Raw genomic sequence first — 68,350 nt, 5'->3', positions numbered from 1 at the left:
CTATAATGCAGGAGACTGTGTTCGATCCCTGGATTGGGAAGATCCCCTGGAGAAGGGAATGGCTACCCATTCCAGTATTCTTGCCTGGAGAATTCTATGGACAGGGTAGCCTTGTGGGCTACAGTCCATGGGGTCCCAAAGAGTTGAACACAACTGAGCAACTAATACTTTTCACTCTTACCATATAATCCAGCAAATCACAATCCTTAGAATCTAACCAAAGGAGCTGAAAACTATGTTCAAACAAAAAACCTGCTCTTGGAAGTTTATAGCATTTTTATTCATAATTGTCAAAACGTGGAAGCAATCGAGATGTCCTTGAGTAGGTGAATGGATAAATAAACCGTGGTACATCCAGACAATGGCACATTATTCAGCACTAAAAAGAAAGGAGCTATCAAGTCATGAGAAGACATGGAGGAAAGTTAAATGCATATCACCAAGTGACAGAAGCCAACTTGAAAAGGTTACGTACTATGTGATTCCAACCATATGACATTCTGGAAACATCGAAACAATGGAAACAGTAAAAAAAAAAAAAATCAGTGTTTGTCTAGAGTTGGGTCAGAGGAAGGATGAACAGGTAGAGCACAGATTAATGGTGAATACGTGCCACTATAAATTTGTCAAAACCCACAGAATGTACGTCAAGAGTGAACCCTAAAGTATGGACTTTGGGTGATAATGATGTGATGTGTCAATATAGGTGTTTTTGTCATTGTTGGATTTCTGTTTTGTTCTGTTTTTTTTTTTTTTTTTTTTTTTTTGCTACACTGCGTCTTCCTTTTTGGTGTGCAGACTCTTTGATGTAGTGAGTAGCCTTCTCTAGTTGTGGCACGTACAGGCCTGGTTGCCCTGCAGCATGTGGGATCTTAGTTACTGGACCAGGGATGGAACCCACATCCCCTGCATTGGAAGGCAGATTCTTAGCCACTGGACCACCATAGGAATATAGGTTAATCAGTGACTCAATGGACATGAGTTTGACCAAACTCCAGGAGACAGTGAAGGACAGAGAAGCCTGGCATGCTGCAGTCCATGGAGTTGCAGAGAGTCAGACACAACTTAGTGACTGAACAACAAGAAGTAACAAAAAGAACAAAGCATCACTCACAATCTGGTCATGTGGGTTAAGTCATCACTCACTGACAGAATGTCCTGAGGGAGATTCAGGATGGAAAAACAGGGTGACACATTCTGTACTCTGGATACACCAGTCCCTGGTAGTTAAGATGCATATCCAAGGAAGATTTCAATGATTCCAGATTCTTGCACCTTCTCATATGTAGAAAAGCATGAAAATCATTAACCGGGGATGTCTGTTCTTTGTGATTAGCAGTCATCTTTTACCAAAATGTATGCTGGATGCATGTATTTCCCAGCCAAAAATTTTACACATATACTGGCTCTTCCCCTAACTCTTTGAAGTAGTCCCTTCAAAGCTAGTAAGACGCTATTTTCTGGGGTGAGGGGATGTTGACAGTGAGAGAGACTCTGCATGCAGAAAGTAAATGGGAAATCTCTTACCTTTCTCTCAATTTTGCCATAAACCTAAAACTTCTCTAAAAAAATAAAATCTTAAACCTCAACCTTGCAGATCCAGTGAGAACTCAGCAAGACAAAAGAGTTCGAGTTACTGGCATGAAAGATGACTAAGATGATATTCCTAGATGATATGAAACTGAGTCCCCCTAAAACCGAGTACCCTGGCCAAGTTTATGATTAACCTCTCCATCCAAAACTTTATTCTCTTTTTTTGTCCCACACTTGTCCCCTCAGGATTGAGGAGTATCAAAGAAAAGGGGAGACCGAAAGCTAGCGGGACCCTGTGAAGCCCTCCCAGATACAGTCCCCTCCATGCGACCCACGCCCTTACTGTTTGTAGAAAAAGGCTTCAGGGTCCTAGACCTTCTTTAGTTTCAAAGGGCAGATTCAAAGACTTCCTAATTAGGGAAGAGAGGGAACGTAGAAACAAAGGAAAAGCCATCAAAAAACAATATGTGTGCTTATTCAGTCTTGCCGGATTTTTTGCGAATCCGTGGACTGTAGCCCACCAGGCTCCTCTGTCCATGGAATTTTCCAGGCAAGAATACTGGAGTGGCTTGCCGTTTCCCTACTCCAGGGGATCTTTCCGACCCAGGGATCAACCCATGTCTCCTGCATTGGCAGGTGGATTCTTTACCACTTGCCACCTGAGAAGCCCCTCAGGAAGCAATGTGCAGCAATTCAAGAGTCCTGGTTCCTCCTCAAGGGCTGCATGTACCAATCTGATACATAGGCTTGAGTTGTTCTGTAGAAACTAAGGCCCTGACCTTGGGCCTAGTTCACAGAGCTGAATTTGGACTGACTGCGGGCAGGATCAAAGCCCTCTCTTTTCCACTGCACCACGCTGTCTCGCCTTAGTGTCTCACCCACAAAGTGTACAGGAGAAGAGGCACGAAGAGCATAGCCCCTTGGGGTCTTTATTTGCAAAACCTTCTAGAGAGCCTCAGGCAGTCCTGGGAGACGTGGGGCCAGAGATACGGTAACCTGTTCATCCAGTTGGACAATCACTGATGAAGCAGGCACAGTCCTGCTAGGTCCCTCTTCTCCCATGTCCATCCCACCCATGCAGGTGGGTTCTTGCAATGGCCCAGGACAGTGAGCCCAAGCCCTCCTGACCCTCCGAGAGCACCGCACAACATTGCACTTGATAACCCATGTGGCCAGTCACAGCTCTAATCACATCATAAAGGGTAAGAGAGTGGACACTGGAGCCTGATTGCCTGGATTTGAGTCCCAGCTCAAGGTTACTGGCTAACCTTAGGCAAGTTTCTTAACCTCTCCCTGCCTTAGCTTCCTCACCCATAAAAATGGGATTATAATAACTCATAGATTTGTTTGGTAGGATTCTCAAAAACCTGAAAAGCTTTTAGAACAGTTAACTACCCCAAGTGAAAATGAGCATGTCTCTACATGAAATGGATTAAGAAAAAAATAAATACTTGAACCTTTTAGAACAAGGCCTGGTATATACAGTCCTAAGCACTCAATCAGTGTTTTAAAAATAATAACATTTATTATCATTATTTTTGGCCATACCATGTAGTGTCTTAGTTCTCAGACCAGGGACCAAACCTGCACCCCTGGTGGTGGAAGCACAGAGTCCCAAACACTGAACTGCCAGGGAAGTCCCTATTATTATTATTCAGATAGCCAGACTGAGGCATAGAAATACAAGAGTAACTTGTCAAATGAAACATGTATAGAAAAGCTGGAACCAGAACTGGTTCTTGTGCCTTTTAATCCAGTGTACTTTGTATACTTGGTTATATGCTTTAACACTAAGATTACTGATTTAAAATTCATCGATTATCTGAAAGTAGCCTGAGCTGTTCCCCTATGCAGAAAATAATCACTTTGTTAATTCATCTTTTTTAAAGTCTTTTATAAAAACAAACTGTCATCAAGAAGACTAGAATTGACAGGAACCAGCTCAGTTCTACCACTGCATTGGACTCCAAGAGAGATTATCAGGCTATACAAGTGATAAAAACTGCTGGTTGTTAGCACCAGTTTCAGTTCAGTTCAGTCACTCAGTAGTGTCCGACTCTTTGTGACCCCATGAATTGCAGTACGCTGGGCCTCCCTGTCCATCACCAACTCCCGGAGTTCACTCAAACTCATGTCCATCAAGTCGGTGATGCCATCCAGCCATCTCATCCTTTGTCGTCCCCTTCTCCTCCTGCCCCCAATCCCTCCCAGCATCAGATTCTTTTCAAATGAGTCAACTCTTTGCATGCAAAGAGCACCAGTGTAGTTGCAATTAATTGCATAACTGTCTTGGGTGTTTCAGAAAAGTGTCTAATTTCTGTTGCAGTCTTAAAAAGATAAAACCATAAATACTTGCATAGCAGTAGTAGAATCACACATATCCTAAGTATCAAAAACCAATCTGGAATATTTTTATAGAAGAGTGGGTTTCAGTGGCATTACAGAGAAGAGGTTAAAACATTGGCGGTGGGGATTTTCAGGGCGCCTTAAAAAAGTTTCTGGGTATAAATTGATATTTGATGATGGTATAGTTTCCAACCGGGGGAACATTTATGCAGCCCTCCGGTGTCTCTAACGTTGGAGATTGGAAGAGCAGACCTAGGTCTCACCCAGGGGCCTTGTGGGTAATCAGACAGTGGTGGCTTTCCAGGGTGATGGTGACAGAATGAGGGAGGTGAGCACAGAGGTGTGTGTGTGTGTGTGTGTGTGTGTGTGAGTTGCTCAGTCATGTCTGACTTTATGCGACCTAATGGACTGTAACCCGCCAGGCTCCTCTGTCCATGGAATTCTCCAGGCAAGAATACTGGAGTGGGTTGCCATTTCCTTGTCAGGGGATCTTCCTGACCCAGAGATCAAACCCAGGTCTCTTGTATTGCAAGCGAATTCTTTATTGTCTGAGCCACCAAAGAAGCCCAGAGAAGGGGCTCCTAATAGGGAAGGCAAGGAAAGCTTCTTGAAAGAGATAATGCCTGAGGAGTCTTTAAGGATGAGTTGATTTTTGTGAGGTAAACAACTTGAGGAAAAGGTCTTCCAGATAAAGAAGGAGACGAAGGAGCAGAGGATAAGAAAGTCTGTCTTGTTCTGGGTTTGCAAGATGCAATGCTCAGCTCTTTTTTTTTTTAAGTCTGCATTTGTGAAGAAATTAACCTGCAGTAATTAGGATAGCTGATATTCGAGTTTTGTGTGTTCTTAAGACTTTGATTATATTGGTCATTTAATTCTTGTAAAAGTCACATTAAGTAGAGACACTTATTGTCCCCATTCTGCAGATGGAGAAACTGAGGCACAGAGAAGTTCAGTGATTTCCCCCCATTCTTCTGGAGAACCAGGATGGTAACCTAGTCAGACTTTGCCTTTGTGCGAGCTCACAATGAGAGCATCTGTTTGGTTTGGAGCTACCTAGTAACTAACCCAGATAACAACCAGATTATACCCACTCCCAAGCAAGATGAGATCAACTTTAGCTGATAATTCCATGACTTGAGGGAAGTTCATTCTCTTCTTGAAAATTTCTATGAATTACCAGAGGCTTGTGTTTTGTTTCCTGTGGGTTCACATTCTCTATGCAGCATTTCTGCGCTGTTTCTTCGTCTCTATCCCGTCTTGGTGATGGACAGTTGGTGGGTACAGCCCCTTCTTAATTTAACCCCTTCCTCCCCCAGCCAAACCATGCATGAATTAAAATTTGGGGGGTTGTTGAGACCAATAGATGCCATGGTATGTTGACTGTAACATGGAGTTCCCTCCCCTTCCCGCTTCACAAGCAAGACCAGCTGTGGGCTGGGAAATGCAGTGTCCTGACCTTAAAGGAGTGGCTGGCTGCAGGGCAGGAGGCGTCCAAGGCCTGTGGCCTGGATCCCAACCCTTGCCAGTCATGGCCTTGAGGGCTGAGGAATAAGGAGAGGAAGGGCCAGGGAAGGGAATATGCTGGGACCCGATTCAGTGCCATCCTGGTACCTCAATTAACAAACGGTAAACTTTTGGCTGCTTTCTTGCTAATCATGCAAGTAATTATATAAGGTTGAACGTTCCCTAAACTATTATACTTCTCTTACTTTTATACACCTATTATCTAAAACCTGGTTGTGATTGCAACTGCATTAGTTTATATTGCATCCCTTTAGTATTACGTTTACATGTTTTTGTATTACATGTGTGTAACTATATTTAGGAGTCATCTGTGATTTCTATTCCTGAATTACTGCTCGACCTATGGGACTTTGGGCAAGTCACTTAATTTTTTCTGATCTGTTTCTTCACTTGCAAAATGAAGATTATAATTATCTTCAGAGGACCATCATGAGGATTAAATAATACATAAAAAAGTGCATGGTACAGTGTCTGAAGGGCAGTAATGGATCAGTACATGTTAGCAATCATTATTTCTCCCATCAACCAAGAGCTGACTGTAGTTTGGCTGATGTAGGGGAGGTAGGATGGCAGTAAGCAGTCATTAATTAGAAGGATTTTGTATTTTTACCCAAAGGATGGATTTCATCCTACAGTTTTTCAAGCCATCTCTAGTGGGAGTGGGATCTATCTGTAGGGGTGACAGTATAACCCAACATACTCTCCAAAAACATAATAGAGTTTAATTTCCTGTTTAACTTTAAAAATACATAGGAGTTTCATGCTCTATTCCGTAATGTGTTCAGTGGTACGAAGGTGGCCTTCAAAGAGCAATATTTAGTTGAATGATTATAAAATCAGCATCTGGAAGGAGTCTCAACCTATTCTAGAAAAAGAAAATTTCCAACCAACAGAGCCAACTTTTTGAGATGTCCTGATTTCAGTACCATGTCATCTTAAATTCAAGACTGCTTCTAAGATCAAATATATATATATATCAATGATTAAAACACTCTACATTCTGTAATACTTTGTCTTAGGGATTAAAAAAAAATATCCTGGGCTTTGGAAAATGTTCTTACACAAGAAAGCAAAGAGAGGATGGAATATGCTTGTGTTCTGAAAATACTGAAACTTTGGTCAAGCTGTAACTGATTAAAAAACCTGTTGGAACTAGGATTTGCCTTAGCCTTCACAGTTGAATATGATAGATTAGTGAATGGAAGTCCAGGAAACTCTTACCTTCACCCCAGTTTTGAAGTTCGAGGCCAAACATTCAATGTAATCACTGTTCAGAGGTAAATATATCCCTGTTACCTTTATGCTGTTAGCAAGTTTCTTTTGGAAAGGATATAGGGGAATGGTGATAGGAGAAGGTGCGGACAGGCTGACTTTCCTCAATCCTAGGAAAGTCAAGGGAACAGTCTTGCTCTAAGGCTAGCCTTGCTTCATGAAGTCTGTAAAAGTTTCCTATTTAAAAAAATCCCAGCAATTCCAGCAGCACAGTTTTTGAGGAACTAGCCTACTGTGTTCCTCTTTTGCTTGGCAAAGTAATAAAGCCACTTTCTTTCTCTTTCAAAAACAAGGAAACAACAACAAAAAAATCCTACACTCTTAACAAGAAATACCTCAGTATATTTTGGAGAAAAATCTACCCATACACATCTTCTCCATACTGTCAGCATTTTGTTAAAATGAAAAAAAGTATTAAAAAAAAAACCCACCACCACCACAACCCACAAACCAATGTGCAGAAACTGGGAAGTGAGTCACAGACAATAGGAATTTAAAAGTCAAACCAGAACAAGTCTTTGAAGAGTCCAGACCAGGATGCATGGAAGCTATTTGGTAACTTACAAAATATCATCTTCATGTTTGGTAATACCCACAGGCCAAGTTTACAGTTTATGTCCTGTGAAAGTCACATGAGAGCCATAAACCAGAATGCTGCTTGAAAATGATGAGCTCATTGGTGATACTTCACTGAACCTTACAATTTTAGGAGGTTTAAACATCTTATCTCCATGATTCACTAAGAGATATTTAGTCATAGGCTTCATACTTTCTATATATGCTTCATTTATTTCACAGCTTATAGCAATTATAGAAGATCATATTTGGAACTGAAATATAACCCCAAAATATTATTCTAATATATTAAGCAAGGCTGAAAGTTTAGCATAAACAAGTTTATAAGATTGGTACCCCAAATTAAGATTTTAATATATGACATAAACCCCAAAAATAAAACATCAAAAAAACAGAAATAGACCAGAGTATGTCACAAAGAGTATGTAACATATAAGTGCTTACTAATATATCTAAAACTGTATTATTATTTTCAAAAATAGTTGTCTTTTACTAGCTGGGTACCTGAAAAACTTTAAAGGACATATTCTTTTAAAAGCCTTATAAGCAATTTTCAATTTACTTAGCAGATAAAATGTTATCTTTTTGTTTGTGAACTCCCAGGTAGCACCAACTACATAAGGTATTCAACATGTATATATTTTTATTTCATTCATTTTTGGGGTCATAACTTATGTGCAAAATTTTAAAATTCAGGTGAATAAGCTTTATGTTGAAAAGTATTCTTAAATGGTGCTGGTGATCATGGTGCTGTAGAAAATGGCTTTGCTGCTGAATATTATGTAGAACATATGATGATTGAAATCTTGCTACCCTTTCTCTATATTTTGGCCCCAGACTCCAAGGGAGATAAAGAAAAGAAAAATGATAAAGGGAGGAGAAGATCTTTTGGTGACTCAGCTGTCAGATCAACTAATCACAGGAACTTCCAAGCAGGCTGTTGAGAGCTTGCTGCATCCATTTATGCTGTTATGGTCCTAAAATGGCACAACAGGGCACACCAGAAGCCAGCAAACTTTTTCTATGAAGGGACAAGCAGTAAATATATTTGTCACAACTACTCAATTCTGCCACTGTAGCATGAGTGCAGTTGTGGTGGAATGAGTATGGCTGTGTTCAAGTAACTTTATTTACAGACGCTGAAATTTACCTTATGTAATTTTCACATCATGAAATATTACTGATTTTTTAACGTTAAAAAATGAGAAAACCACCCTCAGCAACTTGGGCCATACAAACAGATTGTGGCAGATGGGCCAGTGAGGTGTGGTGTCTGAGCCCTGGTCTGAAACAGTTGGAGGTCCTTGGGGCACTAAGCTCACACTTTCCGATGGGCCTCACCAAACTCACTCCCACAGCAGCTTCTTTCTTTCTTTTCTGCCGTTGTTGCTGGGCTGCAGGGACATCAAAAGGGGCTCATATGGGAATTCCCTGGAGGTCCAGTGGTTAGGGCACCCCACTCCCACTGCGGGGGTCCAGGCTCATCCCTGGTTGGGGAACTAATATCCTGTGTGTAGCATGGCCCCCCAAATTTTTTTAAGAAGTGATGGATATAAAAAGATAAAAGTTATTTCAATCTCTCTTTTATCCTCTCTGAAAGATTTTCTTCAGGTTTATTTCTTAAACATCTAAGAGGCCATTAAATTGGAGATTCTAAAACTAGATAGCTTAAAATCTATTTTTCAATGCTTTTCTTTCTATGAAGATTACATTTTGAGGCCTATTATGATTATTTATTCAATTTTAAATACATAGAAATTTAAGGCACTGTACACTTTCATTTTTTTAATAAACCACATGGCAAAACAATACTTTAATAAATGTATAGGAAATTACAATTTGAAGATTGCAGATTCAGTACATATACATATACTATAGTTTGATTTTAAATTACATGGACAGACTCCAGCTTCAAAATCTTTCTAAAATCAATCTTTATGCAAAATACCTGGTTTCTGAAAGTGTATATGGGAAAGTATATACAATTTCTTCAAGTGTGATATGGCTTACTTATTAACATGTATTTATTTAGAGAAGCATAAGCTTTCCAAATATACATTATCTTTCAGGTGCAAAGCTGACATACTGGCACATTTTAATTTTGTTGCAGTTATTTCAGAATATACTTAATTGTAATATTTAAACTGACACTGTCATAGGTTTAACTGGGAAAGTCTTCTTAAGTGTTTTCCAATCTTACCAAAAATTAGAAAATGTTTGTTGGTCATCACAATTTGACTAGAAGAACGGGTTAAATCTTTTGAAAGTGAGAATTCAATGACTGGCTGGCTGGAATGTGTAATGGAGGGGCACACACACAATTTAACACTGAGGACTTCCCACGATGATTCTTCTCTACAGTTTGTGTGCTCCTACTGGCATCACAAGCAATATCCCTGGCTAGCGATCGGTAACATAAATGTGAAGCCCTGTCTGGTGGGATTCACAGGACGGATCTGTAGCTAGGGTTTGCAAATGATATCGTGGTTAGAGAGACATTAGGCATAATCAACAATTTGGGGGATCAAGCTGGCCTCCCCTCAACAGAGCATACTGCAAAGTGTCACTTTGCATTTGTGACTAATAATACCCAGCTGGCTCCTAAGTGAAGCTTGATTCAAAGACAAACTGAACCCGATGAACTAGTCTTGTGAACACATTCTGTAACTTTAAATTTACTCTATGTAAGGCAGAGGCAACAGCAAAAGTGTCTAAAACCTTATTCCAAAGGGGCTCAAATTCTATATAAGAACACCTTATTTCATTGAACCAACTGAAGAAAACACATTTAGCCAACTGTGCTTGTTTCAGAAGTGAGCGCTTCTCTGTGGTGAGAGTGGTTATTTGAATCTTAGCAGTGATCCTGGCTTGCGATTGTGCAGCGCATCTACCATACTTACCATAAAGCTCGGCATGCAGAAAAATTTGGATCAGGAACAATCAGCAGCTTAAACAAAGGTTCTACCCTACCCAGAAACACATTTATAAGTGGTGCTTTGTCTCTGAAGGATGGTTTTTCCTCATATTAAAATGAAAGGGAAGCTCATATATCTGATCCTGCCTGTGTCTATTCTGGGAAAATTCTACTGAAGACAAACATTCAGTGAGGACACCTGAGCTCAAGATGTAGAACCAGAACACGGAGACTCCTAAGAGCAGGAAACTAGTTTTAGAAAATGGGAACGAAGCACCCCAAGTGGAAAACAGTAAAATAAGAAATCTAGTGATTTGGCAAGCAGTACTGATGGGAGCTGCAAGTTGTGAAAATCCAGGCTCACATTACACAGGGAATAGCTAATGGAAAATGTATGGAGGAATTCTGTCGCTTCTGGTTCTGCATTTCAAAGCCCTCTGAAGTATGCCTTATGCAACTATATTCCCCATGTTATATTTCTAAAGCAGTATGGTCATTAATGAAACAATAGGCCATGAAAGTCAAAATGCTGCATCTGGCCAGAGCTATGGAACACAGGTTATACACATAAGTAACTCTGATTATTTGCAAATAATAACCAAAATACACCTCACTGAAGAACTGCCCAGTTTTTATGTTGTGATCTGTTTTCCTTATGCAAAATTAATAATGCTAGGTGTTTATACAAACAGCCACTGCCTTTGCTGGGCAATGGAGAGCCCTTTTTGACAGCTGGCTGAGGAGTATAACTAGGGGCTGTAACTAGGCGGGGGAAGGACAGACCAATTGTACAATTCCTGGTCATATCTGCTAAGTTCACATCCTTCTCTGTGGGTCTTACAAAGTTACAAGTTAAATCTATCAATTCTCAAATCTTATACTCCCAGTGAAGTACCAGTACAAAGTCTATAGTCCTTGCTACAAAAAGCAAAGCATAGGAAAACTTCATGTGTTTCTCATTTTTAGGAGAACACTGTAAGATTTACAAAAGTTTTTGGTCTTTCTGCATTTTACAAAAGGATCCTTTCAATCCTCAAATGTATTTCAGACTATTTCATCAAGTAACTTTCCAAGGAATGGGTTATTTATGAAAAGTCAGACATAGCTATTTAAGATAAAGGAAAATTTATAAGAAACAAGCTGGGTAGCTATGAGGAACAATTTGCAAATACGGGGAAATCTATTAGCATAATTAATGCATATTCTTTTTCCTTCTCTTGCTAAGTGCGCAAAGTCTACAAGTGCCCAAATGTCCACTGAAATGCCTCTCATTTATTCTTACTTGCTCTCTGTATTTTAATTTTATATTTATTTTTATTTCAACAGCTTATGTGCTACTGAAATTTTTGAAAAATTCAAATCTTTTTTTTAAAATAGATTCACAGTAAGAATCTCATAAAGTTATTATTCAACAAACACGAAGTTTTATTAGGAACCATTAATCCTCATCTACCCTTTTACTGGATACTGTCAACAATAAATTTTGGGGTAAATCCAGGTTTTATCTTAGGTTTATTACATAGTGAGGTATTTGGCAGAAAGATAAAGCGTGTGTCCTGTTCATTTATATCAGGAGTCATCTGCATGCCCATCTAGGATTTCAGTTCACAACTTGCTTGGTACACTGCTGCTCTACTCTGATTCTGAGGAATCAAGGGACTGTATCTGTTCTTGGTATACGAAACTGTTCTTCTTGAAAATGGATTTCTAACATGCATAATCTCAAAACCAACAGTTGCAAAATGAAACACGAATCTTCACAGCTGCCTCTTTAACACAATCGTTACCAATTAGTTGCCTCTGCTCTGAAAACTTTTATGTTTAGCCTCCCCACAACAGATTTAATGTCTATCCCCATTCCCCTGCTTCAAAACACAAGAACACACAAGGTCAAAAACCCTTGAAAATTTTGTCTTCTCAGAATAATATTTTCCCCCAGTCCCTTTGGGCATTTCTGTTATGATATTATTATTGGAAAAACTTCAAAATTATATCCTGGGATTTCTGGAGTCCGCGGAGAATCCCTAACCTGTACCATTGATCTGAAATTCTTCCTGGAGGAACGTGGTTGGTCTACACATGAGAGGTGGAGGGCACACTGAAACTTAGTTTCCCAGAGTTCTACCCTGAAAGGGCTCCCACAGATTAACTGGTATGGAAGCAGGAAGGAAGGTACCAAGCAACTTCCTGTACAAAAGGCAAGGCAGTTCTTAAAAGGACAGAGGGTCATTGTTTACCTTCTGCAGTCTCTTGCTGTTCTTAAAATAATTCCATGAACAAGTGATTTCAGGAAGACTTAAATCTGAAACCCCACACCCCATTGTTACTCCTAAGTTTTTTTTTTCAAAGTATCATATTGTAATTTGAGTTTATGATTCACTTCTGCTATTCAGAATAACACAGAAAATATCTCCTAAACAATGTAATATCAGTGGCCACAATATGTAAATATTTGATTCTGATAAGATTACAAATAACCAAAAATGCTAACTGTGAGATACAAAACCCTGTACTATCTGGGAAAAGGTGATTACAAAGTATAACAGTAAGAGTCAAACTTATTTGTGAAATAAAACATTTCTGAAACTCTAGGAATACATGCTTATTCCACTCTCTGGATAATTAGTAGTACTTTGAGAAATTTGGTAAAAAGAGAGCTGGGTGTCAAATTCAAGAAGCTGGGTTCAAGATTACATAATAAAAAAAAATCCGTTTTCCAGCACTGGCTTGATATAAAAATGGTCTTTAAAAAGGATTTTTAAATGCAAATACTGAATTCTTGATGCTTTCTTTAAGACATGTACTGTCATAATTAGTGAAGTACGGTCTTGGATTGTCTTCTATGAGGTATCTGTAGAGTCATGTCTCATTCTGTAAACAGTGTTTTAGAAACATCTTCACATGAGAATCATGGTGAAGTCTCATTTTACCATTAAACAGAAACTAGCACTGACAGGCTGGAGTGTCTGTTTTGAGAGACTGGTGCTTGATAGTGACACTACTGTCAGGGATTCCATTCCTCACTCAGGTGTGCATTTATTGCTCTCACATCTGTGACTGCAGGATAAATAAGGCAGCAGTCTCTCATACATACACAGTTAGGAACTGGGACTCTGACAGTTTGCACAAGTTCTTTCCACTTCTTGCCTGTAACTCTGAAGCTGAATAGTACATTTATACATGCCAAACGTGTTCAATAATAAATGCTTTGCTTTGGACTGTACTTCCTCCCATTTAGATGAACTTCCAGGAACTGCAATATCAAGAAAATATCATTACTATTCACTGCACACTGTTACATATTAGTGAACAAGATAAAGGGCAAAAAAACAATCATACTATTCTGTGTACATGTTTTTATTAGTGTGAGTTCTACCCTCTTGAAGCTGTTCTGTTAGAGAAGTGTTTCAGTTCACAAAGCCAGAACAACTTCTTCTTATTCCAGTTTCTCTGGTCCACTCTTGCATAGAGAAAGAACACTAGGCATCAATTACTAGTCTTTCATCTTTTGTAGTCTTTTTTAAAAAGTCATAAGCGTGTATTATTTTGATAAAAAATAAAAAGCATCAATCTGTGAAATGTTTAAATAAAAACATAGAGTCTAGCTTTTTCTATATAGAAAAAACATGGTAAATATACTTTATGCCTTTAATCTGAAGGCAAAAAATCAATCTGTAATATCTCATCAAAGAGAAAATGATTGCTCTGCTATCATTATATTGACTTGCAACTCACCTTTTGAAGAGCTTCACCCTTCCCTTAAAATAAATCTTTCTAGCAGAAAAGTCTTCCTATTTACTCCTAAGGACAGTTGTTTAATTCCAAAGATAGAAGTCCACCAACCCCAGCATTTACCGTCAGCAACGTACTTAGCTGTATGTGTACTATGGCAGTAGGTTTTCCTGAAGTGAGAGACCAGATATTTAAATCTTCCACTGAATGTACATCTTCTATTTTCATCAAAGCTTCTTTGATACAGTCTACGTTCAAATGGCTTGGTACACCTATTCAGAATGGATCATTTATAAATAAAGGCTATTTTAAGAAAAAAGTTATATATTACTAATATGACATTTTTTAAGAAAAGAAACCAAATGGGTTTACCTAATTCAGTTTAAATTAATACTTTAAATTATATTAAAACTTTAAGATAAACTATGCATATATATATATATAGCAGGATATACACTAGAGGTTAATAAATACTTAAAAAAATGCTCACCAAAAAGAAATGTCAACCAAATCAGAATACTTTAATAAATAAGCTAGGACAGACAAAAAAGAAAAAGGAACATACAATGATGATAAACCTACTTTTGAGAACTCATGGTTACATGCTTATATTTAGTAAGGCAGGAATGTTAGAGATTGAATAGCAAGTTAAATGGGAATTACAGACTTAATACATGAATTACTAAACATAACTACATTAAGAATCATGAGTTGCATTCTTGTCCTAGCTCCACAGTTTATTAGCAGCATGACCTTAATGAACTTGTTACCCCACTGTGCCAGTTTTGTTGTTGGTAAATGGGGATAATAACGTTTGCCTTGCCTACTTTTCTTGGCTATTACAAAGATCAAATGGGTAATAGATGGGAGAGTGCATTGACTCTTGTATGTTTTTTCATGTAAGGTGGTATTATAGACTAATAAGTATTAGTAAAAAGAAAGACATGACTCCTACCCTAGAGAATCCCTCCCACCAACAGCCCCAATCTGATTTAGGGAAATAATTAACTCACAATGGGGATACCAGACAGCTTACCTTCTAGAATTATCACTACTGTGTCCCATATGATTCGAAAGGTTGTAAAAACCACAAGTAATGAAAACACATATGTACAGATGGGATCAGCAATCCTGTATTCTGGCTGAAAAGAGACAAATCAAAATTGTGTGATTAAATACAAACAGATATAAAACAAGTCTGAAAAGCAAAACAAGGCATACTCTGTCCCTTCTTTAGCAGGACTGGAGCATATCTTTAAAACTTGGATATTGCCAGTCGAGAAATGTCTACTGTTCTTTGTGAGACCCATTTCCAGAAGTTTAGCCATTTGTTCCACTGTTTTCCTCTGTGCCTCCTCTAAATCTTCCACCCACAAGCCACAGACCATCAGAATTGAAAGGAGTTTCAGCAGCTATCCATCTGGTCTAAGCCCCTCGTATTAAAGTGGAGAGAACTCAAGTTTAGAGCTGGGGGACTTGCTTAAGATCAAAGCATTACAGCCAGAGCCAACATTAGAACTCAGATCTCTGAATTTTCATTGCGGTATATATTCTAGTACCTAGTAGTTGAGTGTTAAAGCTTAAAATTGAGTTTTTCAGTGAAAGCACTACCAAAACCAATAGATAAGTTATTCCTTGAGGTGATACTATTCTGACTAGTGCTAGTATAAGAGCGATACTGATAGTTCAGGTATGTTTGCATAACGCAAAGTGAATAGGACTGGCACTGGTGTCTAGCATACCGATAAAAGATAATCGTGACTTTTAGTTTAGTTTTGTTTTTTGTTTTGGCCGAGCCACACAGCATGTGAAATCTTAGTTCCCCAAAAAGGGATTACACCCATGCCCCCTGCATTAGAAGCACAGAGTCTTAACCACTGGACTGCCAGGGAAGTTCAGTCATTTTTAATGTTGAAATTAAATAATATTTCAAAATAGAAGAATTAGTGATTATGTTACCTTGAATCGTATGATGTATGCAGCTATTAGCACACCAACACTCTGTACCAGATCCCCCAATGCATGTACAAATGCAGCTCTCACTGCCAGGCTATCCTGCCCTTGGTTGTGTCCACATCTGGGACCTGTGGTAGGAGAATTTGAGGGCAGGGAGTGGGAATGGGCATGATGGTGACCAGATTGGTTCAACAGAAACCCCATTCTGTTAAGAATAAAAGAAAAGATTATTATTCTTTCTAATATTATTGATTAAAATATTTGTTACTAATCAGGTACTAATGAGGCAACATGAAGCTCATTCATTTAATTAATATTTGAACACCTATTATGTATCAGGTACTGTTCTAGGTGTTGGGGTCAAAATAGTGGTAAGGCAGACATATCCCCATGGAACTCATGTTCCAGTAGAGAGGGCAGAGAACTAACAAATAAATACATAATGTACTGGTTGACAATGTGAATGCTTTGAAGAAAAAGTAAAGCATGGCAAGGAGATGGAGAGTGATGGGGAGTGATGAGAAAAGGCCTCACTAGGATTCTGAGTAGAGACTTGAATGAAGTCAGGAAGCAAGCAGTGGTGGAAGAGTGTTCCAGGCAGAAGGACCACCAGGGCAAAGGCCCTAGGCTGAAAATGTGCTCTTAAAAGCAAGACAGCCACTGTGGCTAGAATAAAGTGACCAAGATGCTAGGAGGTGAGCTGGAGAGGTACACAGGATCTAACAAAATGGCTATGGTAAAATGTTTTGATTTTATTCTAAGTATGAATGGAGGCCATTAGCACAGGGACTGGCAAACTAGGGTCTGTAGACCATAGTTGGCTCACTTCCTGTTTTATACATTTTTTTCTTTTGCAAATAAAGTTTTATTAGAACACAGCCATGCTCATTTGTTTACATACTAAATGTGGGTGCTTCTGTTTTATAGCAGTAGAGCTGAGTATATGTAAAAGAGGCTCTCAAAGACTAACATATTTATTATCTGGTCCTTTTACAGAAAGTTTACAGAACCCTGGTCCAAATGATTAAGTAAGTATTAAAGATTTTGTAGGTTTTAGGAAAAACGTTGGTAGTTAGAAAAACTTATTAAAATAAAAATACTATAAAAGTTATTTTAAAAACTGTGTCCTACTTAAATTCCTGATTGTTAGTCAAACTTCAGTATACCTGAGCAAACCCATGAGAAACTTATATAATTCCACAACAGCATTTTATTAACATTTAGCAGAAAAGTTAATGTACTATAAAACTTCAAAATATATTAAAATATCACTGCACATTATTGAATGCATACACAATAGTCTCTAAGTTCACAGTACTTGAAAATATTAATGTGAACACAATATAGAGTGTGATACTATAATGGTAGATAGTGTCATTATAAATTTGTCCAAACTCATAGAATGAGTTTTACACCAAGAGTGAACCCTCATGTGAACTATGGATTCTGTGCAGTAATGACATGTCAGTGTAGAGCTCATGGCTTGTATTAATAACAAGTGTGCCACTCTGGTGGGGGATGCTGATAATGGGGGAGGCTATGCATGTGTTGGGATAGTGTACATATGAGAAGTGCTTGCAGTGAACCTAATACTGCTTTAAAAAATAAAGTTATTAAAAATTTTAAAAAATATAGCTTACATCACGTTAACTGCAACTCCAATAGCTGCAGTAATGAGCATTATATCTCCATTTATTTCATATTTCATGTGGATAGTTCTTTGGACAGCTTCATAGAGGAGGAACCCCATAAGTATATACACCAACAGCACACTAATCATAGCTGACAGAACCTCTGGAAGGAAAAATAAAAGAATGGTTATTATACTTCATACATACTAAATACTGTGCAGTCTCTAATTTACATCTTCCCTCTAAGGAGATAAAGGCATTATATTATTTTTGTCATGTTATTTTTCTTATTTAAAAAACTGTTTAGTTGTTTGCTTTGGATCCTCTATTAAATCATTCCCACCATTCCCCACCTCCTTCTTATCTCTTTAGGGTCAAATTATGTATATTTATAAACAAAAGGAAAAAAACTGAGAAAGAATTTGTAACATACTTGATTACAGACTAACTTCTCCATAGATGATATACTTACAAATCAATAAAAAAGCAAACAACCCATACGAAAAATGGGTAAAGGACACAAATAGTAATATACAGAAAAGAAACAGATATCAAAATCAACCATAATACAAGAAATTCAAATAATTCCTTTTGCCCCTTACTAAGTTGGCAAATGTTAAAACGTTTAACAGCCATAGTTAGCAAAGATATACTGATAGAAGCATAAAATAAAACTATCTTTTGGAGAGCAGTTAGTAAAACTAATAAAATTTTAAAATGCATATATTCCTTAATTTTAAAAATCTATCCAATAGAAACACATCCATATGTATACAAAGACATCTACAAAATTTTCTCCTGTAGCTTAGCCTGTAGTATAAAAAAAGATCCGGAGACATCTTAAATGCCCACCAATAAGGAACTTAAATGGATACATTATCGTATATACATAATGGGAAGCCATAGTCATATATCTAGGTATTTTTAATGGAAGTATAATTGATTTACAATATCATGTTAGTTTCAGTTGTACAGTACAGTGTGTATATATATATCTTCTTCAGATTTTCTTCTCTTATGCTCAGTCACTTTAGTTGTGTCCAACACTTCAGTTGTGTCTAACTCTTTGTGACCATAACCTGCCAGATTCCTCTGTCTACGGGATTCTCCTGGCAAGAATACTGGAGTGGGTTGCCACGCCCTCCTCCAGGGGATCTTCCGACCCAGAGATCAAACCTCTGTCTCCTGCACTGCAGGCAGACCCTCTACCTCTGAGCCACTGGGGAAGCCCCAGCATAAGAAAATACTGAGTGCAGTTCCCTGTGCTATACAGTAGGTCCGTGTTGGTTTATTTATATTGTTTTAAAAAGGGGAAAAAAAGGGACTACTCTGGTGATCCAGTGGTTAAGAATCCACCTTGCAATCCAGGGGGACATGGATTCGATCTCTGGATGGGGAACTAAGACCGTACATGCCTTGGAGCAACTAACTACACACAACTACTAAGCCCACGCACCACAACTACTGAGACCACACGCCACAACTACTGAGCCCATGCACCACAACTAGAGAGTTTGTGTGCCACAGTGAGAGATTCTGCATGTAACAACAAAGACTTGACTCAGCCAAATAAATAAATATTTAAACAAATAAATAAAAAGAAAAAAAATCAGGCAAATTGATAATCACAAGAAAAGATTGACAAGCTGCACATGTACAAAATGAGGTATGTTAAGAATCTATTTATCAAATATTACATATAATAGCAAACAAGTATAAACAATAAAAGAAGTGATTAGTAGGAGCCTTATAGCATGGAATATTATGCAGCTGAAAAAAAGCATTGAGCTCTTAATGTTGTAATAAGGAATCATCTATGTGAAAAAAGAAAAGTACACAGCAGTATACATGATATGTTAGCATTTGTGCCAAAAGAAAGAGAATATATAATAATGATCTGTACATGCAAACTCTGGAAGCCTATACAAAATACTGATAAAACCAGATTGTGAAGGAAATGGGTGGCTAGGAGACAGAGATAATGTTCCACTATATATGCTTTCCACCATGTGAGTAAGAAGTAGAAATAATTTTATATCTTCTTAAAATTATCAAAATAGGGCAATGTAAAGTACATTTAAAAATAATTATTATATAAAACTAGTGTTGACACTCAGAACAATAACAGAAAGAAAATATATAAAATTTTTCTTAAGAAATCAAATATTAAACCTTTAAGTGTTATAAGTTAAAACAACCTGGAAAATTGTTATCTGGGTCAACTTATTGCTCAAAGGTCCCAGGCAGTTCCAGTATATTGGACTTTGATACATTTTTATTCCACCTCGTAAACTGCAACACAGAAAACTATCTAGCAGTAAAATAAGCTGTTTCCCCAAAGACATCTCATTAATGTAGCCAAAACTCTAAAATTCTGTGGATCAACAGATGTTAGAATAAGACAAAAAACATAACAACCCCTATTTAAAACTATGATTTACCTATTCCTGACATACTAATTATCATACTTTAAAGGAGACACTGCAATAAGAAAGATAGAGAAAAAACCAACTGAAATACACAAAGATTTTAGTGTAATCTAAAATACACTACTATATCAAGTCTAGGCTCTAAGCCCCTTAAGGATATGCCTACTTTACATTCCAGGTCACATTTACTGTAGCACTCAGCAGAAAGGCTGGCATGTAGTATGTACTCACGTATTTATGGATGGATCTGTAGAATGAAGTTAGTTAGGCTGAGTAAGGAAAGATAAAAGTGTATATATACAATTAAGAAGGTTAAGCTAAATATGAACAATAGGTTATTTACTAAATCCCGAAAAACAAGAATAGGTTAAAAGAAAAGAATTAAGCCAAAGATAAGACTGAAAACATACAGAATTTCTTGTTAAATTATAATCACTGATGGCAACATATACATATATAAATAAAGAAAGAATAAAAAATTTTGAACTGTAAAATCTCAGGTACTAGTGGTTGGCTCCTCATTTTACTCACGAAGAAATAGAACTTTAACTCTCTTTAATATTGGTATTTAAAAAATACCAATCCTTCTCAAACTCTTCCAGAAAAAAAAAAAAAAAAGAACTAATCATGTGTCCAGATTGAAGCTAGCTAACAGTTAGGACACCATAGTTTTAAGGGTACCCAAATCAAATTTTTAACATGAAATTATAAAGCAGTACATTTTGTAAAGATTAACAGTTATACAAGTTAATGACATAGAGATGTGATTGCTTATGAAGATCTAAAATCAGTAATTGAAAATTCTTTCAAAACACCTTGCAATTAGGTTGGCCATACTTTCCTGTTTTCCCAGATAGCCCCAATTTATGCCTGTTATCCTGTCATAATTACTAACAGTGTTCCATTTCACTCTCAAAAGTGTCTTTGTCTTTTGGATGGTAAGATATATTGTGACCCTAGGAGGTCTTCCAGATAAAATACTGGATGCCCAGTTAAATCTGCATTTCAGATAAACAACCAATTTTTGCATATAAGTATGTCCCATGCAATATTTCAGACACACTGTTATCTGGAGAGAGCAAGAGAGCTTGCAAGCAAGTTAAAATGTGGCAATACCCACATCTCAGTGATCATTTTCCTAAACACTGAGAATTATCTTTTTGTGAACTTTCAGACAAGGCAAAACCATATTCAAAATAAAGTAAAATGAAAGTCAAACTAAAGCATAATGTTCTTGAGAAGGAGGATTCCCACCTGAGAAGGCCCGAGGCCCTTGCATCCGAAAACTCAGTTTTCCACCACACAGCTTTCACCCACATGAGCAGCACAAAGGACCCTAATGCCTGCCCATAGTTAAGAGTAATGGAATTCAGCTGATTCCTAGAAATTCCCAAAATGACATATATAGGATACTGTTACCAAAGATGTGGCTTATTCAGTAATTAATAGGAATGTGCCTCATATTTAGTTTCCCTGGTGAAAAGGAAAGAATTCTTCTGTTATTTTTTTATTCTAATGATCTGTCAAAATGTTTTCTAAACAGAGCACTGATAAATGCAAAAAAGAAACTAAATTTTGAGTATATTTTTCGGGCTGAGATTTATAATTGAGAAGTATAAGGCACAGGAAACATATATAACTGAAATTTCTAATAGTAGACGTATGATCATTCTGATAAAATGAACAAAAAGTTCTTTCACTGTGAATAAATTAAACTTTGGTGAAATATCATGAATAGACCTAATTATTGAAATTTTTTCATAGTATTTTAAATATGATGGAATGCAGATAAATGCAGGCAAGATATTGTTTTCTCCCACATTTGAGAGAGAAGGAAGCTTTCAATCAACAACCAAATTATGACTTGCTCCAATCTTCTCATTCTTGCCCTGTTGCCCTGGGTTAGTATTTGGTCACATAACATACATTAAAGTTTTCCAAGATGAAAGGAGTATACAACATATGGATTTTTCATTTTCTAAAGGAGACTCAGGAACTTTCACAATTGAAACCCTAGTTTTTGTGAAAGTTACTATCCTATTCGTCTTAGATAAACTAGACAAAATGGAAATTTAGCATAAGTAAACTCTTGAAAGAGATTTTTATGGAAATTCTAGAAAACCTATTTTATAGTAGTTCTAACATAATTTTCTACTTTATTGTACACACAAATAGTTGTATCACTCTACTTGGCTGAATGGTAGCATTGGAGGATGGAGTAAGATGAATGAATATGTATTTTGTAACATTCTCTTGGGTCATTTCATTCAGCTGAAACACAAATGCTTATTATGATCAATGATCTAACAAAGACCAAAATATACCCTAAATTTCACATACAGAGGATAAACAGTTTTGATTCAAAAAGCTAATAAATAGTAAGAGCAAAAATTAAATGGAACAAAATACAGATGATTATCAAGTTTTGATAGTACTATAATAAATTAAAAATGTTTATTGTACATTTTAACACATCTGTAAATTGCCAAAGGGTTTCCCAGTTGGTACAGTGGTAAAGAACCCATCTGCCAATGTAGGAGATACAAGAGATGCAGGTTTGATCCCTGGGTCAGGAAGATCCCCTGGAGTAGGAAATGGCAACCCACTCCAGTATTCTTGCTTGGAAAATTCCATGAACAGAGGAGCCTTGCTGGTCGCAGTCCATGGAGTCTCAAAAGAGTTGGATACAACTGGGTGACTGAGAGCACATGCAAATAAATTGCTAAAACTAGAGGTTTTCAAGATTCATATGAAAAATACTGAGTCCTTCTCTGATATCCTCAGTTATTCTCCATCATACTACCTTATTCTTTCTCTTTACAGCATTTAATACAATTTATGATTATGTTGTGCTTGTGTATATATTTATTGTGTTTCCCTACCCTATAATATTACTCATTCAGCAGGAACTTTTGAGCACCTATTCAGTGAATGAGTAGCAATCTTCTTCAACTATGTAAACCACACTCAACCCAAGCATATTTGCTTTTTTATGATTGCTGCCCAGATGTACTGGCCTGTCATAACCGTTATCTTTGCTATGATGCCAATAATGTATATTTCCCTTCAGGCATACACATTGTCTCTCTACTGACTCAAACTTAAATAGCAAACATCTGAAGTTCAGGTTTCAGAGGCCTATAAAAAAGAATAGGGAAGGAGAGTGGAGATACAGTCTCTTCCATTTCCTTTTATGCTATTTTTCTTTTCTACGTTCTTCTAAAAGCAGATAGGAAGGAAAAAGAAGGAAAAGCAGTGGGCTGTACTGGATTTGCCTAGGACTTCCAAACTAGTATTTTATCTCATCCGCAGGTGAGGATGAACTCAGGACAAAGACATCACATAGGATTTCAGGGGCCCACAGTTGCCACCTGGAAACCTAAACTGCAAAGTCTGTATCTTCGGATTCTCTCACTTCCTACTCTAAATCACCTCCTGTTTTCTGCCTTCGTACCACTCCCTCTCCCCCACACCCACAGTGCCCAGTGCTCGCAAGTTGACTTTTGGCTATCCAGTGTTGACTGCTGTCTTATACCTGTCTCCGTAAAAACTCCCATTTTTAGCATGTACCTATACTTTCCCCTAATATGTTAATGTGATATAAATTAGCGCTTAAGATGTGAACATGACAAATAGGCATAACTCTTGTCAGGGGTGGGAGGAAGTTGTTGAAATGAATCACCAGGGAGAAGAGATGGGTTTCTTTTTTTTTTTTTTTTTTTGGCTGCATGTATAGGGGAAGAAATTTTTTTAGCTGAATACTTTCTGTTCCTTTAGTAAGTATCAGGGGAAAAATAAACTATGTAGAATTAGCATTATAAGCATATACCTACCTCAGGACAACCATCATCTAGTCAGGTCTGCAAGGTCTCTGCTCAGTAGAATGACACACTGCTACAAAAGACTCCTGCACTGTCACTTCACAGTTAACCTAGGCTGAGATCTGCTTTACCAAAGTTAATCTTGCTTTTCATTCCAAATACAGAAAACTCTGCTTATTACAGTCCTTCCACATGGTCACTATCTTTATCTAATTCTTGCAGACTCTTCAGCCCAAGAACTGGAAGAAAAGCCAAATAAATAAAGTCAACTACATTCATAATCCACAGAGAAGGATAAAAGCAGAAAGCTCCCCCACTACTTTGGAATAGCATGTCCCCTGAGACATAATGCTATTCCTCTTAAGGATTTGTGGGATTTCTTCTACAGTGTGGCTTCATGAAGTTCTAAGTTTTATTAACGTCCAGAATAAGATGGCATATCCAGAGTCAAATAAATCCAGGCATTTAAAAATAACTCACATATCTTCTCACAAAAGAGCTGCCATTGTAACTCACTGAAATGTAAGAAAGAAAGAAAAAAAAGAAAAAGGAAAAGAAAAACCTGAATGATTTTATACAATCTGTGAGTTCACATGAAGGAAAGAAAGCACCAACAGAATGGAACTGACTCCTGCAACAGCCAGTTGGGCTTACCCCTCAGATCAGAAACTACCTCTCTGGCCTTGACTGAGAACGATTTTTGCTAAAAGAAACTTTGTATATACTGCCCCAAATGTTACTAAAGACCTAAGTTATAAAGCACATCTTTAAAAATTGTTAATCATGAGGGTGAATCATGTTACTTTTCTCCTACTACCTGGCTGAGATAGTTTTGCTAAGAAAATAAGAATTTTGATTGGGGTGGGGGGAAGCAGGCGGTTTTGAAGCATGGAGCATTTTGAGAGATAAGAAAAGTCTGGATAAGATGATAAACTGGCAGAAGAAGGAAGGAAAAGAAGGCTGACACTAACTTTTAGTGAGAATTTACTCTGCGCCAGGTATCATGTTAGGAACTTATACTACCTTAACTATGTCTTTTTTTTTTTTTTACAATTCTGCAATAAAAGTACTATCATCTCTATTTTACAGTAGAAACCCATAGTTAAGTCATTCTCCCAAAGGTCATACAGCTAGTGAAAGAGCAGATCTCAGATGTGGGATCAGCCCCTGACTAAGACAAGGAGAAGAAATTCCCTTCTGACTAGTTTCTTAATTAGTCTGAAGGACCTATAAGCCAGGCTACACAACTCAGCTATGTTACTGACCAAATAAATTTTTAGAGTTTGTGAGTATAAACTGATTCAGAATTATAGATAAATGCTTTCAAGTCCCAAACAGTTTTGTCCCAAAATTTAAAAAATTCTCCTACTCTCAGTTTGGAAGTCGGTTTAACTTTGAAAACAAATGATTTAAGGATCACTAGATTATCTGTTTCAGTTTTCATATCCATATTTACTCAGCTTTGACTATGTAACAATCTGATTAATGATAACTTATACAGCACTTGTTAGTGCCAGAGCCATAGACTTTTGTATTTTATGTTCTTGTCCCTACTTAATTCATGGTCTAGAAGGAGACACTGTCTCATAAAAATATCTATAAAAATGTGATAAATGCTATTAGACATGTATAAAGTGTTACGAGAAAACGAAAATAAATTTAGGGTATGATACTAATATCTAACCCTTCTCCATAGACATACACCTCCAGTATGCTGCCTTTGCATAAGAAAGGGTCGTGAGGAGATGCATATGAACATACATACATATTTTTTTTTCTTATACTTTCAAAAGGAAATGCTAGAAGGTCAGACAGAAAGTAATTAAAATGGTTGCTAATTAGGAGTAGGGCAGAAGGATGGGTTGGAGGGGACAGGATGAAAGCAAGGCTTCTCTGAGTAAATCTTTTCTTTTAAAAATTAATTTTTTACTTCTGTGACAGTTTTACATATATACAAAGTAAAACAACAAAGAAAAATCCAACTCCGATCACCCATGCCATCAAAGCAAAACAAAATTCAACAGCACAGTAACCAACAAGAAGTTTCTCAGGGGGAATTCCTTCCGAACCGTTCTTTAGGACCTGAATCCCCAAGTCTTGGTGGTTGAGAGGTTATTAAGAGCCATGCTCTCTAAATGCGTCCAATGTAAACACACCCTCCCCTAGAGAACTTAGATTACTTGTGAAGCTGTGGAATTTTATAGCACATGAGGACAGCCACTGCTTCAGTTTATAGCTTTGTTCAGTTCTACATACCTTTGTTGCCTTTTTAATCCTCCTCAGATCATCATAAGTTTTTCTTTCATTACTTCAAAGAGCAGAATAAGTGAAATAAGTTCTTATCTATATATATCCTTGTAAGATTTTGGAATACAAAGAAGAAAAAGATCTCAAGAGGCCCTTCCAGTGTGAGGGTGTGATTCCCCCCTTAGCTCTGGAAAATACTCACCTATCTGTATTACAACAATCCTCTTCCTTAAATTTAGATAAAATTCAAATAACAAAATTTACCACTTTAACAATTTTGAAGTGGACAATTCAGAGGGTTTTCGTATATGCACAGATTGTGCAACAAGTACCATTAATTCCAGAACATGCTCATCAGCCCCAAAAAGAAACTCTATAATCCTGAAGCAGTCACTCCTTTTTATTTTTTAAGTCTCTTTTTCTGAGGTTTTTAATAGTATACTTCAGACTTTCCAGATCATTCTTTTATAGTTTTAAACTTCTTCCTGTTTTTATTTTTGTTCTGTATTCTGGGAGACTTTTTTTCTTTTTTACTATTGTTTAAAATTTTTACTGTAGTTGATTTACAATGTTTGTAAATTTCTTCGGCAAAGTGACTCAATTATATATATTCTTTTTAATATTCTTTTCTATTATAGTTACTCATAGGATATTTAGTGTCATTCCCTGTGCTATAGAGTAGAATCTTGTTTATTCACCCTATTATATAATAGTTTGCCTTTGCTAATCCCAAACTCCCATTCTGTCTCTCCCCTACCCACCCCCCACTCCCTCATCCCCTTTGGCAACTACAAATCTGTTCTCTATATCTGTGAGTCTGTTTGTTTCATAGATGGGTTGATTTATATCATATTTTAGCTCTCATCTATTAATATTATCATATGGCATTTGTCTTTATGGAGGACTTTCTTGATTATATTTTCTAGTCCTATTGAAAACATTTTTTGTAATATTTCAATTTCAGAGAGCTTTTTTTATATGTTTTTTTAAAAATATTTTACTGTTTTACTATACTGAGTATTAATAAGGTAATTTAAAACATTTTCCTCTGTTTCTTAAGTCACCTCTTTTTCAGGTAGGACAAATTTTTGTTAGTTTTTTTTTTTTTAAACTTTCTTTCATGCTGCTGGTTTTTCTCACTTCCTAAAAGATTCTTGGTCTGTTCACATTTAGGGTAGAAGGACAGGACTATGCAAAAAGTAAATGCTGGAAGGATAATATAGAACTATTTAAAATAGGTATGAATAAGGGGTATAGAGGGCAGACTAAGACAAGTGTATTACTTTTAGCGTGAGTATGTGGGGACCCAAACTCTAAGGCTGCAGAACCCTGAATTCTAGGATGAAAAATATTTATTTTGGAGCATCAACATTCACACTAAAAGCCTCAGCTTTCTCCAAACATTTGGCTCAGTTTCTTTCTGGAAGAACTATTTGGTGTTCACACGGAGAGAAATGCAGACTGCCTGAGGGGAGGTGGGGATGGGCAGAAAGTAGGGACATAGTGGACTGACTAGTAGCAGCAGTTTCCCATTTATAGCCATTCAGTTAATCTTGTTTAAGCCCTCTTTCTCACTTCTGCCATTTCTGTCCCTGAGTCTTCTCTGGAGTTCCATTAGGCTGATCCAGTTCCTGCCCAAACATACTCTAGGCTGCTGTTCCTTGGCTTGTTTCTTTCTTCAACCCACTCCCATCTACCTTCTGACTTCCAGAAATTTCCTGTTTATTGGTAACCCAACCATTTGCTTTTCTTTGTTGTTTTGGTACTCTGCATTTCCTGTTGAAATGTATTTCCCGTCTCAAATGCTGATTTCTAGTCCACCATCTTGAACTAGTACTTTTAAGTAAAGGGAAAAATTTGACTTTCTATAGAAATATACAGAAATACAATAGAACCAGTCAGTTCTTTTTTCTTTCATCTTTCCATAGTGCTTGTAATCTACAACCAAATAAATAATAAATACTTCTTTGACATTTAACAGAATTTCCATGATTATGTGTTCTTAATTTATCATTTGTAGAACCTTCTATGTTACTGCATGTTTCTAGAGGAGAATTCCACTGTTTTCATTAGAATTGCAAGGGATCTACAATCTAAAATGAATATATTCTCTTTAGAAAATAAAAATCCCCATTCCATGATGCTGTGTTTGAGTTCTGATCTTAAATTGCAAGAGTTTACATCACACAAAGATTAAAGTTTGAGAATAATTTTGAAGCTGTTTACAAACCCCAAGGCAATCAGTAAACAAATGGATGTATAATGTGTCAGTTAGCAGTGGGAGTTTTTTTAGGAACACATCCAAATGCATTATGTGTTATGCATTGGCTTAACAAATAACAGAAAGACCTCATTCAGGGCTTTACCTCTCTTGTACAGCAGCCAAGGATGCTGAGATACGGGGATGCCAGATAATTTCCCTAAGTTATGACCTGGATAGCTACTTGGAATACAGCCATTCATGTACAACGTCAAGTTTTACACCAGAAGACTCAACTATTAAATTATATGAGACCTACATGTTAAGATTAAGCTAAAAAGTAACAAAGAAGGGGAGATACTGATTAATATATTAGCCCAAAGTGTCAACGTCTCTACAAAAGATGTTAATTCTGGTTCTTTAAGACCAGTTTTGCTGAAGCTACTTAAATGTCAATTTTTAGGTTCTAAGCAAATGCAAAAATTGGTCATATGGCACTTCATATTCAAGTGACTGTTCTATATGTATTTTAAAAATAAGTAAAAATTTTAAAAAACAAGCAAGAAGAAGAGTTGTGTGGATAACAATATATGATTTTAACTTCTTTTAATTGAATATTTATTCAAAATAGGAAAATAAAATATGTGTGCATTGTTAAAGAAAAAAATTCAATGACACTTGTTAAACCATAGTAAAGAAGACTTTATTACAGAAGACTTTATTAAAGACTTTATTAAAGATTGGTATAGGAAGTCTTATTGAAAACCAGGGCGATGAGACATCACCTGGGGATAACCCATCGAATATTGAGAATGGGGTTTCTGTTAAATTGGCTTGGCAAGGTTCTTGCTAAAACTAGAGTTTACAAGAAAGAACACAGATGGGCTTGGGAGATGATTCAGGAGGTTTGGTCAAGCAGAGAATCTTTGCTGTATTTACAGTTAATGGCCACAGTGAAGGTCAGCAATACAGTGTGTTATACAAATTACAGTAGTGCCCCAAACCTGGACTACAGTAGCTTTGATTGGAAAGCCTGAGGTGAAAGAAAGAAGTTAACACTCATTGATGAATTAAATACATATATATAGTTCTGCTTGGTTCAGTAAACTGAAGGTAAACTTTTTTTCTGTTAACATCTTCAGGACACAGGGAACAACATTTGAAGATTAATGATCATCATATAAGTTTTTTCTTTTGGCTGTGCCATGGCATGCAGGTCAGTTCCCTGACCAGGGATCAAACCTGTGCCCCCTGTAGTGGAAGCACAGAGTTCTAACCACTGGACTGCCAGCGAAGTACCTGATTACCATGTAATTTTACATGTGTAAGCTATTTAGCTGAATGAACTGAATGTACCCTGGAAGATATATATCTGAATGTACCCTGGAAGATATATATCTGAAGATATATATCTGAATAGCTTTATTTCCTAAGCCAATGCATAACACATAATGAATTTGGAGGTGTTCCTATTTTTCTGTTTATTTGCTTTGTTCTAACAGGCTATCACCAGAAAGACTTTAGTTAATCAAAGGTTATATAGTTCATTGTGATTTTACTATAAAATGTTATAAATAAAGAAATGCCCAATTACTTACCCAAGCGATGAAATCCAAAAGTGAACCTTTTGGTTGGTGATTTTGAAGACAGCCACAAAGCAAGCAGGGTCAATATGATGGCACTTAGGTCAGTTAACATATGAAGTGCATCAGTCATGATTGCTAGGCTATTTGCAATGTATCCACCTTAGAGTAAGGGTGACAGGAAAGAAGGAATAAGTTAATTAAAATAACAAACATAAGCAATCAAACCCCAAATATACAATATTCTACAAAACATGAACTTATAACTAAAGTTAACTAAATACTTATCCTATTACAATTAAGTCAAAGTATCCTGAAATTTTATGTAAAACATTAACTATACATATATGTTTTTCTGGTGAGACTGTCCATTTCTAGAAACATTCTCTGAGGAATCAATGACCTTAAAAAAGTTAAGAGGCACTAAAGGGGGGCTAACACAAGATAAGTTTTATGTTTTAGCACTTCAGCTTTTACTCAACCTACTAATTCTGCTGCTGCCACTTAGTTGCTTCAGTTGATTCCAACTCTGTGCGACCCTATCGACTGCAGCCTGCCAGGCTTCTCTGTCCATTGGATTCTGTAGGCAAGAGTCCTAGGGTGGGTTCCCATGTCCTGCTTCAGGGGATCTTCATGACCCAGGGATCATACCTGGGTCATATTCTTTACGGCTAAGTGTGTTAGTGAACTTAATAACCACCATATCTAAATATTATAATAAAGCTGAACAAAAGGTAGGAATTCACTAATTTGGGAGGGTTTGAACATAAACTAAAGAAATTCATAAGATATTCAATAGTTCAAAACAAAAGATAAAAAATAACTAATTCTCTTAGATATAAATAGCAGTGTCTCCTAATAGAGGGATAAAAGATGTCATTTAGAATACAATTCTTTTGTACTGGTTTTCCAGTAAATAATAATAATGTATATATTTCATATATTTGGGTGTGTATGTCTGTGTCTGTATATATAAATATATTTATTATATATATGTATATATATACACACATAATATATGTACACTATTTATTATTATTATTTAGTTCCATTATGGTCAACCAATTTTCCTATCACCATTAAGAGAATAAATTTTTATTATACAGTTTTCAAGCTTGTATGTATATCACAATTACCTGGAAGGTTTGTTAAACTACGGACTTCTTGACCCCACTCCCAGAATTTCTAATTCAGTAGATCTGGATGAGGCCTGAGAATTTACATTTCTAACATGTTCAACTTAATTTGCAATCAAACTCTTTTAGAATAAATAACAAGAAGTACCATTTTCAACTAATATTAGGAAGCCTTTTAAAATATTCATGCCCATGTCTTGGGAAGTTTCTGTAAGAAGGTCTTTGTGGTGATGCTAACTTGGGTCAGAAAGATATTTCTGAAAAGTGTTTGAATAATTTAGGTCAGGAATATTTTTTTAGAAATGTGTGCATTTTATCTATTACTTCTACAAGTCAATGCTAAGGGATCAAGCAGAAATGTGGCAAAATTTTGTGCATTTGGATTTCAATTATAATGTTATTTATTGTTTTTAAAAAATGTAAAAATCTCCTAATTATCAATACCCTGGTAATAGTTTGAAAAGCTTTAATATTTTCATCCCCAAATATTTTAGCATTAAAAATAATGTTCTTAAAATCTGAGTTCTGTTTGCATTCAAGGAAGAAATCTTGCCACCAGGGATTTATTTCAAAATTCACTGTGAAAATTCACTTCTGGCAGACCGAATTTCATCTCTCAGGGAGGCTTTTCTTAATTTTGGCTAATCAATAAAAGATTCTCATACTTTGACAGTTTTTCTCTACATGCTTTTTTGCGAGTAGTTCAGTTCAGTTCAGTTCAGTTCGGTTGCTCAGTCGTGTCCAACTCTTTGTGACCCCATGAATCGCAGCATGCCATGCCTCCCTGTCCATCACCAACTCCTGGAGTTCACTCAGACTCACATCCATCGAGTCCGTGATGCCATCCAGCCATCTCATCCTCTGTCATCCCCTTCTCCTCCTGCCCCCAATCCCTCCCAGCATCAGAGTCTTTTCCAATGAGTCAACTCTTTGCATGAGGTGGCTAAAATACTGGAGCTTCAGCTTTAGCATCATTCCTTCCAAAGAAATCCCAGGGTTGATCTCCTTCAGAATGGACTGGTTGGATCTCGCTCAGCCTTCTTCACAGTCCAACTCTCACATCCATACACAGAAGAACTGTACAAAAAAGATCTTCACAACCCAGATAATCATGATGGTGTGATCACTCATCTAGAGCCAGACATCCTGGAATGTGAAGTCAAGTGGGCCTTAGGAAGCATCACTACGAACAAAGCTAGTGGAGGTGATAGAATTCCAGTTGAACTATTTCAAATCCTGAAAGATGATGTTGTGAAAATGCTGTACTCAATATGCCAGCAAATTTGGAAAACTCAGCAGTGGCCACAGGACTGGAAAAGGTCAGTTTTCATTCCAATCCCAAAGAAAGGCAATGCCAAAGATTGCTCAAACTACTGCACAATTGCACTCATCTCACATGCTAGTAAAGTAATGCTCAAAATTCTCCAAGCCAGGCTTCAGCAATACGTGAACCGTGAACTCCCTGATGTTCAAGCTCATTTTAGAACAGGCAGAGGAACCAGAGATCAAATTGCCAACATCTGCTGGATCATGGAAAAAGCAAGAGAGCTCCAGAAAAACGTCTATTTCTGCTTTATTGACTATGCCAAAGCCTTTGACTGTGTGGACCACAATAAACTGTGAAAAATTCTGAAAGAGATGGGAATACCAGACCATCTGACCTGCCTCTTGAGAAATCTGTATGCAGGTCAGGACGCAACAGTTAGAACTGGACATGGAACAACAGACTGGTTCCAAATAGGAAAAGGAGTACATCAAGGCTGTATATTGTCACCCTGCTTATTTAACTTCTATGCAGAGTACATCATGAGAAATGCTGGCCTGGAAGAAACACAAGCTGGAATCAAGATTGCCGGGAGAACTATCAATAACCTCAGATATGCAGATGACACCACCCTTATGGCAGAAAGTGAAGAGAAACTAAAAAGCCTGTTGATGAAAGTGAAAGAGGAGAGTGAAAAAGTTGGTTTAGAGCTCAACATTCAGAAAACAAAGATCATGGCATCCAGTCCCATCACTTCATGGGAAATAGATGGGGAAACAGTGGAAACAGTGTCAGACTTTATTTTTGGGGGCTCCAAAATCACTGCAGATGGTGACCGCAGCCATGAAATTAAAAGACGCTTACTCCTTGGAAGAAAAGGTATGACCAACCTAGATAGCATATTGAAAAACATATTGAAAAACAGAGACATTACTTTGCCGACTAAGGTCCGTCTAGTCAAGACTATGGTTTTTCCAGTGGTCATGTATGGATGTGAGAGTTGGACTGTGAAGAAGGCTGAGCGCTGAAGAATTGATGCTTTTGAACTGTGGTGCTGGAGAAGACTCTTTAGAGTCCCTTGAACTGCAAGGAGATCCAACCAGTCTATTCTGAAGGCGATCAACTCTGGGATTTCTTTGGAAGGACTGATGCTAGAGCTGAAACTCCAGTACTTTGGCAACCTCATGTGCAGAGCTGACTCATTGGAAAAGACTCTGATGCTGGGAGGGATTGGGGGCAGGAGGAGAAGGGGACGACCGAGGATGAGATGGCTGGATGGCATCACTGACTTGATGGACGTGAATCTGAGTGAACTCCGGGAGATGGTGATGGACAGGGAGGCCTGGCATGCTGCAATTCATGGGGTGGCAAAGAGTTGGACACGACTGAGCGACTGAACTGAACTGAACATGTTCCTAGGTCGCCACTGATGCTTCTGGTTTTGAAACCACACTATGAGAATTACTGTTACAGTGTACTGCAGAACTTCATGATCAGGATGTTGTGACACTTAAAATGTGCTGAGCTGTTGATTCCCCTTTCCTGAGATGGGTGTGCAGAGCCAAGAGCAGCAGAAGTGGGGCTGATGATCTTGTAGACACATCCATTTATCCCAGTGTTGTCTATACAAATACCATTTTTATACGTTTTCCCTGACATGAAAAAGCTGGAAATCACTGAGAGAAAATATTGCTTGGTGGTTAATACCATCAGTTTAGTTCAGTTGCTGGGTCGTGTCCAACTCTTTGTAACCCCATGGACTGCAACATGCCAGGCTTCCAGGACTTTGAAATCTGAGACTTTGAGCAAGTTACTTACTCATTTTTGAGCTTCAATTTACTCATCTATAAAACGAGGATAATACCTTAAAGCCACACTGTCCAATAAAACTGAGATGATGGAAATATTTTATCAGTGCTGGCCAGTGGAGTAGCCGCTAGTCACATGTGGCTTTTGAGCATTTGAAATATGGCTAGAGCAACTAAGGGACTGAATTTATTTTAGTTAGCCTAAAGAGCCACATGTGGTGATCACCACCAAAGAAAGCAGAGTAAGGACCTCTGAAAATCATCTCCTCCATACAAGGCATGGAACATGGGCAAAAATGGTTCAAACTAGCTTTCTGAAAACTATGCACATTAATTAAACAAAGGCTGATAAAGGTAGCATTTATTCAAGGAAAAGCCTCAACCTTGATAAGAATCTCAGTAGCTCTGTGGCATTTTAACTTGCTTTATACCCAGTCTCTCCCTCTTCAATTCCATGGTAGCCTTGGAAACTAACAAGCAGTGAGCACAGTGAAAACCTCAGCCTGGCAGCCACTGTAGGGAATAGGATGGAGTTCAAAGTGAAAGTGTTAGTCCCTCAGTTGTGTCTCATCCTTTGTGACTCCATGAACTGTAGCCAGCCAGGCTCCTCTGTCCATGGGATTCTCCAGGAAAGAATACTGGAGTGGGTTGCCATTTTCTTCTCCTGGGGATTGAACCTGGGTCTCCTGCATTGCAGGCAGATTCTTTACCATCTGAGCCACCAGAGACATCCTGGATGGAGTTAGAGGTCATTAAAAGCCCCACCGCCAGGAAATTGTCATTATTTGACCTGTTTGGTGATTCCCTCAGAGACTATACTTGTAAGGTTCTTTTTATTTGACTTGACTTGGAACTTGGCCCTGGTGCAAACCACAGTGATTGTTTGTCGAAAACAATCAGAGACAGTTGTTGAACACACCAGTTGCCTGAAGCAATAAATAAGTCTTCTGAAATTTTACAGTGACGTACCTCGGTGTGGTATTATTTTCATCCAATTTGGGCTTTTATTGACTCTGTCTGTAATTATATACCCGTCAGTTCTTGGGAAATTTCTTAAACTATGTTGCTGATGATTTCTTTCTTATGCTTTCTCTATTCCCCAAGCCCCTATTATTTGGAACTTGAACTCATATACTAGTTTTCTTGCCTTTCTTCCCCCATGATCTTCTATCTCTCTGCTCTATTCTGTAAGAGACTATCTTAATTCACCATCTAATTTGTTTGGAGTTAAAAAATATTTTAATGTTTTTATTATTCAAAATATTTTTTTCTACTCTGAATTTCTTTTTAAGAATAGCCTATTCTTGTTTCATAGATTCATGATCTCATTTTATCTCTATGGATACTTATTCTATTATTATACGGTTATATCTGACTGCTCTTAAACACATTTTCATAAACTTTCCTTATTTTAGCCTTCCTCTTTACCCACTTAGAGGGGTACCTGATGCAACCAATTCTAGTCCTGCTTAGTATTCTCTAGTGCAGTTCTCAATTGTAGTACTCAGGATCAGCAGCATCAGCATCTCCTGGGAACTTGTTAGAAAATTCTACCCCGGAACTACTTAATTAGGAACTCTGGTCCAGCAATTTGTGTTTTAACAAGTTATCTAGGTGTTTCTGATGCACTAGCATAAACTGGATTGGGTCTTGGTTTTCCCCACTGCTTGTTTAGGAATTGGCTTTCTTGGGCCTATTAATATAGTTACGTCTTTTACATGATTCCGTTCTAGTTTGTGTTGCTATTGTCTCCTTTCCAGTTTTCCCCATCTGTGTGGAAATAATATATATATATTCCATATATGTATGTGGATATATGTATATATATGTGTGTGTGTGTATATATATATATATCCACATATATCTTTTTCACTCCCATGCAGCTGTTAGAGCAGTCAGTAACTATTACTAAATTCAAAGGATATTTTAGTTCTCATCTTATTGGGCCTCTCAGCAGCTTTAACTTATTTATTTCCAATTTGAAATACTCTTTTCTTCAGTTCTGGGATACTTGTTTGCCTTCTGCCTGACTTATAAAGTTGTAGTTCCTCAAGACTTGGGTTCTCTAGATAATTTTTCCTGTTCCTATGGCATCTACCTTGACCTCCCTTCTGAATGGCAGACTTACATATAATAGGTCACTAGACATTTTTACATGGCTATTTCACATACATGTAATACTTAACATGTCTAAAACCCTTGAGCCCATGCTTAAATCCTGTTCTGTATTTTCTCCCTTCCCTGCTTCATAAATGATACACATTTCCATATACTCAGCAGGTTAGGTACGAAATTTCAGAATCATTCCTGATATTGCTCTCCCATCAACTCTCACGTTCACCTTATTAGCCATTTTGCCACAGTTACCTCTAGAATGTTTCTCAATCAGTGTATTTTTCTCCATCCACTCTATTTCAAGTCATAATCACTTCCTACTGGGACTTCTGTGAAAATATACTTGCTTCTGCTCTTGTACCAGCCAATCCACTCTCCATATGAGTCAGAGTTATCTTTTTAAAAAGTAAATCCTATCATGTCAGTCTCTACTCAGAAGCCATCACTGGCTCCCCATTGTACTTAGAATTAAAGAACAGACTCATTTAAAATGGTCTGTCAGGACCTACTTGATCTGGGCCCCCTACCTCTTTCCCTCTCACTATATTCTGGCCAACTGGTCTTTTTAGGTCCTCGTAAAGAACTGATGGTTTTAGGACTTTTGAACTTGCTGTTCTCTTTGCTTGCAAAAAAAGTCCTCCTCCATTCCCTTTTCTTAAATAACTCCTAATATTCTTTTTTGGTTTAACTGTATCTGGCTCATACATAAACCATGTCCTATTGATTACTATGTCCTATAGTATCTTGTTCTTTTTCTTCACAGTACTTAAAACCTCTTGCATTTTAAATTTACTTGCATGTTTAACATCTGTGTCCTCCATTACAGGAGGACATAATGTCCTCCAAACATTAGATTAAGTGTTTTAGATAGTAGGGATCATAATAGTTTTGTTCTCCATTGTATATCTGGAACACCACAGCACACTGCCTGGTACATAGTAAGTATACCAAGAAATACTTGCTGAATGGAAAGAACTGACCTTTCCTAACATCTCAGGGCAAACCCAAGATTCAAAATCAAGTCTCCTCTTTCAGATTTTTAAATTATTTCATTTTAAAAATTACTCCATACTTTCTACATAAGATGTTTTATTTCTAAGTGCTTTTGACACATTATAATAAATGCTCTGTTTACAATTTAATTCTATGTAACATTCTGAATAATATTAATGTCTATTCTAAGTACTAGTACCTCTACAGTGTTTGACAAGATTTTCATACTTCAAAATCAAGTTAGTATTTGAAAAGAAATGCTTATTGCAGCTTTCGCAAAACATCATTTACCAAGTAAGAAGCTTAAAAAATGTCAGGGCAGTTATATCCTAGTAATTTTTAATAGGTGTAAACTCTAATTTTAAGGGGGAAATTTTGATTAAATGTGATTTAACTTCAAATATTAAATATTAACTGAATGGCTCCATATTCATGTGAATTTGGGCATCACTGACTCAGTGTGAGAGCATACCTTATCTGATCTCAGCTTCTACTCCTTTCTTTACAGTGTAAACATTTATAATTCTCAAACAGTAATTATTAATTAAACAAAAATTTATTGAATGTATACTCTTTGCTAGTCATTGTGCTGTGTGCTGGTAACTGAGCTTATATTACAGTGGACACTGATACTAAACAAGTGAATATACAAGCAAGACAGTCTGAGGGCTTTTAAAGTCGGGGAAGGAACAGGGGAGAAAAGACCTACAGGCAGTCAGAAAGGTCTCTAAGAGGTATCTTTTGAGATGAGACATAATTACAAGAAGTCATCCTAGAATGTTTTGGGAAAAGGCAGTCCATACAAAGTTGTGTTTTTCAAATTGTGGGCTGTGACCCATTCATAGACCATGAAATCAATTATGGGCTGGACCATAATTGAAAAAACAGAACACATCACATGACATGCAACTTTTGTTTTAATTATACACATATTTATACATATGTGTATGTGTCTGAACATACTTACATATGTATGCATGCATGCCTACATAGGTCACTATGTTAAGCGTGTATCTTACTACAGTGAGATCAAAAAAGTTTGAAAGCCACTGGTGTAGAGGGGCCAGTCAGTTTGAAGGTGTTATGGGCAGGAAAAGAGCTTTGTGAGTCAAAGGGAGAAAGAAGGTTAGCATGGGTGAAGTGAGCACTGGGGAGGAGTGGTATGAAACGATTTAGGAAATGTACATAATTTTTCTGCACGTAATCCCCAGCCAGCATCTTAAATCCAGATGGCTTTCTCTGTTCTCATCATGGTTCTTCATTAAGAGAACACAGGAGGGAATTCCCTGGCAGTCCAGTGGTTCCGATTACCTCAGAAGTTCAGTCCCTGGTCCAGGAGCTAAGATCCCAGAAGCCCCAGGGTGTGGAAAAATATAAAAAAGGAGAACACAAGAGAATAATCTCCTTTCTTTAATGTCACTTTATCAATGATCACTTAGAGAAGTTAGCAGTTATACTTATGTGACTCTGAAATTAATATCTAAATGGAGAATGTATTTCATAGTAAAACTGCATTACTTGAATAATTAAAAAGTGAAAAAGCCAAATTCATAAAATCTGGGGAAGACGTCTGACTTTCAGATCCTCCTTAAAATGAAAAACTTTGAGGTTAGTTAGTAGTATTTACCTATGCAAATTTCCTGGATATAAATACAAAAGGAAATAGTAAACAACCACTAAATTCAATGGCAGAGGGAAAAAAATCAAGACAACGGGATGGTAGATCTTCACTTACTTAAGTGTCTTCATAATCTATTTAGCCTCTGTGCCCTCAGAACTCTTAAAAAAGATGGAGCAGGTGTTCAGTAAGGTCCCTTCACATAGTAAAATGTTATTTTTCTAAGTAATTTTAGAATAATTTACTATTTTAAACGTTGCAAAAATTAACCTAGTGTTTTATGAGATTTTTTTTTCTGAAACAGGAAGTTACATGATATATAATGAAGAAAATGTCCTTAACTTTACAGTAGATGACATGGTGTTCAGAGAACTAGAAAATGTCAAAAGTTAGCTTTGGAAAGTCACCAAATGCACCCATGCCTGCAAAGATAACTTTTGTACCTAGGCTGATCTGCAGTTTGTGAGGCCTCGGCACATCACCAGATCAGTATCTTGATAAATAACAAGCTTCCTAAAAAGCAAGTTTAAACCCCAAAGCAGTAGGCAAGGTAAATGGGAAGTGAGTTGGCAACACAACTCACCTACAAGCTCTCCAATCATGAAAAGCAAGTAAAGAACGGCAGCAATGGTCAATCTGGTTTTCACCTTTCTCTGCTTCAACAACTCTCTCTGCTTGCTGCAGTTGTCACAGGGGTCCGCCTTCAAACTCAGCTGACTGTTGGCCAAGGGTAAGTCCTGGTCCAGCAAGGAGTCATCGTCGGCCTGGAGGGCCGTGTGCGCCCCGTTAGCAGGCCTTTCTGGGGCTTCGGAACCATCGTCGGCCACCACAACTCGAAGTTTGTTAAACCGAGAAAGCCCCTCGTCGACCACCTCGTCCGAGAAGTCAAAGGCGCTGGTGTCATTTAAGAACAGCGGCGCATCATCCTTCCGCAGCATTGATTTGAGGCGCTTCCACACGCCGGATCCGGCCATAGCACTGGCTGAGCGGCCGCGGCGCCGAGCGGCTGGGTGCAGGCGGGCGGCCGGCGACTCCTACTTCACTCGAAAGCCAGTTCCCAGTGGCACTGCGGCGCGTCCCTCCTCATTCTGTGGGAAACGAAGCACATTATAAATTAAAGGCAGCCCGACAGAGCCCACAAGTTCCGAAGCCCGGGGCGGCGGGGGGCGCCGGAGCTCCGAAAGGGGGCAGCGCTCTACCTGGGGTGCCGCTGCCGGGCCGCCGCTCATCTCCCCGCCCCGGCCGGCTCCGCGGGGCCGGCTCGCGCATCTCGGCCCGGGGCCGCGAAGGAGCGGGGCGGTCCTCGAGCCTGCAGCGCCCGCAGCTCCAGGCCGGGTTCCCGAGTCTGACAGGTTCGGGGCCGGGCGCCCGCGGCCGCCGCCTCTCCCCGCCCTGCGCGAAGCCGCGCGCGTGCGCTGGAGCGGCCGCGGACGAGCCGCGCCAGGGAGGGGTGGGCGCGAGGACACGCAGGCCTGGCGCGCCGGGCAGAGGCTCACACGAGGGGCGGGGCAGGGCAGGGGCGCGCGCCGCGTCGCCCGCCCCTCACCCGGCTCTCCACTTCTCGAGGCCGCGAGGTCGGAGAGAGCTGGAATCCTCGGGCTAAGTGGGTAGATTTCTACGGTCCCGCCCACCCGAGGTTGGGCGTTGCTGCAGGCAGTTCGCTCCGCTGAAGGACGGCCTAGAGAATCTTTGATTGAGATCTTGGTTTCGGATGCTTGGCGACAGGAAAATGTAACCCTTTCTTGCTAAATTGAGCAGCTTTTCTGCCATTAGAGTTGCTGCCTGTCTGGCAGGTTAGCAAAGTTTGCTGCACAGTCAGATCAGCTTGGAGAGGGCAAGGCTTGTGGTCGTAAACAGTTCAGTGTCCTGCTTTATATTTACTGTTGTTTATCAGCAAATATGTATTATCTGTGTGTTCCCTATCAGGTTCCTTTTGCCGCCAAGGTATTTACAGTACGGACTAAACCCAAGCACAGGAACTATATATAGTGCGGTGAGTCCCCTACATACCAACCTTCAAGTTGTGACCGGTCAAAGATGTGAACTTTTAAAGATGCGAACATGCTTTCCATGCTTTCCCACCGTCTAATCACATAGGTTAGTTCACGCGTCTGGCATACATTATCATATATGTGCATGCTCTAGAAGTGGTTGTGCTTCTGTGTACTTTACTGTACAATACTATATATAGTGCTACAGTATCTTTATTTTAAGCTCAAGATGTCCGGAAGCAAGTTTAAAAGCAGCCATGATGTAGCTGGTATATAGTACTACCCAGACATCACTGGATCTTTTTTTTTTTTTTTCAAGAATGTAGATAGACTTGAATCCAGCAAGGAATCAGAACCTCTGCCATTAATGTCAGGTGTGAGTGAAATTTGCCCTCCATCTCCTGATGCTGACAATCCTTCAGCACTATCAGCTCCCACCTCCTCTCCCTCCAGTCAGTAACTCTTCTTGCCAACTCCTCACTCAGTGCCAACCCCTGTATGCCAGCTGTTGTACTGTACTACTGTACTTTTCAAGGTACTATGAGATTAAAAATGTTTATTTTTGTGTTTGTTTTTATGCATTATTTGTGTAAAAAGTATTATGAAGTATTATAAACCTATTTCAGTACAGTACTATAGAGCCCATTGTGTTCGTTAGGTACCTAGGCTAACTTTGTTGGAACAAATTGGACTTGCAGACATGCTCCCAGAATGGAATTCGTTTGTAAGTGGCAAACTTACTGTAAAAGAATCTGTACTGGCTGTTGATTCTATTTAACAACATGGTTTAAAAAGAATTAAGTTTTTATTAGTAGCTTCTAATTTAGATCTAATTTTAATGACAAAATGAAATGACAATAAGCCCCACCTTCTGCTTCTCTGGCGATTCTCCAGGTGAGTCTTAGGGGATTTGGAGGCCTTAAAACTACATGCAAAATTTTGTGGGTATATGAATTTTCTTGAGTAAGTCTGTTAGCCTTCATCATATTCTCAAATGAGTTTCAGACTAAAATAAGATTAAAACAACAGCACTGTTAGGAGAACTCACAGATCAAGACCCTAGCTTCTACTTGGACTTGAATTGTAGTGCAAACTCCCATTAATCCAGTGTTTATAAATGTATTTTAACAACAATCTATATGAATTACCACATTTTAAGTTACAGAAAATACAATAAAAAGTCATATAAACATCATTTTCCTCTGAAGATCCAGATGACATTTTAGAATCTTGCATGTCTCAGGTGCAACTCACCTTTGAATGCCCACGATATTCCTATAGAACTACAGTCATGGGAGTCAGATTAGGAAAACTGGATTAGCGATCCCCTAGTTCCCTAGACCCAGAGTATTTAATAACCAGGGGACCTCGGTCGTTATCAACAGAAGGAAGAAATTTTCCTGAAGGTTGCTCCCTTAATTCTAATATTAATCCATCCAGACTGGGAGTAGTTTATTTGTTGTTAGTACTTTTAGTTTGTTATATTGCCTGAAATCTTACTAATGAGAAATAACAAATGAATAAAATATTTCAGGAATGTGATCACTCTTTAATAAAAATTTTGCAAATGGGATTCCATTAAGGAATGGAGATAGATGTTTTTAAAAACAAGATGAGGCAAGAGCATATGTTTTGTTTGTTTTTGATATTTGCAGTAAACTTTGTTGGGAAGAGCTAAAATATGGAAAGTTTTGGGGTAAGTTGTTACACAGCAATAGATGACTAATATAGTAGATATCAACTTTCCTCTGTTCCAGAAAAGACACCTTTCTTATTCTTTTATCACATGGACTCTTGTTCCTAGGCCTGCCTTGAGTTAGTGGCATGATTTCTATCATTGAACTTTAAAGGGGGCTAAATAAATAGATTTCTGTGAATAGTCTTGGAAGGTAACTACAATTTTCAACCTTATATCTACATATTCAGAGTTTATAACAATAGATAAGTCAGCTTTTGAAACACAACCCATTTATAAGCGGAGCGCTTCCTGCAAGTATTCTAGCTCTTGGTCAGTATGCCATTCTTTTATATGAGACTTAATACTTCTTAATACTTTGCCAGGGCAAATGGAAAAAGTTGTCAGCCATTTAGCTTGTCTCTTAACCAGGTAACCTATAACATACAGATGGTTTAGAAAATAGCAGAGGCCGGTCAATTCAATTTCAGGACACATATCTCAGGGCAGTTAACTGGAATAGATGCAAAATATCCTATGTTAAAACCTGTTTTCTGGCCCAAATATCTCTTGGAACAAATGGCAGTGCTAAAAATAATACTACAGCTAACATTTAATTAAGGCTTGTTTATGTGTCAGGCACTAGGCAAGGGATCTGATTTACCTGAGTTTATTTAATACTTACAGCATCGTTAGGATACAATCACTAGTGATACAAAGCATGGATGTGGGAGTCAGACTGCTTGTGTTTGCATCCTGGTTTCACCACTTAGAGTCATATAATCTCTGGTGAACTGTTTAACCTCTTCGTGCTTCAATTTTCTTACCTATGAAGTGGGAGTGATAATCATACCTGCTTCACAGGGCTTAATAAGGATTAATGCATATAGAGCATGTAAAACTTAGCATACTTAGTTCCTAGCACATAGTAAGTACTCTATCAATGCCAGTGATTACTATTTTTTAAGTAGATGAAGACATAGAATCTCAGGGAGATTAGGTAACTTGGCCAGAGTCATGCTGCAAACAGAGCAGGAACTCAATTCCAGGTCAGTTTGGTTTCAGAGCTCAAGCTCTTAACTATCACTCTACACTGTCCTCCTTGGTTTCTTTCTGCACAAAAACTGAAAAATCTGCAGAGAAATATCTAGAATTCTTGGGATATGTTAGGATAGATCTCTGTTTCATACATCAAAAATTTGCCAACAATTTGAGACCTCTGCGTTGTCCTGTGAAATCCTGTTTGGGAATGGAAGGTTTTTTTTTTTTTTTTTTTTAATTGAAATGTAGAAAAGGTGCTTCATCTACTTAGCTGACAGGTTCAAATGCTGCATATCCTCATCCTGAGAACTCTTTTGTCTGTTGGAGTATGTGGCTGTAGGAAGTTCCTATAGGATGTTTTTGGAATGTGTTCCCTTACCTTTTTTAGGAGGGGATGAAAGCTGTTGGATAGGTATGAACAAGAGTTAGTGATGTGATACACAACTCTGGTGAAGATAATGCTTTCATCTTTCTGTGGATTACTCAGTAACACAGTGGCTGGAGATTCAGTTTAACCTCTCCTCCAGGTAGAAGAAATAACAGAAATAGATTACCTGGGGACAGCAGTTGCCTTCTTGGCCAGGGAAGAGATAAGATCTCTGGCTCTAGAGACCATCTACCATTTCACCAACCTGTGAGCCAAACCTACTTTCAAACAAGTTCGTAGTTTTCATATCTTTGATGAATGGACAAGAAAGCTGTGGTACATATACACAATGGAGTATTACTCAGCCATTAAAAAGAATACATTTGAATCAGTTCTAATGAGGTGGATGAAACTGGAGCCAATTATACAGAGTGAAGTAAGCCAGAAAGAAAAACACCAGTACAGTATACTAACACATATATATGGAATTTAGAAAGATGTATGCGAGACAGCAAAAGAGACACAGATGTATAGAACAGTCTTTTGGACTCTGTGGGAGAGGGAGAGGGGGATGATTTGGGATAATGGCATTGAAACATGTATAATATCATGTAAGAAACGAATCACCAGTCTAGGTTCGATGCAGAATACAGGATGCTTGGGGCTGGTGTGCTGGGATGACCCAGAGAGACGGCATGGGGAGGGAGGTGGGAGGGGGGTTCAGGATTGGGAACTCATGTACACCCGTGGCGGATTCATGTTGATGTATGGCAGAACCAATACAGTATTGTAAGGTAGAATAAAGTAAAAAAAACAATAAAAAATTTTTAAATTAAATATTTCTATGGATTTCTCTAATCATGTCTGGCTGAAATAAAAGGGAATAGGAGGTCCCAGCTGGGACAGTAATTTAAGAACTAAGCATAGGATTTCCCTCTAGTCCAGTAGTTGAGACTCACCACTTGGCTCTTCCACTGTAAGAGGGCTCAGGTTTGACCCCTGGTTGGGGAACTAAGAGCCTGCATGCTGCTTTGCCAAAAAAAAAAAAAAAAAAAAAATTCTTGAACTGAATAAAAATAAAAATACAACATATCAACTTAAAAAAAAGTATATATGTAGAAAGAACTGAGCGCATCAGTCCTGGAGTTTGGAGGTTATGGCTGGGCTGGGGGAACTTGAAGATGAGGGTGGAATTTGGAAAACTTGGTTTCAGCTTCTAATTTTGCCATCTATTCACTGTGATCTCTAGCAGCATACTACTGTTAAGCTCATTTTCTTGTGTGTTAATAGTGGAAAATAAAACTTGTCCTACCTGTTTCATAGCGACACTGTAAGAATCCAACGAGATTTTGAATGTGAAACATCCACTTAACCTATTTTGCTAGTGAGAACTATTAAAGACCACGCCATCTAAATCAAATTGCAAACCAAGGGTACAGGCGAATGCTGGTCATCCGATATCCTTCTTAGGATTGCTACACTCCATTTTTGGTTTATTAAACATGTTTTGACTCACTTAGACCTCTTGATCACTACCACATATATTTCACTGTTACAATTACTTTATTTCTCGCCTAGGCTCTGTGTGCCCTTAGTAGCTGACATTATACTCAGAGCGGAAACACTGTAAATACATGGGATTAATAGATGAAAATATTTTTGTTATAGAGAGTTCATCCATGACTTTAAATTCCTTTCTAACAATATTTCTATGTTGCTAAGCTAGTGTGTAAAGTCGTTTGTAAGAAATTCTTACCGGGGAGGTCAATATGCCTCATAATGACTAGAGATTATTAATATGCTAGTAGTTTGTATTTATACTAGACTCATTTCAAAGAATGTTACAACATTTATGAATTAAACTGGGACAAAGAAGCAATGACAGACAAAGGGACTCTTTTGTGGCCTCTGACAACTGGTGGTTTTAAACAAAGAAAGCCATTGTGTAAGAACTCCCTCCTGGGGTTGTTGTGAGGATTGATTAGATTAAAATCTACAAAGTGCTTTGACTTTTTCCCAGAATTCTTTTACAAATAAAGATGGCGTTTAATTTTGTTTTTAAGTATCTTTATATTGGTCCTCGCTGACTCAAATGAAACAAGTTCACCTACTATTTCACTCTCTGTATTCCCTGAAGCAAAAAAAACCAGACTAAGCCAGCCTAAATTACTTTAAATGGTTTTAAGCTGGCCACCAGTGCACACATGACTGAGCAGAATTTAGTACCCTAATCACAAAGATCTTTGTGTATGATTTACATGACACAGTAATGCCTCATAATCACTATGCTACATGGTCATTAGATATAAATTACTGTAATTATTACAACTGTTTTATACTGACCAACAAAGTTATATATTCCCCTTGTTATTTATATTTTAATAACTCACATTCTGCTTACTCAACAAAGAATGTTTCAGGCAGTCTTCCCTTTGGTAGTTCTTCCATATCTTCAAACATTGTAAATGTTGAAGGTTTGCCCTGATACCAAGTACTGTTTCATCCTCATTGTTTACACAGAAACACATAGAGACATCAGATAAAAAATGAGAGTCTTAGATCCAAGTTTCCAATAGTTGAGATTCCTCAGAAACCTCTCCTCCTTGGCCTGTTGGTCTCTTCTATTCCCACTGACCCAACTGTCCCATGCTGTCCCTTCCCTGATCTAGAAGAAGCCACTCTGCACATTCTAGGGGGCAGCAGTTTCTCTGGAGTAGGCCCACATGTGGTCTGGGAACAGTGGAACAAGAAGCCTGTTGGGTAGGCCACCCTCAAAATATGCCTCGATGGCATATTATTTACTTTGAATCAAAGTTATGGCCAACTGAAGAAGAGGCACTATGAACCTTCTGTCTTCCTGAAAGCTGGAAATAAATCTCTTCTTGTGAAAAGTACACTCCCTACATCTGCAGATACAAGGACACCTTATCACCAAAGATAGGGAATTGGAACTGAGAAGCCTGTGTAAACAAACCTTCACTACTTCTTTACCTTTCTACCCCAAGCCAAAACTCTGTTTTGATTCTTCACGAATTGGGCACCCAGAACCTAAGTTTCTTTGTCCTGCCAATTCCTCACAAAAAAGTTTGTCTAAAAAGTATAAAATATGGACTTCCCTGGTTTTTGTTGTTGTTGTTCAGTTGCTAAGTCGTGTCCAACTCTTTGTAACCCCATGAATTGCAGCACACCAGGCTTCCCAGTCCTCCACTATCTCTTGGAGTTTGCTCAAACTCGGATGGTAAAGAATCTGCCTGCAGTGCAGCAGATGTGGGTTCAGGAAGATCCCCTGGAGAAGGAAATGGCAACCCACTCCAGTATTCTTACCTGGAGAATTCTGTGGACAGAGGAGCCTGGCAGGCTATAGTCCATGGGGTTGCAAAGAGTCAGACATGACTAAGCTACTAACATGCACACACACACACACGTCCACTGAGTCAGTGATGCCATCCAGCCATCTCATCCTTTGTCACCCGCTTCTCCTTTTGCTTTCAGTATTTCCAAGCATCACGGTCTTTTCCAATGAGTCTGTTCTTCGCATCAGGTGCCCACAGTATTGAAGCTTCAGCTTCAGCACCAGTCCTTCCGGTGGTGGTCCAATGATTAAGAATCCACCTGCCAGGGCAGGGGACATGGTTTTGATCCCTGGTCCAGGAAGATTCCACATGCTGTGGGGCAAATAAGCCTGTGTGCCACAGCTACTGAGCCCACACTCTCGAGCTCATGAGCCATATATGGTGTGAGCCTGTGTGCTGCAACTCCTGAAGCACGTGCACCTAGAGCCTGTGCTCCCCAACAAGAGAAGCTACTGCAATGAGAAGGCTGCACAAAGCAAGGGAAAGTAGCCCCTGCCACTGCAGTGAGAGGGGCTTCCCAGGTGGCTGAGCAGTAAAGAATCTGCCTGCCAAGCAGGAGACACAGGTTTGATCCTTGGGTGGGGAAGATCCTTCTACAGAAGAAAGTGGCAGTCCACTCCAAAATTCTTGCCTGGGAATTCTCATGGACAGAGGAACCTGGTGGGTTTCTGTCCATGGGGTTGCAAAGAGGTGGACATGGCTTAGCGACCGCAGCTAGAAAAAGCCTGGGTACAGCAACGAAGACCCAGTGTAGCCAAAGAGAAAACAGTATAAAGTCTGCCTACTTTGGCTACTTCTTTGGTCTCATTCTATGGATATTCCATGGGCATGAATTTAAATTTGTTTCTTTTTTCCATTAATTTTAAGTCCAGCCACATGAATTCAAGAGGGATGGAGGGAAATTTCCTCCTCCCCAACCAGCCCAGTGTATTAAATGAGGAATCCATCTGGCAGGTGACCAACTGTCCTGGTTGGCTTGGAACAGAGGGGATTCCCAGGGCCTAGGACTTTCACATTACTAGGATGGGTTTCCCTCACAGCGAGAATAGATTCCAGAACCCTGAACATTTGGATTCTGGAGCCCTGGCTGAGTGCTTGTCGGGCAGGCAGAGTATCTTACCTGAGAAAGGCACCTTGTTCCTTTCGGGCCTGCAGCACACGGGGATGGGTGTTCTCAGGGAACTCTCCAGATGTGAATCCTGTTACACTGAAATGGAAGAGGTCAGAGGTGTCCAAGAGGGAGGCGGCCACACGAGGTAGGGCCCTGGATGACCCTGCTAGAGCCGCCAAGGTCCCAGGTCAATTCTGTCAGCTTTGCAGGTGTGGAAACTACCCCTGAGGATCAGGCTGAAGAAATCAGTGTATGCCCTACTGCCTGGAGAGCCTGAGGAACTTACTGTCTGGCTGATAACCTTAATTATCCTGGAGGACACACCTCTCCTGTGGCCCTGGCCCCTTCACAGGGCCGGTGGTAGGAGAAACCAAGTTACCTTGGAGATAGAGCAAAGGTGACAGAGAGTTTTATTGTGATACATATTTCCAGGCCTCATTGTCTCTCCTGGCCTCTTATGCTTCTGTTTTTCCACTGGGATGTTCTTCCCCATTCTTGGAGGGTGTCCAACTCCTGTTCAGCCTTCAAATTCTATAGGTTCTATCCAGTTTCCCTCCTTCTTCCCCTCCTTCATCCTCTCTCTCTTCCTCTCCTTCCCTCCTTCCTTCTCATCTTTCCTTTTTCCTTCCTTCTCTCCTTTTATTCAACAAATATTATTTGAACTCTTATCATATGCCAGTCATTGAACTAGGGACTGGGGCTATAAAGTTAAACAAAACAAAGTCTTGATGATAACCCATCCCCCAGTAACCCAGTAGTAATACCATACACTCTAAATCTTTATCACTAATTTCTTCTGGAGATTATATGCAGACTGTCATTATATTTGTCTGTATATAACTTTTAAGTGAAAGTGCAAAATAATATGGCCTTTCTTCTAGGTTGAATTTTAGCTTAGTTGTCCTGAAATCATTCCCCAGGCCTCTACCAGGGATGTCATCAGACAGCCAACCTCACCCATTGTGTACTGATTCTTATAGTCTGGGGCAGGAAATTCACACACTGTTACTCTAGCTGCCTTCAGTCTTTGCCATTGTGCTTAGTTCTGAGCTGTGACCTCATAGCTCAGAGCCTTGTCTTCATTTTATAAATAGTTTGTATATTTTTATCCCAATGTGCATTACTTTGCACTTGTTCCCACTAAAGCTCATTTGTCAGTTTCTGACCACAAGCTCAGATTTATAGGCTCTTCTGACTAGCCTAAGAACGGGCTACCTTGTTCTATAAGGGGCCAGATAGTAAATAATTTTAGCTTCACGGCACTACCCTAGTGCTGGTCGCAGTTATTGGCTCTGCTGCTGTATCGTGAAAGCAGCCATGGACGATAGTAAACAAATGAGCATGATTGTTTTCCCTTAAAACTTTATTTATAGACACTGAAATGTGAATTTCATGTAATTTTCACCTGGCACAAAATAGTCATCTTCTTTTGATTTTTTTCCAGCCATTTAAAATTGTGAAAAGTATTTTTAACTTGTGGGCTGCCCAGAAATAGGTGCTGGCTGGATTTGGCTCATGGGTTGTAGTTTGCTGACCCTGATCTAGACCCATCGCTAGTTAGAAGTTAGGGATTTTACTGCGTTCTCCCTCCGCTTGATCACGTACACATGTCAGTGAGCCTCTTCCTAGCACAGATGCTGGAGGATTCAGTCTCTCAGGTCCATCAGTCCCTGCTTCCCAATGTTCTGTTAAGGCAGCCTACCTGTCCTCGTATAGATGGGGTGCAGCTGGGGTCCGAGAATCCACAGAATGCTCTGCTTGTGGCTGCCCCAGCCTCCCAGGGGTCCTGTTAAAATGCATTGGACTTTTCAGAATAGAAATCTGACTGAGTCTCCACCCTCCCCGCCACCCCTAGCTCAGGCAGTCTAACAGGAAGCCACACTGAACTTGCATTGTTTGAGACTTTGATCACAGCCTTTGTAAGTACAGGTGCCTTATTTGGAATGGTTTTCCTCACCATTCCTTTACCTAATTAATTCTAGGTAGACTCTGGAGCCACTCTCCCCCCTGGCACTCATAGCACCCCAAGTTTAGATGAGTCCATCTGTTACATGTGCTAATGTCTCACTATGTAATTTTATTTTCATTAGTGACCTTATTTGATTAAGAGCTGCCTCCAACTGCCTTATTAGACTCTCTCTGCTCCACAAGGATGGGGGACTGCCTTTGTTTGTTCACCGCTATGTCTCCCGCACCTGGCCCTTTGCCTGGCACGTAGTAGGTATTCGAAAAGCATTTGCTGAACAGAGGCACCAACGCCACAGCAGACCTCAGCCTGTTGTCTGGAGCACTGCTGTCCATATATAAGTCTCCCAACTAGAAAATGGTGGAGTCAGAATTTGTCCAAGCCAAGTGCCCATCATCTTTCCATTCTGACATTTTCCTCCTTTCTATGCTTGCTGGTTGGTGATGGTGGTGGGGAAGGTGTGTATGTAATATTCTCACTTTTATAATCTTTTGGGTGATTAGCCTCTTGTTATGACTGGTTACTCATTTTGGTGAATGGTCTTTCCATGTCATATTAGAGTTCCATCAAAACTCACATAGGTCTTGAAGTATTACCCTTTCATTTAAACCACTCATCATCCATCTACCCAACCCATATTTCTTAGCAGGTTATTTTAGTCTGTTTGGACTATTATAACAAAATACCACAAATCAAATGGCATATAAACAACAGAAATGTATTTCTCACATTTCTGGAAGCTTTAAAGTCCAACATCAACAGATGGTTGTGTTCTGGTGAGGACCCTCTTTCTGGTTCCTAGCTGGCCCTTCCTCACTGTGTTCTCACATGGTGGAAGAGGCTAGGAAGCTCAGTAGGCTCTCCTTTATGAGAGCACTAATCCTGTTTATCCACTCTCATGACCTAGTCACTATCCAAAGGCCCCACCTTCTAACACCATCACATCAGCGGGCATTAGGATTCCAACAGGTGAATTTGTTGTAAACCAGACACACTGAATATGTGCTATGTGCTGAATATGCTTTAGGCCAAAGAAGTATGTTCTTAAAGTTAAAACTTTCGGGAGTTAGTGGAAGAGGCATTTGTGGGGGAGGTGTGGAAGTAAGGAAGATGGAGAGGAAGGATGGGAAAGAGGACTTCCTATGAAGTTTCTACCCTAGGGACCCACGAGTCCGGAGGAGGCTACTGGCTGTGATGGGGAAGGCAAAGGGAGGTTAATGAGAGTCTTATACACCAGAATAGAAGGGATGAGGTGGAATCGGCAGAACTTCATCCTGGAATGAAATACTGCTTCTCTTGGTAGGGGCTTGTGGTTTTCAGTTCCCTTCCCAACAAGCCGGTACTTTCCTAGCTCTCTGATGTTCTCATTTACCCATTCCAAGCCAGCATAGATTTTGTGTTCTTTGTATAGGTAGCATCCCTACTTATCTTGATAGCCTACCAGTATTGTTATAGTGACCAGTTACTATACTGTGTAGAAGAGGTCACTTCATTTTCCCCTTAGTCATGTGTGTGTGTGCATTGTTTGTGCATGTGTACACAAGTGTGAATAGACTTGTGCATGTTAGAGGTGAGGGACCCTGGTTGTTGTAGTCCAGTCATTAAAATCATGTTCAGACAGAGGGGTTCTGGTGACTGCTGGAAGAGACATTTACGTAAGGCATTTTACCTTAGTGAGTTCACTGTGCATCAGATTCAGAAACTTGATTTTCCTAGGGCATCCTAAGAAAGCATTAATTTCTCATTAACCTAAATTATGGAAACTAAAAAATACAAACCAGAATATTGTGGATATGCAAGAAAGTGTATATAATGTTTTTGAGGTACATACTGAAGTAAGTGGGGATGAAATGACTTGGGTCTAGTATTTGTTTAAAATATTTTAGTTTGTTTTTAAAAGTGCAGGAATGTGAAGCAAATATAGGATTTGATAATGCTTTAGCTTGGTTAATGAGTATTCTACAGGACCACCAGGAACAAACCTGTGGTCTGACAAAATCAGTCTCACAGCAAGGGGATATCTGTAGAACTGTGATATGCTGCCCTCCTCAAAGGACCTCTAGCAACTGTATTCTTTTTTTTTCCCCTCACTGTAGCATTATTTTCATTCTATTTTTTTTATAGGATGAAAGATTATTTACATTCTATTGTGCTTTACATTTTTCAAAAGTTTCACAACACATGGTATCATAGAATCCCATGATATACTTTTTTCCTATCTCTTACCCTTATATTGCCCCTCCTCCCTTCCCTGTCCTCCCTGGTAACCACTAGTTTGTTCTCTATAGCTGTGAGTTAGCGGTATTTTTATGGAATATCTCAATTAATTACAGAATGCACTTTCCTCACATGTCTGTAAGTGAGTTAGCACCAGAGACCATTTTTACAGAATGAGAGCTAGTTTCAAAAGCATCGAGTGAGGGCTCTGGGTCTGAGCTCTCCCATATGACTCCCAAACTCAGGGACTGTGTTGGTTGCTCAGGCAGTAACATTGACCTGTCTGCAGCCAGGAGCTCCTCTGTCTCCTGCTCTTCTGTCCCAGGGTCAGTTCTAGGGACTGTCTCAAGACTTGAGACATCTGATATCTACACACATCTCACTCCCCATCCCCATATCAAGCACTTAAATCCTGTTCTAGGCTGAAGGAGTGGGCACACCTATCGCTATACTAATGCACCAGGAATCTATTTCTCTTGCTTCCAGCTTCTGGTTTAGCTTTAAGACTTTTTATCTTTGGGATACAAAACAGATCCTGCTAACCGAGTCGGTGCTTCAACTTCTGTTCCCACCGGCACCTCCTTGCCATCAGATGTCTTAGGGGCTGAAACCTGAGAAGCCGAAGGGCAAGGTGAGGATTCCTGGCCTTGCAACCTGACCTGTCTGCCTCACTCTCAGCCTTGTTTGCCCTTCACCAGCTCCAGGAATGACAGAGGTGGCTAAAGAGGTGCTAATGATAACTCCCTGGTTTGCAAGGCATTTTCAAAGGCATGATTTAATTTGACCTTCTTGCAGACCTGGAAGATACAGTTTTTCCTATTGGAAGAGATAAGAAACTAGGGCACCACAAGGTTACATAATATGTTTACAGTCACAAAGTTAAACAGCAGCAGGGCCATGAAATGAGAACTGAGGTATTCTTTCTCCTGGGGCAGTTTATCTGAGTCCAATTTATTACTAAACCGCTATATTTCTATAATTAAAATGTTATTTGTAGCCACCGAGTTGTATTACCACAGAAGATGAATCATTATTAGCAGCAGGCTGAGGTTGTTCAATGGGCTTCCTTCATAGCTCAGTTGGTAAAGAATCCACCTGCAATGTGGGGGAGATTGTTCAATAGCCAAATGCTGTGTTTCATTTCCATCCATGTGTGAATGTACTATTTTTCCTATTTTTTCATCATGAGGAGTCAGTAGATAGTATATAGTTGATAAATCAAGAAAAAGAGGCATAAATATATTACATGCAGTTTTCAAATGGTAATCACAGCAGAACTTAGAAACTGTTAATTAAACCTCTGAGTAATGGCTGTGGGAGTGGTGGGGCTGGTGGTGGGAGATTTTTGTTTCTCATTTTAGGTACTTTCTGCACAGTCTGAATTTTTAGAACAAGTTGTGCATTGCTTTTAAATAAAAATTTAAAAAATGGAAACAAGAATGGAAATAAAATAAAAAAGTATTCCATCAGTGAGTGATTACTTAGTCATATGTAGTACTAGGCAGTCATTAGAAAAACTAAGGTCCATGTATACAAATTTTAAGTAAGGAAAACAAGTTGCAGAATGGTGTGGTTAGGATAACACCATTTATTTAAAATATTGTGTATATACATGTGCATGTGAGTGTGTGTGCACACCACACTGGGAAGGTACATATTAAAGTGATAGCAAAGTATAGGGATACATAGCAAAGTGGGGAGGAAAGACTTTATAATATTCTACACTTTATATACTGTTGTCCCACTGTTTTTTTTTTAATTTTTATTTTATATTGGAGTGTAGTTGATTTACCATGTTGTACTGTTTGTTTTTTCAAGGAGCATGCATTGAATATGAACGTATGGAATGTTCTGCAGATTTAAAACTAAAGTGATTCTGAGTGTTTCCCTTCCCTTTTTTGCTATGAAAAGGGCCAAGTGTGATTGCACTGTGTTAGGTATAAGGGTCAGGATATTACACTGACTTATAGGGAGGAAATTCACTGGTTCTCCACTCATGAGTATTGTTCCCAAAGGGAAGTTTGTGAATTGTATCAGTCCGCTGTCGTGCCTTAATGTCACCTTAGAGCTGACCAAAAATCTGATTCATGTTTCTTTTTATAGTTCCATTTCCTTCTTCTGCTTAGTTTTGAGCAAGAGTGTGTGGAATTTAAATCTCCAAGCCTAGTATCTGATGACTGTGGCAAGGTATCTGTCCCACACTTTAGAGTTCTGGACTTGGGGTCTTGACTAACCCTGATATTAGTTAGAATTCTTTGGCAATTGAACTACTTTTGTATTTTATTTTATTGTGGAAAGAACACTTAACATGAGATTTACCCTCTTAACAAATGTTTGCGTGCATGTTCAGTCCCTTAGTCGTGTCGTACTCTTCGCAATCCTATGGACTGTAGCCTGCCAGGCTCCTCTGTCCGTAGGATTTCTTGGGCAAGAATACTGGAGTGGGTTGCCATTTCCTTCTCCAGAGGATTTTCCCAACCCAGGGATCAAACTCCATCTCCTGCATTGTCAGGAGGATTCTTTACTACTGAGCCACCTGGGAATCCCAGCAAATTTTTAAGTGTTTGATATATTGTTGTTGACTTCAGGTACAATAGTCATACAGCAGATTTCTAGAACTTACTCATATTTTTAATTTTTTTGGTTCCAGTTTTATTGAGATAAAATTGACATACAGCACTGTATAAATTTAAGGTGTATGACATAATTATTTGACTCACATACATCATGAAATGATTACCATGGTAAGCTTAGCAAACATCCATTATCTCATATAGTTTAAAGAAATAGAAAAAAATTTTTTTCTTATGATGAGAACTCTCAGGATTTACTATCTTAACAACTTTCATATATAACATACAAGTGTTAATTATATTTCTCATGTGGTACATTTCATCCCTAGTACTTATTTATCTTATAACTGGACGTCTGTACCTTTTGACAGCCTTCATCCAATCCCCCTCCTCCCACCCTGCCTCTGGTAATCACATTTCTGATCTCTTTCTCCATGAGTTTGCTTTTGAAGTATAATTGGCCTACAACACTATGTTAGTTCCTATTATTATTAACAACATAGTGATTGTATATTGCTATCCATTTCAAAGTTATCACCACAATAAGTCTAATTACTGTCTGTCACCATTCAAAACTATTACATAATTATTGATTATATTCTCCACACTGTGCATTTCATGCCATGAGTCATTTATTTTGCATCTAGAACTCTGTACCTCTTAATCTCCCTCACCTGTTTCTATCTTCTGCCCACCCCCTTCCCTCTGGCAACCACCCTTTTGTTCTCTGTATCTATAACTCTGTTTCTATTTGGTTATGTTTGTTCATGTGTTTTGTTTCTTAGATTCCACATGTAAATGAAATAATATAGTATTTGTCTTTCTCTTGTGTGACTTATTTCACTTAGCATGATATCTTCTAGGTCCATCCAGATTTTTGAAAATGGCATGATTTCATTCTTTTTCTATGACTGAGTAGTATTCCACTTCATAGGTAGGGCTGAATCTTTGCCTGGTAGTTGTTTGATCCAGTACTGATGCCAACAGTCTGGTGGGTGGGTCTAGTCCTGGTACTAATAAGCTAGAGGGAGGATTCCAAAATGGTACTTGCCAGCACAATGCCCTCGTGGTAGATGATTCCCCAGAGTGGATGCTGCCATCATCCCTGTCCCTACGGTGAGCTCCAGTTGCCTCCTAACTTTCCAGGAAGCTTTCCAATAGCAGTTGGTGGGACTGACCCAGGCTTCTTTTGAATTACTACTTCTGTCCTGAGTTCCGGTGTATATGAGCTTTTGTGTTCTCCCTTTAAAAGTGGACTCTATTTCAAACAACCCTGTGGGTCTCCGGAAAGTAAGCCCCATTGGCCTTCAGCGTCAGACATTCTGGTGACTCCTCTTCCTGATGTGGAACCCTCAGGCTGGGGAGCTTGATGTGGGATTCAGACCCTGTGTTCCTTGGGGTGAGCCTCTGCAATTGTAATTGTCTTCTCATTTGTGGGTTGCCCACCCCAGGGCTATGAATCCTGGCTAGACCATGACTCTGCTCCTCCTACCCTCTCACTATGGTTCCTTCTTTATATCTTTAGTTGTAAGAGATCATTTCTACTAGTCCCCAGGTCTTTCTCATTAATAGTTTCTCTGTAAGTAGTTATAATTTTGGTGTGCCTGTGGAAGAGAGTGAACTCAAGGTTCTCCTACTCCACCGTCTTGACCATACTCCCTCATTTTTCTTTTAAATAAAAGATGTTAAATTTACAAACACTTTAAGATAACTTGGGAAATATGCAGTAAAAAAAGAATGAATCCTTCAAATTACAAAGACTTTACTAGTATGCAAACTGCCAGTTCCTCTAAATTTGGCATATCCAACCTACTTATTTGTTGTTGTTCAGTCTCACTAAGTCATGTCCAACTCTTTGTGACCCCGTGGACTGCAGCATGCCAGGCTTCCCTGCCCTTCACTATCTCCCTGAGTTTTCTCAAACTCATATCCAATGAGCCAGTGATGACATCCAACCATCTCATCCTCTGTTTCCCCCTTCTCCTCCTGCCCTCAATCTTTCCCAGCATTAGGATATTTTTCAATGAGTTGGTTCTTCACATCAGGTAGCCAGAGTTTTGGGGCTTCAGCTTCAGCATCAGTCCTTACAATGAATATTCAGGGTTGAAATCCTTTAAGTAGTAATTTTTCTAACAGAGTTTAGTTGGAGAATGAGTAATGTATTTATGCCTTTGACAAAGAAAACACGTATGGTATTGCTGTGCTTGAGAACAGAGAATATGCTGCTGCTGCTGCTAAGTCGCTTCAGTTGTGTCTGACTTTGTGCAACCCCATCCAGGCAAGAACACTGGAGTGGGCTGCCATTTCCTTCTCCAATGCATGAAAGTGAAAAGTGAAAGTGAAGTTGCTCAGTCATGTCCAACTCTTAGCGACCCCATGGACTGCAGCCTACCAGGCTCCTCCACCCATGGGATTTTCCAGGCAAGAGTACTGGAGTGGGGTGCCATTGCCTTCTCTGACAGAGAATATAAATCTTGGCTAATTTTACTGTTCTGGCCCATCAAAACTCAAAGAACATGTGAGGTTCTGCCTGTCCAGTGAGGATAGGCAAATATAATAGCAGGTGTGCTAGGTGGGCATATGTTTTTATCTTACAAATCTTATGGTTGTTCCTCTTCATCTCCATTTGGAAAATACATAGGGAGTAATAAATTTTATTTTATTTTATTTTAAAAAATAAATTTTAATAGTAATCTTTATCTGTGATCAGTTTAGAATCTCTGAGCATCTCTAAGCAATTTTTATGTCCAGGTACAGAGCCATTTACACAGTTCACATTGTGCGTTCAGTCCGTATGCTGTCCTATCTGTGCTTCCCGTACATCCAGGCTTTTTAGTTCCAGGCTGACTCTGGCAACATCACTGGTTGAAATTGTTCTAGGACTTCTGTGGATTTTTGTTTGACCATAAGTAGTGGTGAAGTGAAGTGAAGTGAAGTGAAGTGAATTGAATTTACTCAGTCATGTCTGACTCTTTGCGACCCTGTGGACTATAGCTTACCAGGCTCCTCTGTCCATGGAATTTTCTAAGCAAGTGTACTGGAGGGGGTTGCCATTCTGGCCTTTAAATCCCCATGTTTTCATGATGCCTCAAAAACCTTCACCAATATGATTTTTGTTGTGACATTCATATACTGTCTGGGAGAAAATGAGCAGCATAACAAGGAATGCCTGGTTTAATGACGGTGTTTTCTGTTATTATGAAAGGTTTTTAACTTTGCATACTGGCAGCAAGTCAAGTTTCCAGTAAATTTCCAATATAGATGTAGATTTACAGAAATGTGATACAGTGAAGAAGGCAAAGTGCCAAAGAATTGATGCTTTTGAACTGTGGTGTTGGAGAAGACTCTTGAGAGTTCCTTGGACTGCAAGGAGATCCAACCAGTCCATTCTGAAGGAGATCAACCCTGGGATTTCTTTGGAGGGAATGATGCTGAAGCTGAAATTCCAGTACTTTGGCCACCTCATGCGAAGAGTTGACTCACTGGAAAAGACTCTGATGCTGGGAGGGACTGGAGGCAGGAGTAGAAGAGGACAACAGAGGATGAGATGGCTGGATGGCGTCTCCAACTCGATGGACATGAGTTTGAGTGAACTCCGAGAGATGGTGATGAACAGGGAGGCCTGGCGTGCTGCGATTCATGGGATCGCAAAGAGTCGGACACCACTGAGTGACTGAGCTGAACTGAACTGAACTGAATGGTAGTTCTATTTCTAATTTTTTAAGGAACCTCCATGATTGAGTGTGTGGAGCAGAGCCCAATAACCTGATGACATCCATAGGCTGTATGGTGAAGGGGGAACATTTATTTACTTGAGACTTAAGAGACTTTAGGGTGCATCTGTTACCTTAGCTTGTATGGGTATTTTTAAATGCCTCTGCTATAATTGTTTACCCAGCTGGTAGAATCATTAGTATTGACTCCTTCAAGTAATTACTACATTTTTGTTTCATTTTCAGTAAGTTAATTTTAGGGGTCCTGCTGGCATTTTAGAATTTTGAAAGAAAAATTTCACTGGCTTGTCAAAGCTAAAACTTTATAGTGTCTATATATAAAGTAAAACAAAGCTTTGAATTATAACATATCTTAAAAATAGGGCTGTTAGCAATTACTGAAGCTGTTATATTTTGGGGAGTGCCTGTACATATGTACACAGGTATGTGTTTTTAATTGAACTATTCCTTACTTCTGACAATAAGAAAGCCTAAGTGAAAAGGCTTTGTTATATGTAATAAGTGGTATTTCAAACAAGTTAAATGTGACTTTGTTTATTGCTCCATTAAAAGTGATAACTTCAAAAAACTAGGGCTTTTAGTGTTGGTGTAGAGTAGATATTAGTGTGTTCTCCAGGGTAAGACAGTTAAGTCTTCCATCATTTAGCACGATCTATATAATCATTATAAAAATTATTTACTCAATATGTGCTTGTTGTTCAGTCGCTTAGTTGTGTCAGACTCTTTGGGACTCCATGGACTGGAGCATGCCAGGCTTCCCTGTCCTTCACCATGTCCCAGAGCTCAGATTCATACCCATTGAGTCAGTGATGCCATTCATTCAATATGTGCTTAGACATTGGGAACCCAAGGATAAATGAGACAGACTTACTTCTTTTAACCATGGCATTTATAATCACATATTTACCTGGCTGACTATGGGCAAGCTACTAATATCTGTGAACTTTAGGTATTCCATTTGTAAAATAAAAGCAATATTACTGTTACATTCCTTCTAGGATTCTGGTGGAGCCTTGTTGTTGTTCACTTGCTAAGTTGTGTCAGACTCCTGGCAACCCCATGGACTGCAGCACACCAGGCTTTCCTGTCCTTCACTAGCTCCCTGACTTTGCTTAAACTCATATCCACTGAGTCGGTGATGCCATCCAACCATCTCATCCTCTGTTGTCCCCTTCTCCTCCTGCCTTCAATCTTTCCCAGCATCAGGGTCTTTACTAAGGAGTCAGTTCTTTGCATCAGGTGGCCAAAGTACTGGAGCTTCAACTTCAGCATCAGTCCTTCCAGTGAATGGTGAGGATTGATTTCCTTTAGGATTGACTGGTTTGATATTCTTGCTGTCTAAGGGACTCTCAAGAATCTTCTCCAACACTACAGTTTGAAAACATCAATTCTTCAATGCTCAGCCTTCTTTATGGCCCAACTCTCACGCCCATATATGACTACTGGAAAATCATAGCTTTGACTCAGTTCAGTTTAGTTCATTTCAGTCGCTCAGTCGTGTCCGACTCTTTGCGACCCCATGAATCGCAGCACGCCAGGCCTCCCTGTTCATCACCATCTCCCGGAGTTCACTCAGACTCATGTCCATCGAGTCCGTGATACCATCCAGCCATCTCATCCTCGGATGTCCCCTTCTCCTCCTGCCCCCAATCCCTCCCAGCATCAGAGTCTTTTCCAGTGAGTCAACTCTTCTCATGAGGTGGCCAAAGTACTGGAGTTTCCGCTTTAGCATCATTCCTTCCAAAGAAATCTCAGGGTTGATCTCCTTCAGAATGGACTGGTTGGATCTCCTTGTAGTCCAAGGGACTCTCAAGAGTCTTCTCCAACACCACAGTTCAAAAGTATCAATTCTTCAGTGCTCAGCCTTCTTCACAGTCCAACTCTCACATCCATACATGACCACTGGAAAAACCATAGCCTTGACTAGACAGACCTTAGTCAGCAAAATAACGTCTGTGCCTTTGAATATGCTATCTAGGTTGGTCATAATTTTTCTTCCAAGGACTATGCCAAAGGCCTTTAACTGTGTGGATCACAATAAACTGTGGAAAATTCTGAAAGAGATGGGAATACCAGACCACCTGACCTGCCTCTTGAGAAATCTGTATGCAGGTCAGGAAGCAACAGTTAGAACTGGACATGGAACAACAGACTGGTTCCAAATAGGAAAAGGAGTACGTCAAGCCTGTATATTGTCACCCTGCCTATTTAACTTCTATGCAGAGTACATCATGAGACATGCTGGACTGGAAGAAACACAAGCTGGAATCAAGATTGCCGGGAGAACTATCAATAACCTCAGATATGCAGATGACACCACCCTTATGGCAGAAAGTGAAGAGGAGCTAAAAAGCCTCTTGAGGAAAGTGAAAGAGGAGAGTGAAAAAGTTGGCCTAAAGCTCAACATTCAGAAAATGAAGATCATGGCATCCAGTCCCACCACTTCATGGGAAATAGATGGGGAAACAGTGGAAACAGTGTCAGACTTTATTTTTTTGGGCTCCAGAATCACTGCAGATGGTGACTGCAGCCATGAAATTAAAAGACGCTTACTCCTTGGAAGAAAAGTTATGATCAACCTAAATAGCTTTGACTAGATAGACCTTTGTTGGCAAAGTAATGTCTCTGCTTTTTAATATGCTGTCGAGGTTGGTTATAGCTTTTCTTCCAAGGAGCAAGCGTCTTTTAATTTCATGGCTGCAGTCACCATCTGCAGTGATTTTGGAGCCCCAAAATAAAGTCTCTGTTTCCACTGTTTCCCCATCTATTTCCCATGAAGTGATGGGACCAGATGCCATGATCTTAGTTTTCTGAATGTTGAGTTTTAAGCCAGCTTTTTCACTGTCCTCTTTCACCTTCATCAAGAAGCTCTTTAGTTTCTCTTTGCTTTCTGCCACTGAAGTGGTATCATCTGCATATCAAGGTTATTGATATTTCTCCCAGTAATCTTGATTCCAGCTTGTGCTTCATCCAGCCCAGCATTTTGCATGATATACTCTGCATATAAATTAAATAATCAAGGTGACAATATACAGCCTTGTCATACTCCTTTCCCAATTTTGAACCAGTCCATTGTTACATGTCCAGTTCTAACTGTTGCTTCTTGACCTGCATACAGGTTTCTCAGAAGGCAGGTAATGTGGTCTGGTATTTCCATCTCTTTAAGATATTCTACAGTATGTTGTAATCCACATAGTCAAAGGTTTTAGTGTAGTCAATAAAGCAGAAGTAGATGACTTTTTGGAATTCCTTTGCTTTTTCTGTGACCCAGCATATGTTAGCAATTTGATATCTGGTTCCTCTGCCTTTTCCAAGTCCAGCTTGTTCATTTGGAAGTCTTGTTTCACGTACTGCTGAAGCCTAGCTTGAAGGATTTTGAGCATAATCTTGCTTGCATGTGAAATGAGCACAAAAGGAGATTAAACATGTAACACAGTGCCTGTTGTATACTAAGTACTCAGTAAATATCAGTTTGTCTTTTTTAAAAGATTTACTAATCATTCGTGGTAGTTGGTAGTTAAAGATTTCCAAAGAACAATTCTTAGCTTTAACTCTGCCTCTGAATCAACTACAGTCCGTGGAGTCACAAAGAGTCAGATACAACTGAGTGACTAACACACTCACTTTCACACTGAATCAGCAGCACCAGAACTTTACGTCATCTTGGTGAGGAACTTCCTTACACTGGAGCTACTGAGTCAACACTGTTTTCCACAAAAAGACTTTTATAAAAATATTCATTTGTTGTTGTTGTTTAGTTGGTAAGTTGTGTTTGACTCTTTTGCAATTTTGACTAATTCCAATTTACTTTTCTTTGTTTTTGTCTTGTGTTTTGGTGTCATATCTAGAAATCCCCTTGCCTAATCCAAAGTCATAAATATTTATACCCTTGTTTCTGTTTTGTAGCTTTAGCTCTTACATACAGGTCTATAATCCACTTTGAATTAATTTTTGGGTATGGTATGAGATAAGGGTCCAAAGTGATTCTTTTGTACGTGAATATTCAGATGTCCAAGCATTGTTTGTTGAAAATTATTCTTGGCATTGAACTATCTTGATCCTGTTGTGGAAAAGCAGTTGAACACAAATTAGTTTTCACTCCAATCCCAAAGAAAGGCAATGCCAAAGAATGTTCAAACTATAGCACAATTACACTCATCTCACATGCTAGCAAAGAAATGCTCAAAATTCTCCAAGTGAGGCTTCAACAGTATGTGAACTGAGAACTTCCAGATGTTCAAGCTGGTTTTAGAAAAGGCAGAGGAACCAGAAATCAAATTGCCAACATCCATTGGATCATAGAAAAGGCAAAGAGAATTCCAGAAAAACATCTACATCTACTTCACTGAATATGCTAAAGCCTTTGACTGTGTGGATCACAACAAACTGTGGAAAATTCTTAAAGAAATGAGAATATCAGACCATCTCAGCTGCCTCCTGAGAAATCTGTGTGCAGGTCAAGAAGCAACAGTTAGAATTGGATATGGAACAGAGGAGTGGTTCCAAACTGGGAAAGGAATATGTCAAGGTTGTATATTGTCACCTTGCTTATTTAACTTATATGCAGAGTACATCATGCAAAATGCTGGGCTGGATGAAGCACAAGCTGGAATCAAGATTGCCGGGAGAACTATAAATAACCTCAGATAACACCACCCTTACGGCAGAAAGCAAAAAGGAACTAAAGAGCCTCCTGATGAAAGAGGAGAGTGAAAAAGCTGGCTTAAAGGTCAACATTCAGGAAACTAAGCATGGCATCCATTCCCATCACTTCATGGCAAATAGATGGGGAGACAATGGAATCAGTGAGAGACTCTATTTTGGGGGGCTTCAAAATCACTGCAGATGGTGACTTCAGCCATGAAATTAAAAGACGCTTGCTCCTTGAAAGAAAAGCTATGGCAAACCTAGACAGCATATTTAAAAGCAGAGACATTACTTTACCGACAAAGGCCTGTCTAGTCAAAGCTGTGGTTTTTGGATGTGAGAGTTGGACCATAAAGAAGGCTGAACATTGAAGAATTGATGCTTTCAAACTGTAGTGCTGGAGAAGACTCTTGAGAGTCCCTTGGATTGCAAGGAGATCAAACCAGTCAACCCTAAAGGAAACCAGTCCTGACTATTCGCTGGAAAGACTGATGCTGAAGCTGAAGCTCCAATATTTTGTCCACCTGATGTGAAGAACTGACTCCTTCGAAAAGACCCTGATGCTGGGAGAGATTGAAGGCAGGAGGAGAAGGGGACAACAGAGGACAAGATGGTTGGATGGCATCACCAACTCGATGGACCTCAGTTTGAGCAAGCTTCGGGAGATGATGAAGGACAGGGAAGCCTGGAGAGGTGCTGTCCATGGGTCGCAAAGAGCTGGACATGACCAAATGACTGAACAACAAACAAAACATATGGGTTTATTTCTGGACTCTCAATTCTATTCATCAATCTATACACCTGTCCTTCTGCATAGTTTTCAGCATAGTTCTAGCTTGCATTTGTGTTTTCCTGGTGACTAATAATTGCCCTAGAAGTTCTTTTCTGCCCTTTCCCGTCAATCCCTTTCCTTACTGCTTAGAACTGACCACTGTTTTGATTAGTTTTTTTATATATATTTTTTTACCATACATCAGTCTCTGCTGTTCTAGAACTTTACATAAAAGGAACCACACAGTATGCACCCATTTAGTAGAGGCTTCCTTCACTCAACATAATCTTTTTGAGATTCACCTTTTGGGGCCAGTGTGAGGAAATCAGGACAGACTCCATCTTGAAGCCTGTCATCCATCTTAAAGACAGGATGTGAACTGGGCCTGAATACCTGCCCAAGAGTGAGGAAACTGTTGCTAGTGAAAACCAGGTCTGGAGACTTTCCTCCCCTACAGATGACAACCGGAGACTGTAGTTGAGGTCAGGCCGCCCCTGATTGGGTTAACCATGGAGACATTCCCTCCTGAAGTATAATCATTGTTCCCTGCCTTTAACCTTAGTTGTTTGTTCTCCTAGCACCTACTTGTAAAACTCAACCATATATAACAAAGAGGTTGCTAACATGTAACCAGGCATGTAGTGGGGGTTACAAAACTGGGCCTCTCAGAAACATCAGGGTCCTTGTTGGGAACTGATTCCCCTTGGACCCGCTGGCATAAGAAACTGTACTCCACTGTCTTGAGTGTCCTTTGTGAAGCTCAAGTGTGTTTTGCGACTGCGGTTTCCACAACATTTCTGGCGCATTGGCTGGGAAGCCCTTGGCGAGACAGGCTCATTGAGCCTCTGCCTGTAACTTGCTGGGACGAGAGCCTCTGGGAGAGGAAGATGCCTCCCCCTCCAGACTGGCTCTTGTTTTAGCGACTGTCCTTCTAGGTGGACTTCACAAGACCGTGGACGACAGAAGGGAAGCTCGCAGGTAGGTCTCACTGTAATAGTGGAAAAAGGGGCCTGATCAACCTCTTGGGGCTGGATGAGTCTACGGCGGCTGTGTCCTCATAGGCTCAGTGGGAAATTGTTCACTGAAATAACTGGTACTCTGTTAACCAGGCCTGTACTGATTGTCAACGTAGCTTTTGGTTTCCAAGGGACTGTCCCCTTTGCCATGACACTCTCCCATTCTCCTTAGGGACTCAGGGACCTCCTGAACATTGCTTGGGGTCAGATTGGGAACTGTGGCTTTGGACACATGTTTGCCTACATCATCCAGTGATGAGATCGTCTTGGATTTCGGAAGGATCAGAGTTGTATAGAGAAGAGTACGTGGAAGCCTTAATTGACTGGATCTGGCTGGCTGCTGAGAGAGCAAGAAAAGCATGAGAGGTAGTATTACCATTGAAAGACTTAGCAGGTAAAGCCCTTTTAACCCCAGTCATAGCTGAGATAAAGTGGCAGTTGTCTTGTTTCTTTGAGTGGAGACATTGGTATTGGCTGGGATATAAGACCCTGGCAAAGGAGCAATGAATTAGAAGTTGGATTTGCCATAAGTGATAAAAGGAAAGTAAAAGCAGCATGACTGGTGGAGAATCCAAGCCGACCATTTTTGAAAGCATGATTAAAAACTTCAGAAAGGGCTTTGGAGGAGACTATGGCATAAAGTTAACCCCAAACAAGCTTAAAACCTTTTGTGGATAGACTGGCCATCCTTTGGGGTAGGATGACCTTCAGAAGGAACCTTAAAATTGGACAAAGTTCCGGCTGTGTACTCTGTGATAACCAGGCAGCCAGGCCACCCAGATCAGTTTCTGTACATTGACTCATGGCTTCTAATTGTGCAAAACCCACTCCCTTGGGCCTGGGTATGTTACCTTAAAAAAAGAGAAAGTGAGATTTTGCTGGCTCAGGCAGAACCCAGGCAAGACAATCTGAAAAAATATATATTATGATCCAGAGGAAGAGGAGCTCCCACTTCCTCCCCCATACTGGGGAACACGACAGGGACTCCCAGGTGTCTGAGGTCTAGAAAGAAACCTCAAGAGAGAGAGGTTTTGCAGATACCTCTTAGGCAAGTCCAGGCGGCACTGCAGACCGGCATATTCATCCTGGCCCCACTGCTCTTTACTACCAGCCGTTCTCCATATATAAAGAAAGGGGGCTATTAACTGCAACTGACAAAGAGATAAAAAAAAAATAAAGATAAAATTCGGCTGCTGTTGGAAGCAGTGTGGGAACCCGCTGCAGTGACAGTAATGCACTTGTAGGGGCCGCCAGTGGTTGGACACACCTCAGACGAAAGGGAACTAACTGTCTGGCCAACTGAGCAGCAAAACAAACAGCCGCCCCAAACAATATAGCAACCAAACTTATGGTGACGCCTGTGGTATCTAGCCTACTAACCGCCCAAGCGGCCCCAATCTAAGACAAGGAAAAAAAAACCACCTGGGCACGAACTGAGCGAGATTTTAGCTTGCTATTTTATCATACCATATCTAACTAGCCTTGTGTGCAGATGTAAGCCTCCGATGCTTAACCTGTGCCAAGAATAACCCGTCTCTCAAGGAGACTGGGCCTCTGGGAATACAATTAAAGGGCATAGCTTCATTTAAACATCTAGAAGTGGACTTCACTGAGGTAAAGCCATGCCAAGGATACAAATATTTGCTGGTGATGGTATGTACTTTTACCGGATGTGTAGAAGCTTATCCCACCAAGACTGAAAAAGCTAAGGAAGTGGCCTGATTCTTGCTGAGAGATGTTATTTCTAGGTTTGTCTCTGAGTATAGAATCAGATAATGGGCCCGCATTTGTGGCTGAATTATTCTAACTGGTCTGCAAAGCAGTAAATATTCAATGGAAACTACATACAGCGTATAGGCCACAAAGCTCAAGAATGGTTGAGAATGAACTGGACCATCAAGGTGACTTTGGCAAAATGGGTGCAAGAAACTGGCGCCACTCCCCCCACCCCCCCAGATGGATGTGCAGTCATCAGTGTTAGTGAGGATCAGAATGACCCCCTAGTTGCATGGGTATTCCCCCATGAGATAATGTTCCAGAGGCCTCCCCCACTTATTTGGGAAGTAAAGTGAAATTTATTACGAAAAGAAGGGATGGAGGTATTGCGGCAACTGGAACAGTTGGGGAAGGTGATCTGTGACATCACCCTTTATGTTAAAAAAGAATTCCATTTTCTCTAGACACTACTGTACACCCATACTCACCAGGAGATTTAGTATGGGTAAAGGATTGGAAGCAACAAACGCTGTCCCCACCCACCTGGAAAGGGCCATACACAATTGTAACCACTCCCACTGCAGTTAAAGTTGCAGGTATTACTCCCTAGATTCACCATACCCAGTTCAAGACAGCAGCAGAGGAAAAGGGACCTTGGACTGCCCATCCTAACCCGGAGGAACCACTGAAGACCTGACTTGTCTTCCATCGGCGAACACAGATTCAGGATGGAGCCGCTGTGAATAATTCTGCTGTTCCTGATCAGCACGATGATCCTACCGGGACTGCAAACTCAGGATAATGTGTTCCTCTCCTGGGCCCACTTGTATACAAACTTCCAAAGTACTTCTAACTGTTAGGTTTGTGGGGCCATGCCTTTGTCAGTGTTGGATATACTCCCTTGGTGAGTGTCTCCCCTATGCAGAGGGGACTTCAGCTCCGTCTGCTCATTTTTGAGACAGCAACAAGAGGTGTTTACTTCTTCGGTAACTCACAACCTGTCACTTCTTGCTTGGTGTAACCTGGACTTTAACCAAATTGATCAAGGCCATGGGATAACATTTGAGATAAATGCAAGCCTTACAAAAGTGACCAAAGCCTATACATTTTACTTAAAAAATAAAAGGAATGAGAACTCAATGGCCAGTAAGAAGGGACAATCCATCAGGTAATTTGATTAATTTTACAAGATATGGGATGAATATTTTTGGATGACCCCAGAAAAAGGCCAACCTATTGTCCCTGCCCGTATCTGTTGGGAACAAAGGGAACAAGAAGTTGGATTTGGTGACCATCCCATAGATGGAAAAGGACTAAAATATGTGGGATACTTGTCTTCTGAGCAATGTGAACAAATATTAAAGGTCACTTATTGCCCAGATTTACCAGCTCGCTGGCCTGGCTCAGACTGGGACCTGAAGGGTGGCCCCTAATGACACCCAATGACTGTGTGGATCAAATTTATGGCCTTGG

General features: G+C 39.4%; 1 protein-coding gene and 1 pseudogene across 3 annotated transcripts; both read right to left on the bottom strand.

The window, feature by feature from the left end:
• Positions 1-8,962: 8,962 nt before the first annotated feature.
• Positions 8,963-50,059, bottom strand: SLC30A4 (solute carrier family 30 member 4). 3 transcript variants are annotated; one of them, XM_069596655.1, is made up of 9 exons: positions 49,939-50,059; positions 48,246-48,332; positions 39,282-39,786; positions 29,780-29,926; positions 17,494-17,647; positions 15,857-16,058; positions 14,934-15,039; positions 14,035-14,169; positions 8,963-13,418 (listed from the first exon to the last, which is right to left on the bottom strand). In XM_069596655.1, exons 3-9 carry the CDS (start codon positions 39,670-39,672, stop codon positions 13,264-13,266), a joined length of 1,290 nt encoding a protein of 429 aa, XP_069452756.1. In that variant the 5' UTR covers positions 39,673-39,786; positions 48,246-48,332; positions 49,939-50,059; the 3' UTR covers positions 8,963-13,263. The 3 variants fall into 3 exon arrangements, with proteins under 3 accessions (XP_069452756.1, XP_069452755.1, XP_069452757.1); XM_069596654.1 differs by lacking the exons at positions 48,246-48,332; positions 49,939-50,059 and adding an exon at positions 39,898-40,323; XM_069596656.1 differs by lacking the exons at positions 8,963-13,418; positions 48,246-48,332; positions 49,939-50,059 and adding exons at positions 13,507-13,625; positions 39,898-40,323.
• A 7,440-nt stretch (positions 50,060-57,499) lies between these two features.
• Positions 57,500-62,388, bottom strand: LOC138444021 (large ribosomal subunit protein uL3m-like; annotated as a pseudogene).
• Positions 62,389-68,350: the final 5,962 nt, after the last annotated feature.

Source organism: Ovis canadensis, chromosome 7 (assembly GCF_042477335.2).
Source record: "Ovis canadensis isolate MfBH-ARS-UI-01 breed Bighorn chromosome 7, ARS-UI_OviCan_v2, whole genome shotgun sequence".
Classification (NCBI taxonomy): domain Eukaryota; kingdom Metazoa; phylum Chordata; class Mammalia; order Artiodactyla; family Bovidae; genus Ovis; species Ovis canadensis.
This window is presented reverse-complemented; position numbering and strand designations above follow the sequence as displayed.

What these genes read in the sequence shown, in the direction of transcription:
- SLC30A4 (XM_069596655.1), bottom strand. Translation starts at nt 39,672, where the DNA reads ATGGCCGGATCCGGCGTGTGGAAGCGCCTCAAATCAATGCTGCGGAAG. An exon ending in GGAGTTGCAGTTAACGTGAT is followed by an intron (nt 16,059 to 17,493) that starts GTAAGCTATATT and finishes TATTCTTAACAG; the next exon opens with AATGGGGTTTCTGTTGAACC. An exon ending in AGTAGTGATAATTCTAGAAG is followed by an intron (nt 14,170 to 14,933) that starts GTAAGCTGTCTG and finishes CATTCTGAATAG; the next exon opens with GTGTACCAAGCCATTTGAAC.